General features: G+C 30.1%; 7 protein-coding genes and 1 long non-coding RNA gene across 58 annotated transcripts in view; 5 read left to right on the top strand and 3 right to left on the bottom strand.

The window, feature by feature from the left end:
* Window positions 1-14,113, top strand: part of LOC124428424 (microtubule-actin cross-linking factor 1) — a 115,949-nt gene extending 101,836 nt beyond the window's left edge. For 21 of the 40 annotated variants that reach the window (XM_046972438.1, XM_046972437.1, XM_046972432.1 and 18 more), the window contains 14 exons: window positions 954-1,031; window positions 1,395-1,566; window positions 1,717-1,834; window positions 1,936-2,165; window positions 2,431-2,548; window positions 4,542-4,604; window positions 6,788-6,933; window positions 11,012-11,171; window positions 11,322-11,459; window positions 11,726-11,912; window positions 12,319-12,381; window positions 12,836-12,955; window positions 13,380-13,439; window positions 13,588-14,113. In XM_046972438.1, coding sequence (XP_046828394.1) covers window positions 954-1,031; window positions 1,395-1,566; window positions 1,717-1,834; window positions 1,936-2,165; window positions 2,431-2,548; window positions 4,542-4,604; window positions 6,788-6,933; window positions 11,012-11,171; window positions 11,322-11,459; window positions 11,726-11,912; window positions 12,319-12,381; window positions 12,836-12,955; window positions 13,380-13,439; window positions 13,588-13,753 — 1,819 coding nt within the window. In that variant the 3' untranslated portion in view covers window positions 13,754-14,113. Of the gene's footprint in view, window positions 1-953; window positions 1,032-1,394; window positions 1,567-1,716; window positions 1,835-1,935; window positions 2,166-2,430; window positions 2,549-4,541; window positions 4,605-6,787; window positions 6,934-8,691; window positions 8,799-10,175; window positions 10,238-11,011; window positions 11,172-11,321; window positions 11,460-11,725; window positions 11,913-12,318; window positions 12,382-12,835; window positions 12,956-13,379; window positions 13,440-13,587 lie in introns of those variants that run through there. The other 19 variants (XM_046972447.1, XM_046972448.1, XM_046972416.1 and 16 more) reach the window with 14 other exon arrangements.
* A 2,952-nt stretch (window positions 14,114-17,065) lies between these two features.
* On the bottom strand, window positions 17,066-23,759 carry LOC124428470 (formin-2). Of its 3 annotated transcripts, XM_046972524.1 has the most exons (11): window positions 23,356-23,759; window positions 22,997-23,249; window positions 22,757-22,924; window positions 22,234-22,434; window positions 20,934-21,103; window positions 18,904-20,521; window positions 18,715-18,815; window positions 18,368-18,652; window positions 17,734-18,271; window positions 17,370-17,635; window positions 17,066-17,273 (listed from the first exon to the last, which is right to left on the bottom strand). In XM_046972524.1, exons 1-11 carry the CDS (start codon window positions 23,752-23,754, stop codon window positions 17,106-17,108), a joined length of 4,167 nt encoding a protein of 1,388 aa, XP_046828480.1. In that variant the 5' UTR covers window positions 23,755-23,759; the 3' UTR covers window positions 17,066-17,105. The 3 variants fall into 3 exon arrangements, with proteins under 3 accessions (XP_046828480.1, XP_046828478.1, XP_046828479.1); XM_046972522.1 differs by having other exon boundaries at window positions 22,757-23,249; XM_046972523.1 differs by having other exon boundaries at window positions 17,382-17,635; window positions 22,757-23,249.
* A 1,857-nt stretch (window positions 23,760-25,616) lies between these two features.
* On the top strand, window positions 25,617-28,189 carry LOC124428473 (NF-kappa-B-repressing factor). 4 transcript variants are annotated; one of them, XR_006943185.1, is made up of 9 exons: window positions 25,617-25,757; window positions 25,859-26,119; window positions 26,197-26,345; window positions 26,500-26,728; window positions 26,834-26,960; window positions 27,067-27,239; window positions 27,311-27,484; window positions 27,590-27,839; window positions 27,911-28,189. XR_006943185.1 is itself a non-coding variant. In XM_046972529.1 (8 exons), the coding sequence occupies exons 2-8, from the start codon at window positions 25,950-25,952 to the stop codon at window positions 27,750-27,752; spliced, it is 1,185 nt and encodes a 394-aa protein (XP_046828485.1). In that variant the 5' UTR covers window positions 25,617-25,757; window positions 25,859-25,949; the 3' UTR covers window positions 27,753-28,189. The 4 variants fall into 4 exon arrangements, 3 of the variants coding, with proteins under 3 accessions (XP_046828485.1, XP_046828486.1, XP_046828487.1); XM_046972529.1 differs by having other exon boundaries at window positions 27,590-28,189; XM_046972530.1 differs by having other exon boundaries at window positions 25,693-25,757; window positions 25,830-26,119; window positions 27,590-28,189.
* Window positions 28,190-28,552: 363 nt separating this feature from the next.
* Window positions 28,553-34,746, bottom strand: LOC124428474 (IDLSRF-like peptide). The gene is made up of 4 exons (XM_046972532.1): window positions 33,828-34,746; window positions 33,471-33,602; window positions 32,141-32,293; window positions 28,553-32,021 (listed from the first exon to the last, which is right to left on the bottom strand). Exons 1-4 carry the CDS (start codon window positions 33,955-33,957, stop codon window positions 31,828-31,830), a joined length of 609 nt encoding a protein of 202 aa, XP_046828488.1. The 5' UTR covers window positions 33,958-34,746; the 3' UTR covers window positions 28,553-31,827.
* Window positions 34,747-35,415: 669 nt separating this feature from the next.
* On the top strand, window positions 35,416-40,415 carry LOC124428471 (syndetin). Its single transcript, XM_046972525.1, has 10 exons — window positions 35,416-35,991; window positions 36,182-36,694; window positions 36,804-37,486; window positions 37,567-37,945; window positions 38,018-38,284; window positions 38,375-38,848; window positions 38,943-39,064; window positions 39,235-39,427; window positions 39,493-39,668; window positions 39,968-40,415. The coding sequence occupies exons 1-9, from the start codon at window positions 35,947-35,949 to the stop codon at window positions 39,604-39,606; spliced, it is 2,790 nt and encodes a 929-aa protein (XP_046828481.1). The 5' UTR covers window positions 35,416-35,946; the 3' UTR covers window positions 39,607-39,668; window positions 39,968-40,415.
* A 305-nt stretch (window positions 40,416-40,720) lies between these two features.
* LOC124428475 (ADP-ribosylation factor 6) lies at window positions 40,721-47,778 on the bottom strand. Of its 6 annotated transcripts, none has more exons than XM_046972537.1 (5): window positions 46,900-47,778; window positions 44,692-44,817; window positions 44,480-44,583; window positions 44,185-44,383; window positions 40,721-44,027 (listed from the first exon to the last, which is right to left on the bottom strand). In XM_046972537.1, the coding sequence occupies exons 2-5, from the start codon at window positions 44,771-44,773 to the stop codon at window positions 43,885-43,887; spliced, it is 528 nt and encodes a 175-aa protein (XP_046828493.1). In that variant the 5' UTR covers window positions 44,774-44,817; window positions 46,900-47,778; the 3' UTR covers window positions 40,721-43,884. The 6 variants fall into 6 exon arrangements, with proteins under 6 accessions (XP_046828493.1, XP_046828490.1, XP_046828489.1 ...); XM_046972534.1 differs by lacking the exon at window positions 46,900-47,778 and adding an exon at window positions 45,622-45,911 and having other exon boundaries at window positions 44,692-44,803; XM_046972533.1 differs by lacking the exon at window positions 46,900-47,778 and adding an exon at window positions 45,622-45,905.
* Window positions 46,451-60,448, top strand: LOC124428476. The gene is made up of 4 exons (XR_006943186.1): window positions 46,451-46,582; window positions 46,661-46,717; window positions 46,774-46,891; window positions 60,094-60,448. It is a non-coding gene; the product is annotated as an uncharacterized LOC124428476 (long non-coding RNA).
* A 278-nt stretch (window positions 60,449-60,726) lies between these two features.
* On the top strand, window positions 60,727-64,913 carry LOC124428472 (UDP-N-acetylhexosamine pyrophosphorylase). Of its 2 annotated transcripts, XM_046972527.1 has the most exons (5): window positions 60,727-60,798; window positions 60,873-61,026; window positions 61,179-62,151; window positions 62,274-62,670; window positions 62,744-64,913. In XM_046972527.1, exons 3-5 carry the CDS (start codon window positions 61,676-61,678, stop codon window positions 63,281-63,283), a joined length of 1,413 nt encoding a protein of 470 aa, XP_046828483.1. In that variant the 5' UTR covers window positions 60,727-60,798; window positions 60,873-61,026; window positions 61,179-61,675; the 3' UTR covers window positions 63,284-64,913. The 2 variants fall into 2 exon arrangements, with proteins under 2 accessions (XP_046828483.1, XP_046828484.1); XM_046972528.1 differs by lacking the exons at window positions 60,727-60,798; window positions 60,873-61,026 and having other exon boundaries at window positions 61,135-61,438; window positions 61,636-62,151.
* Window positions 64,914-70,924: the final 6,011 nt, after the last annotated feature.

Genomic DNA, 70,924 nt, shown 5'->3' with positions numbered 1-70,924 from the left:
GTAAAAATATTAATTTGGTCGATAAATGGATAATCATAGTTTGAAAAGTTTCCAGGAATATTCTTCAGATGGCGTTTCAAGTCAAAGACAAAAAGATAATTTTTATTTTTTAAATTTCAATAATAATTGCTTTATTATATTTTTTTTTCTCTTTTTTAAGCTTTTTAAAAATTCATATACTTCAATATTAATTGTTTTAATTATGTTTATATTATTGCATTATTGTCTGATTAGCTAGCTCGTTAATTATAAAAAAGAAAAATGTTGTATTTATTTATTTTTTTTTTTTTTTTGTTGTTGTTCGTCTCGCATGTTTGTAATTGAATGTTGTCTCTCGCACATTAACACATAAAGACATTAACAAACACTTTCCTTTTCACAAAATTCAGTATTACCCTTTAAAGTCGGAAGAAGATGCAACGCACAAAAATGATCTCGGTGTATCATCGTGAAGCTGCATAAATGAAGATGAATGAAGATTTTGAAAAAAAAAAAACCAGAAAGAAATGAAAAGCCTACAGTTTTCTTCACTACTAACATATACGCATCCTTGTCAAATAATGTTATTAACGAATTAACTAACAATAAGTATCATTAATCTTTCATTATTTCTCTCGAATAATTTTACAAATCAACGATAGGAAATATTTATTAGATATCATTTCATAAGTTATGATAGAACGTGTCTTTGAAGATACGTCTGTTATATGCGTGATTAATTTTTTTTATCTTTCAACAAATTTTTTCAACTCATACATGCACACATACATACTTACATACACATATTGAAACTCTCATACATTCATATAATCGTACATAATGTGTAATCATTAAAAGACATACATTGAAACACGTACTTTGATGAAGCCTGCTTTGTGACGCAGACAAATCAATCCTACATGTAAGATCCAGTAGAGAGTGTTTTGAGTGACGTGAGGCATGTTCTTGTTTAGCCGAGCCAGCCCGGGTCGCGAGAGGACGCCAGATCTTTCATTGCCACACATTGGTCCACGCTTCCCACCAAAAGGAAGGTGCGTTTTGTCATTATTTTCGACAGATTTCAATTATCCTAAGTATATTATTATCCATTCTCTCCTCCATCTTCTTATTAATTTTCACACTGTTTATCCTTATCATTTTATTGTTATTCTTATATTTTTGTTAATATTAATGTCCATAACTTTTTTGTTGTTACGTTACACGCGTGTATTGTGAGAGCTATGCTATATTTAATTATTAAGGGATTGAGAAGGAAAAAAAAGAAAATCCAAACTTTTTTTTATACATATATATATATATATAAAACATTTTCATGATATTTTTAATAACTCGTTTGAATCATTTTCTTATTTTTTTCTTTTTTTTTTTTTCCCCTTGTTTTCTTATACGAGCAGTAAAGGCGCAGAACCAGAATTCCGTAGTCCAAGGGTGAAACTCCTGTGGGACAGGTGGCGTCACGTTTGGATGTTAGCTTGGGAACGTCAACGTCGTCTACAGGACAAATATAATTATATTCAGGAGTTGGATCGTGTTGCTAACTTTAGCTGGGAAGACTGGCGCAAGAGAGTAAGAAGATATTTTTTTTCTTTCTTTCTTCTATATTCGTTCATTGACAAATCACGTTAGAAATATTTTAACGCTTTTCTTTTTTCTTTCTCTTTCTTTCCTTCTTTTTTTTTTTTCTTTTTATATATTTTCTTTCTTTTTCTTTTTCAGTTCCTGAAGTTTATGAATCATAAGAAATCTCGACTGACGGATCTCTTTAGGAAAATGGATAAGAATAACGATGGGCTTATACCTCGTGAAGATTTCATTCAAGGAATTATGAATACCAGTTAGTATATTATTTCTTTTTTTTTTTTTTTTGTTTTTGTTTTTTTATTGAAATACATGAATGAAAATATACTGGACCGTCTGTTGCTCTAATGTTTGTAGAATTTGAAACGTCTCGATTGGAGATGGGTGCGGTTGCAGATCTATTTGATCGTCACGGAGAAGGTTTGATAGATTGGAAAGAGTTTATTGCTGCTTTGAGACCAGATTGGGAAGAACGACGTACTTATAATGATACTGATAAGATACATGACGAAGTTAAACGATTGGTTATGTTGTGTACGTGCCGGCAAAAGTTCAGAGTATTCCAAGTTGGTGAAGGAAAGTACAGGGTAGGTGTCGTTTAAAAAAAAAAAAAAAAAAAAAAAAAAAAAAGAAAGAAATGAAAAAAATATAATAAAAATTAATAATTTGTTCATTCAAATTAATTCTAATTTGTTTTTTCTTTTCTTTTTTTTTTTTTTTTTTTTTTTTTTTTTTTGGAGAAATTTTACATGATTTTCATATATAATATTTATTTAATTTTTTATTTATTAATATTTATATAATAATTATATTTATACGTATACGTATATATATATATATATATATTTACAGTTTGGTGACAGTCAAAAACTACGTCTAGTCAGGATATTAAGATCTACAGTGATGGTTCGAGTAGGAGGTGGTTGGGTAGCATTAGACGAATTCCTTTTGAAAAATGATCCATGTCGCGGTAAGTACTCACTTTTATCATTGATCAATTTAATATTAAATGACGTAAGAAATTCGGGTTACGGTAAGTTATATATATTAAAAAAAAAAAAAAAAAAAAAAAAAAAAAAAAGAAAAGAAAGAAGAAGAAAAAAGAAAAGAGAAAAATCTTACCTTGGCCCGAAATCAAAAAATATGATAATCTGTGAAGTCAGGTAGATAAAAGAAAAAAAAAAATTCCGGGAGAAAAATTCAATCGAATTTAGTTAAAAAAAAAAAAAAAAAAAAAAGAAAAAAAAAAGAAAAAAAAAAAAGAAAAAACAGTTCTACATAACATATGTATATATCATAAAAAGTATGTATTTCTGCTAATCGTAATAGAAACGTGATATAATAACACGCGTGATGATTTTCCGCATAAAAATAATTATATAGTTTAACGCAAACCATTCCAATTCTCTCACAAACGTTCCTCATCCCTCCTCTCTGATCATCCATCCGAGGCAGCTAACGTGTCTTTAGTTTGATTTTTTTTTTTTTCTTCGTGATATCATCATTAATAATGTCTTGATATCTTTGAATAATAATTTGTGTATATAGTTTGTTAATGCCGATTCTAATTTCTAATTTTCTAATTTCGCTTATTTTTATTATGTTCGATATTAATAATAATAATAATAATAATAATAATAATAATAATAATAATAATAATAATAATAATAATAATAGTAATAATAATAATAATAATAATTAATAATAATAATTAATAATAATAATAATCTTGCATAAAATTTTATTTTTTCAATTGACAATCAAAGTTTTTAGCAAAGTTTTTATTGCATCTTCTATTTCATCGATAGTTGCATTGAGAAAAAAAAAAAATAGAAAGAATACTTTTTATTAACAAATTATTATTATCCATTAACATTATAACCGCCAAAAAAAAAAAAAAAAAAGAAAAAGAAAAAAGAAAACTTTTTTCTCGCGAGACCAATACCACAAAACTGCAACCCCGAACCTCTGAAAATTTTATAATCATAATTGCGTTTGTGTGTATGATCTCAACTCCTGAGGTACGAAAACGTTGTGATTAATCGCATATAATTAATCGTTAATATTCTAAATTTTCAATAATGCAATGCAAGAGGGACGAGTGAAAGAAAAGTGTGTGTCCGCTGATTTTTTTCCTTTGCTTAGCTGGTTGCTGAATTAATCAAAAAAAAAAAAAAAAAAAAAAAATACACGTATGAATATATATATATATCTCAAAAGGTATTACGGGTTTCGGGTTTTCTTTGGGGCTTTTGATTATGTGTTGCAACTAATACAAAAGATCGCTATTTCAGAAAATGATTTAAACTTATTTAAACTATTTAAGAGTATCATTCTAAAGCATCATCAATCTTGTCATTGTTATTCATTAATTTTCATTAGAAATTGTTAAAAAAAAAAAAAAAAAAAAGTGTCTTATTAATTTTCTGAAATAGTAGGATCTCTTAAGGACCGTAGATAAAAAAGGTATATAAGTAGATAAATTATATATTGGTTCCCATACTAACGTAAATTTAATAATCCCTATCCTCCTTTTCTTTCCTATTCCATCTTTCTCTCTCCCTCTCTCTCTCTCTCTTCTCTCTATCTCTCTCTCTCTCTCTTTCTTTCTCTTTCTCTCTTTCTTTCTCTAACACATTCCAAATATCCAAATCGCTGCAATTCTTCGTATCTCTCCTCTTCTTTCTTTATATATATATATATATTATTTTTTAATATATATAATATATATATATATATATTTATATATTTATATATATATATATATATATATATATATATATATATATATATATACATACACATATATATATAATTTTCATTCCCTCTTTTCTATATACCATTCCCAAATGATTTTGTATTTTTGATTGTAACCGAACCACTGATATGTGTTGCATGGTACTTTCTCGTTCCGAAATTGATTGAAAAACGAAATTATTTTTAATTATCGTTAATGCATTAAGTTTTTCTAATGCCAATACCGGATCCTAACAAACCGGAACAACATGAGGGCTGGTGTCCGCTCGGTGAGGACTTTTTTACATGCACACAGTACATTCATGGTCTATGTAGGTGTGATGATAGTTATTCCTTTAGACATAGTACCGATAAATATACATTTATTTTTTAAACGACTGTAAATTTTTTATTATACATAGCTTTTTTTTTTATAAAAGATACATGTATATATAATACATTCTTTTTCTTTCTCTCTCTCTCTCTCTCTCTATATATATATATATATATTTATATATATTAAACATACACCGCGAATTATAGACCATGAAATTAACTTCCCCGTGTATTGTGCATGATAGAACTGTTACGTGTGATTTATTTTCTATCGTATTGTTTATTATATATAATAATATCAAGCCCCGTTAATTTTGTGCCGTTGTGTTAAATATAACATGTAACCTGATCGAGTTAGATCGAAAGATCAATCGCTAGTGCGTATAATTATATTAGATAAGGGATTTTTTTAATTTTCATATAAATTTGTAATTTTTCAAATGAATTAATTTATTTCGATGGTAAAGTCGCATGAAAAAAAAGAAAATATATTCGTGGTGCCATCTGAAGAATCTTCCTAGAAACTGCTAACCAGATGGTATTGCAGATCAATTTTGACGATAAAAAGGGATGTTTTTTCCAGCAGTTTCTAGGAATATTCTTTAGATGGCGCCACGAATATCTTTTTAATGCGATTTTACCATCGAAAATATATAAAACATAGAAATTTAATGCAATCTTTAGGATTTGTTTGAAAAGAAAAATTTTTTTAATTCATGAACTAAATAACAACCAGCCTAGCATTGAAATATCTCGACTAGTATGGTTTTTTTGAAATTTTTGCAACAAAGCATACTATTTAAATTTGTTGGCATGGTGTTTCTTGAATTGTTAATTAAGTCTTCTTGAGATGATTCATTTTGTTTTTGTTTTCAAATTTTTATTTACTTATTGTGTTATTTATTTCTTTATTTTTATTTCTTTTGTTTTCTTTTTTTTTTTTTTGTACATAACATATACATATATAGTAGCGATTGATTGTTTTGCTATGTAAAACTAACGTTAAATATGCGGATATAATATCACATTGGTTATTCGTAAGAGATAGCAAGGAGGAAAAAGAGGAGACGCCGAGATGTTGTTACGATAGATATCACGGATGGAGCATGGTGGGAGAAAAGTAAATTAAGAAAGGCATATTTTTTTTTCATTCGTTTCATGCTACAACAAATGTCCTTTTCTTTTTAATTTTTTAATCTGTTCAATATCAAGCAGTAATTTATTATTTCACATTATTTGCTATATATATATATATTTAAGTATAAATGAAATTGAGTTAGCATGAAACGATTTTCATATATATATATATATATCGTGGCTTTTGTCAGTGGAAAAAAAAAAATATCATTGCGCTTTAGATTCGATTCGAATCGGCTTTGTAAAAATTGTCGTGTCAATATCGCCTTAATATGTCCCGTATGTGGGACAAAATATTTTATTTTTTTTCTCTCTTCTTTTTTTTTTATGAATAATATGTGCATCATATTTTTTTTCTTTTTTTTTCTTTTTTTTTTCTTTTTTATTTTTCTTTTTCAAACGTTCTAAATATAGTGTTTTTTTTTTCTTTCTTTTTCATATTACTTACACACACGAACACACGTACACGCAACCATCATACACCGTACACGCACATTTTCACTCTATCTTTTCTTTTCTCTCTCTCTCTCTCTCTCTCTCTCTCTCTCTCTCTCTCTATCTCTCTTTCTCTCTATATATATCTATTTATCTTGTCATTTCCATTTCTTCGTTATATTTTTCTTTATACAATTTATCTTTTTGTCATAATTCTTCCGCATCCATTGATAATTCGCATGATCTTTCAATTTTGTATCAATATCTTTGTCTGATGATCGATTGTCTCTCTCTCTCTGTTTCTTTAAAAAAAATACTCCCTTTCTGTAAAAAAAAAAAAAAAAAAAAAAAAACTACCCCTGTATTCCGAATGTTAAATGATTTCAAAAACTTTCACTGTCTCTCTCTCTCTCTCTCTATCTCTCTCTCTCTCTATCTATCTATCTATCTATCTATCTATCTATTTCTTTTTCTCTGTAAAAAAAAATCTTTGGCACCTCCTCTCATAACCCGGCATTATCCCATAACGCCTTCCTTCTAACTGCGTGCACGCAATACACTGTAGCCAAGGGAAGAACCAATATCGAGCTGAGGGAGCAATTCATATTGGCGGATGGTGTCAGCCAGACAATGACAGCATTCAGGTCGAAGCCAAGCCCAACATCGACCCTTCAACGTACGCAAATGTCCTCAGCTGGACCCATCACCAAGGTAATGTCATCTAGTATGGTGAGCACAGTCAGATGGAAAAAAAGAAAAAAAGAAAAATTAAAAAAAACTCTCATCATAATGTCAAACGAAAGAAAAAAAAAAAGAAAAAAAAAAAGAAAAAGTTAGCTCTAGACTCTTTCTATCAAACTTTCTACTCGAGGATCATCGTCAACCGAATCTTTTCGGTCCTTTTTTTCTTTTTCTTTTTTTTATTTATTTGTTCGGTTTTTTTATTTCTTTTCTTTTTCTCTTTTATTTTCTTTTCGTTTTCTTTTCATCTATATACTTTTATTATATTTATATTTTTGAACCGAAATGATCTGTTGAGATCCTTGCTTCGACACTTGCTCCACTTTCTTCACCGTTTGTTTTCATCATTTTTCCACGATCCTTGAAACGAACTTTTTACATGCATACATACATATATACATACATATATTACATACACACATACATATATATATATATATATATACATATATATATATATGTATATATGTACGTGGGATCATTATAATGGTTAGTTCGTTCTTCGGATCCAAAAAAAAGTTCTTTCATTCATCGCTTCATTCATATTCACACATATACGTACATATTTTTGTGTATTAGTGTATTATATGGGAGAGATCGTATAATAATTCATGCATGATCAATTCTTGGATACCATGGATACTTTAATCATCTTATTGGTGAGTACTCTCGATGATCGATTCGATGAACTCGTGAAAAATGGCGATAATAATTGTTTAGGTATAATTTTTTATTTTGCATGAGCATGCGAAGGTTGACGAAAGGATAGCTGGTAGTATTCGCTGATAGAAATAGACGCTTTTATCATTCTCTATTTGATAAGATTTTAAAGAGGCATTGGTTCGCCTTGTGTGATAGTCATCGTGACGGCTTTGGTAAGCAATTTTTTCAATAGGCGAAGGCGAAAGCAAATTAAAAATAAAAAATATATATATATAAAATAAAGGGAAGGAAAGATAAAAACAAAAGAAAAAAAAAACTATTAAATTTATTTTCATCTAGTCGACGCATCAGCACCTCAGGAGATGTGATTTCAAGAAACAAAATTTTTATAGGAAAAAAAAAAGAAGATATTTTTCAAATGATCAATTAAAATTAATTTCGATGATACAATCGCATGGAAAAATATATCTGACGCCATCTGAAGATAATTCCTGGAAACTTTTCGCCTGATGATATGGCAGATCAATTTTGTTGATAAAAAATGAGTTGCAGCGAGTAGTTTCCAGGAATATTCTTCAGGTGGCGCCACGGATACTTTTTTATGCTGTTTTACCATCACGAGTGAGAAAAACAGAGTCTCGGAAAAAAAACAAACCTGTCTCCTCTGAAAAAGAACAAAAAGTAAAGTGTCAATGACCTTATTGGCAATTATGGGAATTTAGAAATATAGAAAACTCTTCTTTTTCATACGATTTTCTTTTTCTTTTTTCTCTTCTTTTTCCTTTTTTTTTTTTCTTTCGTTTTTTTAGAATTGATCAAATGATCTATCGATGTATTATTCTTTTACACATATACATATAGCATAATAATTAATAATAAAAGTATAAAAATAAGCCCAAAGAAGAGTTTTCTTTTTCTGATCAATTCGAGTCATACGAGAAACGACAGCTGCCTCGTCGAAAACTTGAACGGGGTTGAGAAGAGAGAAACAAAAAATGAATTTTCAGCATGAGAAAATGAGAAATTAGGTGGTATCATCGCTAAATTTTTCGTTTATGGGTGTAGCGGAGGAGTTTATGAGCCAGCTGATGCCGATATTTGAGAGTTTGAGGCAAAAGGAGGATCTTCCGTGCTCGTATCCCCTTCACATGCACGCCCCCTCTTATCACTGGGTAAATAACAAACAAGTTCTCTATTGTTTCTGCTGTCGTTTTAATATGAGATAATTTATATATCTCCCTCTCTCTCTCTCTCTCTCTCTCTCTCTCTCTCTCTCTCTCTCTCTCTCTCTCTCTCTCTCTCTTTCTATCTATCTATCTATCTATCTCTCTTTCTCTCTATCTTTTTATTATTATTATTATTTTTTTTTCTAATTGAATTTTATTTGTTTGTTCTTTGGGTTGACTTTAATTTAATATGAGTTGATTGATATTTGTGCGCTTGAAATCCATCTCACACTTAGAGTGCAAATGAAAAAAAAAAAAAAAACCTTTCCCTTTTAATTCTCGATGCCCTATCTCTCTTTTTCTTTGTCTCGCTCTCTGTCTCTCTCTCTCTATCTCTCTCTATCTCTTTCTTCCTCGTAATTAGATTAGAACAAAAATGTTCTTCTCTGTTGATTTTTCTTATCCGTTAGGAGTGCGTCCAATTGAGAGTAAGGGCATTGAGTTTAATAATCGTTTAATAGCATGTTACCATTTTAAAAGCATCCTTTTTCACGCTAGACATGTTTTATATTCGCTGTTAATGAATTATTACATAAAAATTTGAGCGTGTATTGAGAGTGTGCTTTTACATATATAAATATATATATATATATATATTTTTTTTTATTCTAATTAGTAAGTACTCTCTGTCCTCAAATTGAGATTTAGATGAGAATACCATTGATATTAGAGTAAAAGAAGTAGTCGTTAGACAATAGAAAATTTATTTTCTATAACCCTTGAAACAATAATTAGCCAAAAATGTACATTTTATATAATTTAAGTTTCGCCCGCGTTTTGTTTTTTTTTTCCGCCCTTTTTTTTCCTTTTTTTTTTTGTTTTAAAAGAAGCTATATTTATATGTTACTTTATGCTATTGTTATTTTATATTAGTTCATTTTGATTAGTACGATTAGTTTGAGAAGCCTCGAATATTGTTCTACATAATATCCTCAAAGACCTATTTTCATTCGCGCGATATTCATATTTCCCTGCCCTTCTTCGATAACGCCTTCGACACGAACGAATTATAAATAAATTTCTTAACGATCTTTATTGAATTTTGTTTATATACATGTATATGTATATATAGAAATATATAATTAATAATAATAATAATCGGTATAAAAGTTTTCGGATATTTATCGGATACAATGTAATTCTATACGAGATATTAAAACGAAGGAAAATCTTTGTTTCGTTCATATATATATATTTTTTTTTTTTTTCTTCTAATACACACACAACATACACATACACAGATACAGGATATTTTATATGGTAGTTCTTTTAAATACGAGTATATGCATAACGATATGTGTCATGTATTGATGCGTTGCATAGTGGCGTTGATCGGAGATACTTCGAATCATCATAAACTACTGTATCTCTCCCAACTTCTTTTGGTAAGTCTGCATGTAATTAGTAGTTAAACGAAAATGATAAGAGAAAACAAAATATAAATAAAAAAATTAATAAATAAATAAACAAAAGGCCACATCCATCTATCATCATCATATTCTTCATGTTCTTCTCCTTCCCTCTTTTTTCATTTCTTTTTTTTTTTTTGATCTATTTTATTTTCATTCACGTAAGTTTTAAAGTGTCCCTTTTTTCTTTTTTTTTTTTTTTATTCTATATCTGAATCAAGTATGAACAAACCTTGTCATTTATTTATAATAATTTAATGAATAATAATTATAAAAAATGTATATGTTTTTTTTTTTTTTTTTTTTTTGGTAGATGTATTGTTCATACTTGACTATTTTATGGACTCATCATTGAAACTTTATAGCAATCATAGATTTTGATCGTAGTAGTGTCTGAACAAATCCGTTTAGTTAATTGCATATATAATTAATTATAAATTTTTAATTATCCTTAATAGATATGCTTTTCGCATTGGTAATTATAAACATTTCCATTCACAATCACGAATTTGCTTTGTCATTGTTTCCAAAAATTGTTTTCATTTCATTCATTCGAACACTATTTATCAAATTTTCATCGATCACTTTTAAATGAATGTGAGAATAAATGATCACACGATGACACTCTCGAAAATGTGTTCATAGCCATCAAAATCGTGCACATTTGTCGTCGAATGTTTTTTAATGGATTATTTTGAACGTTAATTAAAAGAAAATCTTTTTTTTTCCCCCCCTTTTTCACGAATACAGGTGAGAGAACGAAGCGCACGAAGCGTACCAATGGGTCAATCAAGAGCATCCCGTTCATCCCTAAGTGCAGGTACACCAGATAGTTTGAGTGACAACGAAGGTTCATTCAGAATATCTGCTAGAAAAACTAGCACACCTTATAGAAGTAATCTCACACCAGGTAAATTATCTTTTCCATAATATTAAATCACATATTATCGAATTTGATCGATTTAATCTTATCTTCCAATTAACAAGTTTTATTCTTAAATAAAATTAATTAAATATTTAGAAATTGTTTAAAATTAAAATGATATTATTTTTCTTATAGGTGGTAGCCGACCTTCGAGTAGACCAGCCTCAAGGCCAGCTTCGAGACCAACAAGTAGGCCAGGTAGTAGGCCAGCTTCAAGACAAGGAAGTAAACCACCAAGTCGTTATGGTTCCACACAATCATTAGATAGTACAGGTAAAATTATAATTAAAAATATAAAGAGACAAAAAAAATATATATATATTTTTTAAATCTTTTTTTATTTTTCTTCGCTCAAAAATTAATACATATTTATTTCATATACATAGATTGATCTCTGTTAAATATAAATTTCGCATTAAATAATTATTTGATTAAGCAAAAAAAAAAGATTGATTTAGAAAAAAAATTAATAATTAAGATAATTATATATAAAATTCTTATCAAAGTATTTTTGACATTAAATTTCTTTTAATTGATAGACGAAGCAGGTACACCAAGTCGCATTCCTCGTAGAACCGCCGTAGGTACAACAGGCAACACACCAACGTCTAGCAGACATAATAGCATTTCTGGTAGGCGATTAGGTACACCTGTCAACGGAGCCAGTTCTAGACCACGTACACCAACTGGTCTGGTTAGTCCAGCTAGTGGTAGTGCAACGTCTAGGTTTGTATTCTTTTAATAAACTTTGCTTATTAATTAATATTCTCAGGGACACTAACTTAGAGTTTGCATTAAGCTCGTTCGTTAATTCGCATAGTAAGCAAGAGATTATAGCAATTATAACGAATTAACGACGTACGATTGTTCCCAATAATCTATTATTTTCTATTTTCTTTTTTTTTCTTTTCTTTTCTTTTTTAATTTTATAATTTAGATTGCAATACATTTTAGTATGCTTTGCGTTTTGTATTAAATTTAAATTTAATTTTATATTTAGATCCACCACAACACGTGTTGATTACTATATTAATAATAATAATATTAATAATAATAATAATAATATCTCTGAAGGTAATTTGTCAAGCTCCAAAATAATAGTTAACCCTTCTCGTTAATAACATTTTTTTAGGTTTGGCTCAATCCATAGAGCTTCGAGCATACCAACCCTGACTGGTGTCGGAACACCGATCAGGTAAAGCATACATTAACCTGTTAGAAAATGATTAATGGAAGAGAACACAATTGGCTTAGCTTTCATTGCTTTTGTAATAGTTGATTAGGAATATTATAAATCTAATGGAGCTTTTAAATAATTATCATGTTCAAACGTTGGTGGTGGAACAAATGCTTATTGTTTATTTGTTTTCAGTTTAGTTGTTTAAGTTCTATTCCTTCGTTCTTTCTATTTTTTTTTTTTTTTTTTCATTTAAAACATCTATTTTGTATATATATATATATATACATATATCATAATGGAAGTATAAATAATAGTTGTCATTAACTAATAACTAATAAATTGATGGTACTGAGATATATCATAACAATCAAATATACTAATCCTAATTATTGTGAATGTCTATTAATCGTTGCCATCTAAATTTAACAATTCATGTTAACAAACTAATATTCGAATGGTGATGGTTTAGCCGCTCTAGGATACCTGTTTATGTGGGAATGGACATAAAATCCCCTCAATCAACAACCAGCAATATTTCAACTCATTCGACACAAAGCAACCATTCTACAATTTCTACTGATTCTACTGGGTATGATGAATGTTCTCTCTCTCTCTCTCTCTCTTTCTTTCTCTCACTCTCTCTCTCTCTCTTTTTCTTTCTTTCTTTCTTTCTTTCTTTCTTTCTTTCTTTCTCTCCCTGCTCTATATCCCTTCTATATCATAAAATATTAATCATTTCTTTTTTTCTGCTTTACTGTGATCTATCCTTTGTTATATTTAACGGTGTGATTTTGGATCATTTTGTTTCATTTTGTTGCAATCATAAATCCCAATCATAAGCATGTTGCATATTAAATGAATCTTTCTTTAAGTGTTAGACATGCTTGTCTATTGAAACTGCATAATGAAACGTATCGAACTGTGCGATAATAATAATATTCACACGCTACTAGTAGATAAAAACAACGGCAACAACAACTAACTATCTATCTATCTATTTTTCACAATGCCAGGAGCAGTTCCATCTGTACAAATTCAGCAACTAACATCCCATTGGCTGTTAAACACGCTAGGTAATAATGACTAATCCCTAATATAATTCAGAAATCATTTATTAAACCAGAGTTGTCGAACGAGACAAAAATGGTCGAGACGTAAATGGTCAATTGTAAAAAAATAATATCTTTTTCTTTTTTTTTCTTTGTTCTTTCTCTATCATAGAACACGAACACCGTCCAGTGGTTCGAGCACACCACTACCACCGTCTCTGAAATTATCAAGAAAACCATCAGGAGCATCGGACACTTCAGTCTCAAATACTACGTCAAGTGGAACTCGTAAAGGGAAACCAACGCCTATCGATCAAAGAGCACCTTTCCGATTGTAATCTCGACAATTTCTTTTTTGCCTAACAATAATCGAATATTTATCGAGGAGCTTTTTATCTTATCCTACGTGTTTGCCTATCGAAGGAAAAAGAGAATAAAAAAAAAAAAATAATAATAATTCTCTTGCTTTTCCATGCCAAATACACGTTAGTATAAATAATCTGAGTAATCGCGTAAGATCAATTGAAGGAAAAAAAAAGAAAATGAAAGAAATTATTAGAAATTAAAAAAAAAAATAAAAAAAAATAAAAAAAATAATAAAATAAAGAAAGCTATATATCACGAAGGAATTATAGAATTACGAGAATGATAAAAGAGATTGAAAGAGAATGCTTACAATTTATCCGGGTACTGATAAAGATAGAAAAGGAATGAAGTTATCCGATTTTTATTTTTTCTATTTATATTTCATTTCAATTTTTTTCGCGCCTGGATGTTTGCTGTCTTTATATATATATATATATATATATATATATATATATATATATATATATATATATATATATATATATATATATATATATATATATAATGTAATAAAAAAGGAGCACAAATTCTAATACGAAGTATATACTCTTCGTAAGAGAAAAACGAGAGGCCAACTCTTTAATTTGTTCCCGATAGGATGAGCTTATTATAAATATTTGTCTATTATGTAATATATCTATAAGATTATACACGAAAGATATATAAGAAAGAGAGAAAGTGAAAGATAGAGGAAAGAGAAGAGACTTTTATCGGCGATGTGCGTTGAAAAGTCTTTATTCGATAAGAAATATTATACTATAAATCGATAAAGAAAATATCGTGAAGGTATAAAAAAAAAAGTAAAAAATAAAAAAAAAACGGAAAAGAAAACTGGGTGTTCTGATATAATCAATTCACTCAAGACTTTGAGAGCTATTGTGCATTATATTCGTGCGCTTGAACATCGAAAAAGTTGAAACTGTTTCGAGATAAAAGTAATAATAATAAACAAAAAAAAATATATTATATATATATATATTTAAAAAAAAAGACTTAACAATATTAAAAAAAAACCGAATTGTTAAACGTATTAACGTACTAATATTATTACTATTACTCTGGCGCGTAAACCATTTTTTTATTTTATTTTATTTTATTTTATTTTATTTTTTTTTTGTTCTTCTTTATAACTATTTAATTATTATAATGTAATTATATTTGATATGTGTAATTTTTAGATTGCTTAGGTATCACACGCGAATTTTTTATAATAAACCGAAAAGTACATAAAATAATGTACAATTAGTATTTTTCTCCAATGGATCTACGCGTAATTCCTTTTGTGTGCGTTGTATACGTATGTGTAGATCATCATTCACTTTCATAGTATTGTATTTGTTCTTCCTTTTTTTTCTTTTTTTTATAATAATAATTGAGAGAGAGAGAGAGAAAGAGAAAGAATGAAAGACAGTGAGAAAGAGAGAGAGAGAGAGAGAGAGAGAGAGAGAGAGAGAGAGAGAGAGAAAGAAAAGGAAGTTTATCTTATCATTTATTTATAAAAAAAAAAACAAACGAGAAAAGAGAATAGATCCTAACGAAGCGATCTTTTTGTATTTCTATTATAAGGATTTATATGTTTTTTCTTTCTCTCGCTAAGATGCATATTTTTTTTGCTGAAAGTTATTTAATTATATTGCAATTGTGAAAAAAGGAAAAAAGAAAACGTCGAGGAAATATATAAACGGGGGTGTAAATATTGATATACATTATGTTTTTTCACCTGACGTTCTATCATTTTGAGAATGAGTTCATTTTACTATAGAAACATGTTCAAATTGGAAGTAACATGAAAGAGATCATAATCAAACTTAGTTTTTATTAATACGGTGGCACAAATTATTCAATGTAATGCGTTGTATTTTTCTTTATTATTATTATTATTATTATTATTATAATATACGAAAAGTTAGAAAGAAAAAGAAAAAAAAAAAAGAAAAAATTAAGAAAAATGAACTATACAACAGATGAATCTTTGCTGTATTTGAAAATAAGGGGACATACAGGAAAAAAAAAATATTGTGTATTAAAGCTATTATAATGTACGTGAACTCTCCGCAAAAGGTTTACGGACTTTTTCGGAACGAAGCTTATGTAATGTTTCGTAATGAAGAAGTCTTTCGCGATAGACATTTCCAATTTTTTATAATGCAAACGCGATTAATACGATGACACATTAATATAACACGTTTACGTATAACGCAATTACATGTGTTAACAATTTTTTGAACTTTGTTTTCGCCTTACTGTACAATTCTGTATTATTGCTGATGATGCAGTGAAAAAGATATAAATATATACATAAATTAAGAGCTTTAATGTTATTTAAACGATTTAAGACACACTGTTAGAATATTTTTGTTAACAAAATAATAGCAGGTAGGTATGGTAAAGAAGGAAAAAAAATGAATATTTTATCAGCGCTTGTAAATGTACAAAGTTTTTTTTTTCTTTTTCTTTTTTTTCCTTTTTTTTTTTTTTTTTTCTTTTTTATTAAACATTCTTCATCGATATCTCTCTCTACAATAAACAATTTATATAAAATTCGTAAGAAAAACTTAACACGGTGTTTAGGCGCGAGCTCTATGTGCAGATTAACGTATAATAAATCGTTGGAATTATGATTAACAATGATTAAATCAATAATCAGATAGTGTTATTTATCGTTGAAGAGACGCATTAAAGATCTATAGCGTTCTATAGCGCAAGATCGGGACGGATATTTTACCGATGCGACTTTTTATTTTTATTTTGTTTTTTTTTCTTTTTTGTTTTTTTTTTTATATATATATATATAATATATATATATATACAAATTTTTAACAAAGTTCATATATTTATTTAATTAATTAATCAAATGAAAATACTGAATGAAACCCATATTTTATCATGATTATAAAAAAATACAGATAATATTAATAAATAGTTGATATACAGAAACATAAATATTTAACATGCTTGATCAAGACAGAATATAAATAATTTAAATAAAGAAATAGGAATATGTTTGACGAAACGATTATACAAAGAAAACGGAAAATAACAGATAGATTATAAATATGACGATTCGAATTATTCAACAAAAATAAAAAGTATCGATTTCGTTTGAAATTGTTTTTGAGCCATAATTGAAATTATATTTACAGGACTATATCTTTGATTTAATATATTATTTAATTTTTAATATTCTCTTATGATTCGTTTTTCTTTTTTTTCTTTTTCCTTTTCCTTTTTCTTTTTTTTTTTAATTTCCTACCCGATATTTCATATCGATTTAATTAATTTCCTTTTATTATTAATTTTCTTTAATTTTCCTAATTGATATTATCACGCGTCATATTTCTTTGAAAGTTTTTCTTTTTTTAATATCCTAGCTTTTAATCCATGAGGATCTAATTTTTTTCTTTGAACATTTCTCTTACTTTCAAGTCTCTTCCAAATCTCTTGTTCCATTTTTTCTTTCCTTAGACGTTGCTGTTCCTTCTTCCATATATCCTGCAAATTTAAAAAATTGACATCAAAGAAAAAATTAGTCTGTGAATTAGAAAACACAAAACATTTTTTATTTTACATCAATTTGAAGATCAATACCTGAAACCCTACCTTGAAATCATGACAGAAATTTAACCACAGTGAAAAAAATTGATTAGGATCAGCTGTGTCCAAAGTAGCACCCTTAGGTATGAATTGATAAAATTGCATAACAGTTTTAAATTTCTTTTTAGCCTCAACTAATGCTTTATTTTCATTTTCCAATTCCGTTGTAGCACTGGTGAAGAAAGCGTTCATATTTTCTTTAAATATTCGAGCGTTAGGTGGATTTGATTCGACCACAGCTTCGTATTTTGTTTTGCAAGCTGAAAACAAGGTAAATAAATTTAAAGAGAAACAAATAAGACATTATTTTTTTAAAAAAGAAATGAATTTATTTATTAAATTAAAAAATAATATTTACCTTTCAGTTGATCGTCTAGCCTTTGAAGTTCCTTCGTAATATCTTCAAAATTTATTGTCGAAGCTGCTTTAATATCAGCTGGCTCAGGTACAGGCAAAGGTAATGGCTCATCAAAATTACAATCCTTTTCCTGTGCTAATCGTGCTTTTACAATGAAATGTAATAGAGTAATACCCGGTACTTTAGACTTAACATCCTTCAATTTGTCAAGAATCTCCAAATGGAAGCCATCCGCCTGTCCTCTCATCATGTTACCACCATTCATATAATTTCCTAAAGTTAATATAAGTGCCATCACCTTCTTCAGTGAATTAGAATTGTTCAAGTAATCACAAATCGTCTTTAAATTCGTTAATTTGCTCGAAACAGATGAAATAGCATCTTGAAATTCGGATTGGAACACCAAACAAGCCATTCTTTCACTGAAATGATCTATTCCTGCTAATCGTTTTAAAAAAATCTCTGGGCGATCCAGCGGAACTTCTGAATTAACTTCTTCGTGGGCGATTATTTCGTCTAACTCTTTTTTTGTAGCTCTCTGTAAAAATAAAAAAGAAATTAAAAAAAAAAGCAAAGGAAAATAAATTTCTACACTTTGATTTTAACAATAATCAAGTTCAAAATTTATACTAACAACTTCGTAAATTTGTTGTAGCGCTTCGAGACTAATCACACTTGTATCCAGATTATAAACAGCATTTTCAACTTCAGTGAAATCTACGTGTAAACTTTTTTCCAAAATGCCAACAGTTTTCGATCGTTTTGAATCAAGTATTTTAGCTGGTTGCACTTTCGATGGCTTAGCTACATCCTCTCCTTTTTTTGCAAGTTTCCGTTCAGTGACTTGGCGTGAAAATAAATTTGTAAATTCTGTGATATCAAGATCTTTTTCTTCTTCTAATTCCGCCCAAAAAGACGTCTATGAAATTAATTCGAATAAATTAACGAAATCTAGTTTATTATAAAATATTTCAATTTTACCATAGACTCTCCTATACTGGAAGCAGCCATCGGTGCTAAAATCCTCGTCCAATAGAGTGGCTTCATTGGTACTACAGGATTTAAAGGTTGTTTCCTCAATGCTGAAAGAAAAAAAAAAATGAAGATTTATAAACCGTTCTTAATACTCTCAATTTTGTTTAGGAAGTAGTCCGTTTCTTTATTACTTACTCGATCTGCTGGGAGGATTCCAGCCTCCGATAGGAGGAGCAGGTAAAGGAGTTGGAGTAGAAGCGAGTGGTGGTGGAGGTGGCGGTGGTCCTGATGCATTTGAGCCAGGACCTGCTCCCGTGATCGAGGTAGAAAATAGAGGAGGTGGCGATGGTCCAGTCATACCTGGCATTGGTGGTGGTGGTGGTCCAGCTATTCCTGGCATTGGTGGTGGAGGAGGACCAGATGTTCCTGGCATTGGTGGTGGTGGTCCAGTCATGCCTGGCATTGGCGGTGGTGGTGGTGGTGGTCCAGTCATGCCTGGCATTGGCGGTGGTGGTGGTGGTGGTCCAGTCATGCCTGGCATTGGCGGTGGTGGTGGTGGTGGTCCAGTCATGCCTGGCATTGGCGGTGGTGGTGGTGGTCCAGTCATGCCTGGCATTGGTGGAGGAGGAGGTGGCGGTGGCCCTGACATTCCAGGCATTGGTGGAGGAGGAGGTGGCGGTGGCCCTGACATTCCAGACATTGGTGGTGGTGGTGGAGGAGGTTGTGATGCAACAATTCCAGGTATTGGTGGTGCTCGTGGAGGAGATGGAAGTCCAATAATTCCAGTCATAAGCGGTGGTGGTAATGGTGGCGGCGGTGGTGTTGAAGATAAAGAAGTTTGTTCTGTCAGTCCTGGGATTGGGGGTGGTGGCGGTGGTGGTTGTAAAAATTGTACTTGTGTAGTATTTGGCATAGGTGGAGGTGGAGGTATACACAAAGTTTGTAAATCTAACGAGGATGGTGGAGATGGTAGTGGTGGTGAGATACACGTAGCCAATAACGCTGGAATTTGTTTCGATTGAAAATTAATACTAGATTCTGTTACTATCGAAAGTAACGGAGATGGTGATTGTGGTATTGGAGGAGGAGGAGGAGGAGGAGGAGGAGGAGGAGGAGGTGGAGCTGGTGGAGAAGAACAAATCTGTGATATATCTTCTTGCACTTTTCCATTCACTAAGTCCGCTTTTTCGACACTTTTGATGATAGGAACTGACGAGGATAATTCGGTTTTGGATAATTCAACTGTTTCTTTTTTAACAGACATCTTTCCTGTAGATGTTTCAGCTACGATTTCTCCATTGACAGTGCGAGATAAATCATTTTCCTGATTTTTAGTATCTTCGTTATCCGGTGAAAGTGAATTTTGAGTAGAAATTTGGATCTTCGATCTCTCGTCTTTTAATAACATTCGTAAATTAGTTATTTCAGGTTCTTCTTTAGATTCCTTCGATTGGCTAGAGACGACAGATTTGTTAGGCAAAACGGGCGAATTGTCGAGAGAGATCACCGTGACTCTTTCTCCGTCGCTAACACTCGTCGCTGCTGATGCACTTTTGTAATCGTTCGATGAAGGCGAACTTGCACTTGTACCGGTCGGTGATACACTTTTTGGAGATGTTTGAACACACTTGTCCTGTGCCATCGTAGATACATCCTTATTTTGTTTTCTTAATCTTTCGATCTCGTTCCTCAGATCGATCAATTCCTTTTCCAATCTTTCGATATCCTCCTTCGTTTTAAATCGTTTCAAAGATTCGTTAGAATATGGCGGGGACAACGTATCGTATTGATTTCGATGATTACCAGAAGATACCTGCGGCAAATTTATAATCTTGTTAATCGAAGACATATCTAATTTTAACTGTTGTGTTTATGATATATATATATATATATATATATATATATATATATATATATAGAGTCTATAGTATCTAAAAAAGAAATTATAAATTATATTCAACTCTCTCGGATAATCGTAGAAGTGGGAATGAATATGATATAAAGGTTAAAAGCCACGGTGACAAGGTTGCGAGATTAAAATTCTTACTTTATCCTGGAATTTTCGATGGTTGAAGGAGATCGATAAATATGCGATAGATTTCGTCATTCGACGTCACCGTTCACTTGTCAGGTGAAGCAGCTTCTCGTATCGCTATTCATAACTTTCTATTCGTGTAAAACTTATTAAAATAATCATATGTAAATATTCATCTAATGATACTTACCGTATGTGAAATATTACTTGTGCTATCTTTATCTGTAAATGATCGAAGAAGACCGGTTGATACTAAACGAGAATAAAAAGCCAAATCAAGTTTTTCACGTTCCGCATCTGTCAATTGAGATTTTAAATGTTCTGGTAACTCAGACGTCAGTACTTCTATCAAACGTAATCCTGAAAAAATGTACAAAAAAAATTAGAAACCTTGAAGATCGTTCGTGATAAGAATTTCTTTCTCGATCTTTGTGTGAAAGATTTAACGAAAGTAAAAATATCATAGTGTTAGGGGAAAACGTGTGAACGAGTTATCATTGTGCACGTGTACAAGCGAATGCAAGCTTTTGTCACGTAGGTCTCTTTCTCCTCTTTCTTTCTCGAGATTTATTATTGTACTGCTATAAAATTCATATTTTTCGCATAATCATATTATCTGAAATATGAGAATTCTTTTTTCTGTTTTTTTTTTTTTTCTTTATTTTTTTAATATACGCAATTTGTTGACTCCAAAAAACAAATCGCATATAATTATTAATTCTTTTGCGTTTTAAATATAAATAATTTCAATGTAAATAACAAAGTGTAAAATGAAGTATAATTATTGATATTAATTAATACGGATGGTCAGATAAATTCAACTTTCCGTACGTTGATTGATAGAAGAAAAACAGAAAAAAGAAAAAATATATATATGTAAAAAAAAGAGAAAGTGAAATCGATCGATTCTGATCTCGTCGTTCATGAGACATCACTTTTAATGGAAAAATTCAATAAAAAATGACAAGCACACTGCGATAATATCACACTTCTGTCATCCAGCCAACTGTCAACGTCAAAAATACTTGCTCGACATTTTGCATAGCGCTAAACAATCGACCGAATTCCAATAGAAAACTAAAAAGAGGTTTCAACGAGAAACCTCTGTGTCTCTCTTATCAGTGTAAACGCGTCTGCTTTCATTATCGTTCAACACACATACACAGTAACATGCTTTCAACATGATCTACGCCTCTCGAGTTATTCATAAAATTTAATCGTCCGATTGCTGTTCTCTGGATCATTCTTTTTTTCTTATAAAATGATATGAGAATTTTTCTAATTTTGATCGTATGTAAACATAATTAACATAAACGTTGAATTATAATCGCGTCGAAACAAATGATTTTATATATCAAATGTTATTTTTAGCCAATCACATATATCTAATCTTTTTTTCTATAATCAGAATCTCTTTTTGTTCTTCGAAAGAATGACTCAATTCAAAATATATTTCAAATTAATTATGACCATATTTAATTTCTACTCACCTTCGAATTTACTATAAAGACCATAATCGAGCTTGCGTGGTATAACTTTGGCATTTTCGTTGTTTTTAGATTCAAGACTAGCACGATCTAAAACCAAATTTGCTACTCTTCTAAGTACTTGACTTTCAGGTGAAGTTTCATACATGGTGTGCCTTCTATGTGGTGTCTTTCTAGTATCACTGGCCGGTGATTGCGAGATGTCTGGAAATAATAAAAATTATCATTAACGATGAGATGAGTATGTGAAAATTTTGAGACGAAGAGAGAGTATTGAACTTTCGCAAGAAAACATCGTGACTTGTGAAAAATGATCATACGTAATTGAAGAGATAAGTATTTTTACAACACACAAATCAAACATTTAAGCTGTTGATGATAAGAATGATATTAGGTAACAAGCAAGTACGTTTAATTCCAAACTTCCTCGTTCGTTTTCAGATCTAATCGAAGGAAAATCGATCGTTTAATAAAATTAATTTTAATAAAATCATAATAAAATGAGAAAAATCAATCAGATCCTTACTTAGCTGCGAGGGCGTGGGTGGTAATTGTATCTTCTTATGCCTTAGGACAGCAAATGGTGATCTTTTATCGCTGTGATCTTCGCGCGATGAGACAGAAGCCACCAATATATCCGTCGAAGATGGAGTGATAGAAGCGCATTGCGTTTCCGCAGGTAATAGAGCTTCCTCTGGATCGGTAAAGACACTGTCACTGGAAGATTCCTGACTGAGCGGTGCAGATATCTCGGCTACTAGCAAACCTTTGTTGGCGAGACGCCAGGAGTCGGTGACCAGCAACGTCGATGAGGGGTTCATTAGGTTCACCGGTGTTGTGTTAGCCCCAATAATCGGTTCTTTCGATGTTGAGACTGTTCCATTGATGATAGTAGACATTCCACTAGGTGTTTTATCGATCGTCTCGTGCTCAACATCATGAGAAATATTTGTAGCTGATGATTCCCCATGATGTTGAGATAGTGAACTTGGTTTAACATCGGGCGTTGTCTTTTCGACCTGTAAAATATCGATATGATTAAAAATGATTTCTAATCGTTTAATAAATTTCTTATGATTGTGATAAATATTTTCTAAATTATTAAAAGAGATCGATAGCACCAACCTCAGTTGTGACTATCGGTGGTTTAGGTGCTTGTCTTTTAGCTGGAGTTTGTAACTTCTCAATGGAAGATTTATATATATGTGCGCTCTTGCCGATCTCGAAGCTAGCCACATCTTCTAAACTCTTTGAATTTTTCCTTCCTTCGATTTTTGTTATCTCAGAAAATTCAGGAACGTCCACGCTCGGATATGTAACATTCGCAGCATCCCTTACCTTCTTCCCTTTCTTCTTACCATCACTTTGTAAATTACCCATGAGATTACGGATGGTTGACGCCGAGGAAGCACCGTTTTCCCCGTAGAGAGCTCTCAGGGACTCGATCCAGCGGCGAGAAAAGTCGCGCAGCTTCGGCGCCCAAGGCCGCGCCTGAGCCGCGACTGCGTCCTGTGGCCGATGCATTTGCCCGGTCCGGTCGATAATCGAGACAAATTTCGTGTCTGACAGAACGCTGTGTTAAAGTCGAGAATTTTTAAGAAAGAAGAAGAAGAAGAAGAAGAAAAGGAAGAAAAAGAAGAAAAAGAAGAAGGATCGCGCTCTTAGAAGAGAAAAGGAAATTCTTTCATACTGATCTCGTTCTTCTTTTATTATTGGGATTTCTAAAGGGTGACAAGCTTTTATCAAAAGAAAATCCAGGAGAAAGAAAAACAAGAAGATCCTTTTTTCATCGGTATTCTTTCAGGTAGATCAGATCCTGTCACTTGCAGTACGTTCTTTCATTAACAAGGAACTTCTCTGTGAACTCTTAAATCTTTTCGTAAAATACATAATATTTAAGAGACTTTCTTGCAGAATCTGGATAAAGATATTATTAATATGTTCGATTAAAATGATAAAGCTCGTGTTTCACTTCATATTAACACTCTCCGTTCGACTCATTCTATTTGTTTCGAAGGACAAATAAATATGAACGGTCGTGCGTGATGTTGTCTCAACAAATTTTTTTTACTATTTCTTTTTTTTTTCTTTTTTTTTTCTCAATAAATATCTGATTTCTTCCTATGATATTGACATTTTTCGTAAATCGTGAATTTTTACAAATTTCTTTCGGTGATCAAAAGTGGTCGAACTCGAGATCGATGTCACATGAGGAATCTAATTAATTATAGAAACAAAACAATTGGATTATTTGTTTAGAAAAAAAAAAAAATAGTTAGACTCACCGTGTATTGGTTTACATCTTTCATACACGAACAAGATTTCGATAGGATAAAATAATCATGAGACTGAGAGTCGTCTATTCCTATCCGATGTGGCCTACTCCTGTTTCTCGATAGTCTATTGTGAAATTGATAGTGTTACAAGGACGCTCCGGTGAATCCGTGTCGTTTCAAACGTTTATCTTCTTCCGGTTGTCCTCCTCTAACAGTTTTCTCCCTCGTTCGAATCATATGTATGCAATTGATTTAACAGTTCCTTCCTTATACTTTGCGCGTTGTTATCTTGATATAGTGTAGAGAAATAATCGAAACTCGATCAATTTTTTACTAAGTAGATATATATATATATCGTACGTTATTGATATTTCCAGAGTCATCATTTATTGTCATCGCTTTATACGTGATCGATTCGTACGATGAAGTTTCGATCCGGGATATAATCTTACGAGATTGTACAAACATTTGAAAATCTTCTTTTCGGTCATTTTTATCCTCGTTGAAACTTCCAATTCATCAATATAACACAAATTGCTAATAATGATTTATTAAATAACTTTATTCTCCAATGAGTAGAAAGATTTTTTTATATAGGATGATTTTATCTATCCGAGTTATTATTTGTAATTATAAGCATTAATTTTTAGAGGGATAAATATAGAATTAAAATTGTTGATTTAATTAGAAACACAAACAGCAATTATGAGAGACACGATATCGTCCGTTTCGCGTGAGAAGCCACGACACGAGCTTAGGTTCACCACTGCTATGTCGCTGCCGATGGATTGTTCTTACAGCGCAGTCTCCTCTAATCGAGTTTCGAGATACAATAGCTCGATTATTGTAAGTTAAAGCGGGAAAATCAGAATTTTCAGAATAAGCGTCAATGATAAATAAAGGATAGAAATAATTGTGTAACTAATAAGTAAGTAGAAAAATATTGAAAAGAAATATTTTACTCGATTAATACGATCAAAACATTTATTTCATTTGTTTAGTTTAATCAATAAAATTCGAATGAATCGAATCGAAACTTGGAATATTATTTCTGAATGAAATATAAAGTACGTACGAAACACGTGTACGAGTCATTTAATTCATTCACAATTTGAATAGCGTACGCACGTATTTAGTACCAATACTTACTGCTAGGGTGCACACATGTAGTGGCGTCACTAGCATCACCTGATACAACATGGCGTCAGAATGGAGATACTACCGCGAAGTACTTCATTTATTGTTTGATTAGTAAGTTACGTTTATTATTTTAGAACTTATTTCAATATCGAATAGATTATTTCATTATATTAATTTCATTAGTTTATTTAATTTATTCATGTTTGTTTCAGTAATATTAATACGCGTACAGTGTAAATATATTAATACGTATTCGATCAACAAACTAACCTCTTAAATTAGTATACATATCTAAATCGAAGGATGAATACATCAACAGATTGGGACGTTGAACAATATAAAGCGGAGCATGAGTCCGATGAACATTGGGAATTAAGACGTAAATTTCTTTTAACACATAAAGATAAGTTTCCAGAGGATGAATTACTTTGTTTAGCTCAAGCGTTCACCAACGTAGAAATTTTAGGTTGCAGGTATTCCATCATTCAATGGATATTTTTTTGATGCATTTACTTTTGATTTAATATTCATCATGATTTTGTATATGTAGATATCCAAAAGAAACTATGCATTTGATATCAGAATTAGCTCAAGATGTTGTCTGCGAATATAGGGAAAGAAAGAAAAACAAATTACAAAGAACATTTGTCAAAGGATCAGATGCTGCCCGTACAAAGGCACAAGGTACATCCAAAAACTGTGAGTTTATCAAGTTTTAATATAATTCCTTCATACTGTATAAGCAAGTGAATATATATATATATATATGTATATATATATCTACATATATATAGTCTACATTTATGTAATCAAACACAGTTTAATGTTATAGGATTTAATAATCCATTACCAGGTAGCACAGGGAAGACAGACACGTGTACAAACGTTCCGAGTTCAATTAAAAATGAAAACAAGATAGAAAACGTACCTGCTAAAAAAATTAAATTAGACGAATCTCCATTTGGAGATATAGTATTAGTAGAAAGACCGGGTGATTTACCACAAACGATACTTGCTTGTGCAGTTAATGTTTCTGGTGGCAATATAGAATGGAAAATTAATAAAACTAACATGAATAAGTGGTAAGTATATTAATTTGAAAAAAATGATAAATACATAAAATACAGATAATCTAAATAACATTAGATTTGTTCTCTTATTAATAACATACTATATATATGTTATAGGCAATGCATTATCTTAATTAATGCAAAACAACTCGCGGAATCTTATGGCACAAATCAGAAACTAGCCAAGAAAGAAGCATCAGTCATAGGCTTGCGTGAACTACAAAAATATTATTATACTATCAAAGTTAGTATATTGATAATATTATGTATTTAAATAATCTAATATATATATATATATATATATATATATATATATATATAATTTTTGTTGCAAATTATTATATTTACAGATTAAACATAATTTTATTGAAGAAGCAAATGTAACAACAACATCAATGCTGCAAAATACATCATCTCATGATTCTATTTCTGATGATAATATTGGAAAAAGATTGATGAAACTTATGGGTTGGACAGGTGGAGGACTTGGAAAATCTCAGCAAGGAATTGTCGAGCCAGTTATGTAAGCAAACAATCTTATTAGTTTTAAATAGCTTCAAACATATAAAAATAAACATTTATAAAAACTTACAGTGTTAAACAACAAGTTAGTCGAGAGGGTTTAGGATTAAAAGTAAAAGCTTCGAATCTACGCGAATTAGAATTAAAATGTAGAGATATACTGAAAAAATATCTGATGGGTGATATGAAAACTGATTTAGTATTTTCCCCAGAATTCTCAAATGAAGAAAGAACAGTAATACATAAGTAAGTAAATTTTATCCAGTTCATTCTATATAAAAATATATGTCCAAACAAATACTTTTTTATATATTTTTAAAAGAATTGATATACCTTTATTTTTTCTTGTAGACTTGCACGACAAATGGGCCTAAAATCACATAGTTATGGTCCAAAAGATCAAAGAAAATTAGTCATATCTCGTAAAGTTGATATAAGGGATTTAGTAATCGAATTAAAAACTCTCGGTGGAAGCACTGATAAATATGAGCTTATAAAACCAAGCTCTATTTAGGACCAATTGCAAATATATTTAAGAGAGATTTTCCAGTCTTATAGAGCAATATTAAATGACATTGATATACTTATAGGTATCTAATAAGTAAGTGTAAACACAAAATAGTGTCCTCTGTATCTCTCCGAGTTAGATTATTCATCATATTGCATTTTCAGGAGCAGTACCTATTAATATTTTTATAAAAACAATTGTACAAAAGATGACATATTTATATATATATGCATTAATTGCATATTTCTTGATAATATGATCATTATTTTTAATATATCATTAAAATTATACGAAATTAATTTAGAAATCAAATAATGTGTAAATAAGTCGTCTATATTATAGATATATAAATATATAGATATATAGATATATAGATATATATATACATAAGTAAAATTAATAAGGATAATGATTGGTAGAAAATATAAGTATGATTTTTCTTAGTGATTTGCTATATTCTTTAGCATTATTTTCATTACAATGTCATTTGTTAAAACATAAGCAATCTTGAGAAACAAAACTCTGCTAATATCTATAAAAAATAAATGTTTAAACGCGAACATTAATCATAAATATCTCTCTCGATTCTAGTTTACTATGTAAATAATGAATTTCCTTTAAAAGGAACCTTTTTCGTTATAAATGTATTATTAAACATATTTGCTATTAAAAATATTAAAATTAAAACATATACATACATATATATATATATATATATATATATATATATATATATATATATATATATATATATGCATGTATGTGTATAAATATATTGTGTGTTTTAAAAATAAGTTTCCAAATAATGATGCTTAAAGATTAAAATTTTTATTTTATATTATGATTTTACATTACTAATTCCCAGGAGTTTATAAGGACGATATATATCGAAGATAATAAAAAGAATAAATGAAAAATGTTATTATCGACAATTTGTAATAATCGCCACGTTGATGTGCAATTGACGTGCCGGGTGTGTGTAATAGAACTGTCAAGTAAAACTGAAGGAACGTTCACTTTATTCAATACCCATTGCGCGCTAAAATTATTTTCATGAATAATATTATATTCAATTAATGGAAGTACAAAAAATTTAAGAAGCAAAATCGCTTAAAGTGTACGATATGCCACAGATGCCGTATAATAAGAAGAATTCTTTGGCAGTAGAACAATTTAAAATTGAAAAAATAAAAAATTGAAAAAATAATATAGACTCGACTTATAGTGTGCACATTTGATACTTTTACTTTTTTTTTCTTTTTTTTTTTTCTTTTTTTTTTTTTCTTAATCGCATTCGACGCACATAAACGTATTGCGCTCTATATTCAATCGATTCGAAACAATGAGGCTCGTATACGACATATAGATAGTTTGATTTAACAAAGTTATTGAAATCTGATAAATATTACATGCGTTTCCATGTATACATATTTGCTTTTATCCGATTAAATTATGCACATCGCTAATGCGAATACCGTGCCATTTTATATAAAAAGCGAATAATAAAGTAGGGTGTGTGTGTGTGTATGTGTGTGTGTATTTGTAGAGTAAATTTTATCGGTCCTGGTGCTACCGCGTATATATCATTCGTGGAGATAGAAATATATGTTGAATAAATCAACCATTCACGCATCTGTCGTTATTACGGATCGAAATAATGTAGAGAAGACAAAACATTTACATCGATTTTGATTTGAATTTAAAAGAATAAAAAAAAAAAGAAAAGAAAAGAATAGAAGGATCATTTTTCTCGTCGATTCATTACGATGGCACGTGCATTTGTAATGTTCAAACGAATTTATCAATTATGGCATGTGGCTATTCAAGACATTACGTATCAATTTCAAGTTTAGATAAGAGTTTGGATTTGGGAAATAGGTAGCTTCAGGGAATTATGATTTACATCGAAGTCGGGTCAAAGGGTCAAGGCACACATTAGCGGAGAGTCGGAGCACCTTGACCCTCCGATATACACATCATCATTATAATATAACACACAAGTTCCCTCGGATTTTGTCCTCGGTCCAGGCCCTACTTTGGACCGTAATTGACATCTGGAGGGAATATATTATATTTTTATACCAAAATATTATATCTACTATCTGATAAAAGTGACTCTTTCAATATAATATGTACGTAATTATACATACGTAATTACTTATTTTACGTGAAAGATATGTCGACTGTTTGACTAGAAGATACGCTTAATAAGTAAATACGTTATCGTTGAAAAGAATTCTCCCGAAAAATATATTTACGCGTTTTCATATATGTATATACGATCTCAAATATTTACTAAGCATTTCTTTTTATTATTTTTTATATATATATATATATATATATATTTGTTTTCTTTTGATGATTAATTTTTTCTTTCTTCTTTTTTTTTTCATTTGTTTGTCAATCTTTATCAAGACCATATGTACGATCTGCCTTTAGGAAGGAGCTTTGCGTTTGGAACTATTGTATATATGTATGTATATATACATATATATTCCATATACATATGATTGACGTATCATTCGAATTGTAAATAAAAAGAAAACACGTCCGATCGATCGATCGCGAGAGACTTCAACGGATTAATCGGTAAACAGTCGTACGATACGGAAAACGATTTTTCGAGAGAATTCGTTATTCGTTCGCGTTTACATTAGTGATATGTTTATAGTGATATGTATTTTTTTTCCATTTACCGTAGTGAAAATATTAGTACGGTAGCACTTTATACACTTCCTTCTCCTTTTCCTTAAAATAAACTCCTGTCGTACCCTGAATAATAAACGCGTACGATGTTCGATTTTTGTACCCACTTTCAAGCAAAAATTCAATCTAAACATACGATAGCTATCGTCTACTACCATCGCAATTATACTGCAGAGATGAGAGAGATCATTTTCAAATAAACGTTTCATAGATTTTTACTTCATCTCTCTCTCTCCATCTCTCTCTCTCTCTCTCTCTCTCTGCACCTTTTTTTTCTCTTTCAAACGTGGACGCGCTCGCGTACAAACATACATACATACATGCATCATTTTACTGAGAATATACTTCATCCAAATAAGATAAAACGTATCCTCAATAACATACTTGACATCAAGCAAAATATTTCGTAATTCTACTCTGGCTCTTAAAATAAATTTGGTACGGACATCGTACTGTTCCAGCAGTAACAACTCATTGTCAACAAATGAAGAACGTTATTCGTACATAGGACGCGGCTACAATGTCGTATCGTGCCATATATGTATTTTTAACGCATAAAGAAAAGTGACAACAGACTTTACAAGACGACAAACGCGTGCGGCATTATGTGCGTGTGTATATATATATATATGTATATATATATATATATATATATGAGAAGGTATTCATTCGTTTTGATAATTGTTGTAGAACGAATTAAATCAACCAAAGCACAGCTTCGGTTGCGGCTGATATCGATGACCGGAAAAGTCGAGCAACGAGCAAATATATATAAAAGCATGAGTCGAGAAAAAAGAAAAGGAAAAAAAAAATAAAAAAAAAAAAAGAAAGAAAGAAAAGTAAAGATCATCATCCATCATTCGACGCACCCTCCTTACATAATAAAACGTGTACTTACATACGTGATGTATGCGAAGAAAAGAAGAATGTAGGCACGAACATATCTTCGAATTCAACTTCAACTATTTTCCGTTCGTCATTTCATATACTCTCGAATATTCGTTGCGATTACATCGAATAATAGAGGGTGATCAATATTATATGTACAAAGGAAGGAGAGAAGAACGAGAAAGAGAGAGAGAGAGAGAGAAATGAAATGAAAGAAAAGAGAAAAGCGAATAAGAAGAAGCATCTCGACAACTTTTCTCAAAGAGAAAAGAAATCATAAACATAGAGAAAGTGCAAATAACAATAAAAGCGATATAAAATGATCGAAAGAGGGAACGAGGTAGTCGAAGAGAATATGAGAAAAATCATTGGCTGCGACGCGACCACGTACGATCCTAAAGTTTTTTTTTATCGAAGAGAAGAGAATTTCAATAGGATCGTGCCTCGTCGCGACGACTTCGTTATCCTTGATATAATAGTTGCCTTTTCAGTCGAGGAAGCCAGTCTTGACGAGCTTCTCGAGGAAGAATTTAACATCGCCTAGTTCGGAATCCTTGATACCAAGTGATTTGAGCATACCAAGATCACCGTTCTCCACTGCCATGAAGACCGAACGTAAGTGTTCCAAATCTGACCGCATCAGGTGAAGTGCTGCACCGAAATCTTCAATCGTTTGTGATTCTATAAGAAAAAGAAAAAAAAAAAAAAAGAAAACAAACATAAGGAAACAAAAATATTGTTACATTATATGTCAGTTAATAATTTTGATTATCATCGAAAAAATTGTATATTGTATTTACCAGACAATGCTATGGCAACTTTATCGACACCACCGAGTGGTTTAAGGGTGTCTCGAGCTCTGTTACCGAACAACTTCTCGAGATAATTCGGTCCGTGACTCGCCAGTAATGACTGAAGAAAACTGGCGGTCTCTTCTACAGGTGGTCGTTTAGCTAGAAAAAGTTTATAGAACGAATTTGAAGAACTTATTCGTTGTGATTTCGCGCCTCCACAATTTTTTAAAGTTCGTATAAACGAAATATCGTTGCGAGTGTGTTCCTTTGGTTCTCGTCTACTTTTCTTTTTTTTTCTTTTTTATTTATTTATTTATCTTGATGAATAGTGGTCAACAGATGAATAAGAGATATATTTTATCGAAGATAATATGACCGAAGAGTAACATTGCTCCTAACACGAGCAACCCGATCGATCGAGTTCAAGAACAAACGCTTATGTGTCCCTTAACGAATAATAATAAACGCATAGCAAAGTTCGGTGCCGGAAGCTTTTGCTAGCTCCCGCGGCAATCCTTTTCTAGGATTATCTCAGGTGATTGTGCTTAATCGATCGTGAAACGTTATCAACGATAATAAATTCTTGTGGATATTTTAACATTGCTTGCAATTAATAATAATAATTAATATTTTGTCATTATTATTTCATGAAAATTTTGATGTATCATTTTTTCATCATTTTATTTCAATCAATGCTATTTAGTTCTTTTTTTTCTTCTTTTTTCCCCCGTCTTCCTTTTAAATTGCATACAAGAATGATCGAGAGTGAAGAAGATTTAACGAAGGACGTGAAGACCGGAGTCGCAAGTACGAGCGAACCAGAGAATACTTATCCACTTATTCTCGAGCTCGATCGGTCGTTAGGAGCAATGTAGCGTAGCCTTGTTAGCGATGAAACGTCGTCGTTTGATTATTAAAGAGTAACAATGACGGCGACAAACAAGGGTCGATTTTTGGCCGGCTGCTCGATTCGTTTGAAATTTAAATAGCAAGAGGAAGGAAGAAAAGGAGAGAGAGAAAAAAAGAGAGAGAGAGAGAGAGATAAATAGAAAATGACGATCGATCGCCATTCTTGAATTTACAAAATCGACTTGCGCGATTAGAAAAGAGAAGAGAATTTACTTGTTGGGAAAGAAAGCATACGTTACATGTACAATATATGTATGTAATACGTATATGTATAATATATCCATCCACGTATGGACATACGTACGTATTTAAGTATAAAAGGCGCTCCCTCTCGTAAAATTACGACGAGAACGATCGATCTTGGGATTTAAAGCTAGTTGAACGTATTGAAGTGACGAAAAATAAGGAATTAAATAAGACTACTTACCTGCCGTGCAGAGTCTGGTATCTTCGTCGTAACCATTTCGACAATCAGGCGCACCGTCGCACAAATATTGTATCGAGATGCAAGCACCATCGCCAGGACATTTAAATGGTTCATAGGGATGACAAGCGTCGTCTGAAAAAGAAACGTTTCGAAAATTTCTATGTTAAGCGCGATATCCCGTAATGATTTAATTTCGATAAAAATTTCACATATGGAAAGAGATTTGAACGATATATATATATATATATATATATGAATATTTTTTTTTGTTGTTGTCGAGGGTGATATAATAAAAAAAAGGGGAGAAAAAAACGCAAAAAAAGAGCGGGAATTTTTTTAAACCGCGAAAACTCTCACCTGAACTTTTCGAATTGAAATGTCCATAAAAGCGGCTCAAATCGATCGCCACAATGGTACAGGGAAAGACCGTCAGGGCGAGGCCGAGACCGAGGGCGGTCAAACTCGTGAGCGAAGCTCTGCTTGGCATTTTCGATAGGATATGTTATTAAACAAATAGATATAATGACAGAAGGTCCAACGTTTAAATCTGGTCCTTCAAATATGGCTTCGCCACCTTACTGGGTTGGCACACTTGACAGAATTATGTTCCTCCTCTTTTCTTTCTTATTTTTTTATTTCACCACTTACTCCACCACTTCCTCCCTCACTCCTCCTCCTCCTCGATTACGTATCTACGAAGTTTTCTTAATTGGATTATAGATTATAAGCCGTCGATCGTTAACGCGAACACTATACCGACTTGTTTTTCTTTTATCGACACGTCGTCGTATCTCTTGGAGCTCGTCGCGCGACGCTCGCAGCTGTCAACGATCGACTGAGAACGGTCGGTTGGCTGCTTCTGGATTGCGATTCTATCCTAGTTATATGTATATGTATATATACATAAAACTATGTGCATATATATATATATATCTGTCTCCTCCTCCTTCAGTACACTCCACCTTCTCTCTCCCTCCAACCTTTCGACCTTTCGTCTCTATCTCTCCAAGCACCTTCCATCTTTCTCCTTCCTTTTTGGCGTAATGTCTGGTCAAGGGTCGGGATGCGTGACACAGGATACACGGTTAGCATGGACGCACCTGCGTCGGACACGGAAAGGGATGAGGCGCATATCGCACGTCAAATATCGCATCTTCTTAGGGTGGGAAAATTCAATGGCGGGTCTTCGACCAATCGTGGCGCAGCTTACAAGCAACTCGACCAATCAACAATCTCGGTATCGAAGGATTACCCCGGTACACCCACGCACCGCTGCTGCGCCTAGTCGTTCACTTCCAACCCAACATCGATTTCGTATCCCTGCCACGCCATTTCTTCTCTTTCCCTTCTTCTCTATCTCTCCCTTCCCTTCCCTTTCATTTACCTTTACCCTTCCTACACCTTGTTATTTTCCTCTACGTGTATCCCATGGGACCTTCTCTACCAAATCCCAATTCCCTCCTATCGCATTCCCCTCTTTTATATCCCTTTCTCCATCATCGAACCTTTTTCTCTAACTTTCTTTTATTCGTTTACTTTTTAATCCCACGCTCAGCGAGGTGTACTTTTCCACCAATTTAATTTCTCCGATCACGTTTGTCCGATTATAATTTAATGCACAAATGTTGATCCTTCGATTGCGACGATATTTCTGGATAGGATATTTTCTCAATGAGCATATTGTATCAAGCTAAGTGTTTTTCTTTAATATCGTATTACTTTCTGTCATATCTCGAGAAATAACGATGACTAAGATAATTTGTAATATTTCAATATTATACACAATAGAGATGATATTAGAATTATTAAATATTGAACGTATATAACTGACAATTTATAAACATCGAGATATGGTTGTTGATGAAAATTATCGCGATAGATATTATCGACGGAGGATCACGAATGCGATAGAACTGCCATCTTTATTACTCTAGCTAATGTACGTATCAAATTTTCTCTTTTACCTTATATTACGCATAATTAAAAGCACCATATTTATTAGAATAAATAAATGTTAACGTTACTTAGATAAATATAATCAACGAGAAAATATGGTGATCTTTGTGTAATTTGTATTTTTGGGCTAAAAGCGTACGTGAACTTCTTTGTATATATGTTCGATAATTGAGTAACGTTATTTACGAAGAAGAAAGATTTTGCTAGCCAATTATTGCTCGCGTGTTTACGTTTGGAAAATACCCAATGTCAAATGTAAAAGAATAGAATTGTTCTTTGATTAGAATTACATAGTATATTCAAACGGAATGTATTATGTGATCACAAGATGCAATGTGTGTTCGTTAATAGACTAAGTTTATAATATAATTATGAGATTATTTTTAAAATGTGATTCATAATTCATTTCTGAAGAGCACTGTTGTCTACGTTGACAATAAGCGAAACAAGTTAAAACATGCATCGATGGTTTGTCAAGTAAACACACGGATCTGTCATTTTGCTATGAAAAGTTTTCATCATGGAAGATTTAAAATACAAATTCTTGAGTTTTATTAATAAGCAGGTATCATTTCAATTTATCTAGACAATAATAAGATAATGTCTTAATAAAATTTGATTTATTTGAATTTTATTCGATACTTTTAGTATAAGTATTTAAGGTTAATTGTATATTCGATGGTTACATTTACATATGGTTTTAATAATATTATAATATCTATTAATAGATTGATCACTTTTATTCATTTTCATAGAACACAACCAAAGTTCCTTATATGGGTTTAAATCAGGATTTCTTAGGAACGCCACTACAGAAATATGAAGATTTACAATCTGAAGCTGGACAGTCCATTGAAAGTGAACATGTTCCTGATCAAGAGATATTGGAATCTATAGAAAATATTTATTTTAGGAAAGATGAAGACTTTGATCCTAGTAGACATGAATTAGAAAAGCAACCAAGAATATTCCAATCAAAGGATATAGAAAAACGTTACAAGAAGCTTAAACAACAGCATCAAATTGTGTCCAAAAAATTACTGCAATTAATTCTGCAAAAACAAAGTGCGTGTGAAGAAGAATTTGATAATATTTTAGTTATACAAGACCAACTTCAGAATATGTTAGCAATATGTAGAATGGGAAGAAAGGATCTGAAAGTAGCTAAGGAACAGTTTACAAAAGCTATTTTGGGAATATTAGCGAATTATAAGAAACGTCAAGTCATCGAAAAATTATTAAAAAATGTAGATACTATAAAAGGTCTTGTAAGTATGTCCTTATATCGATGTTGATGAATTTAAAAAAAAAAAAAATGTATATATATATATATATATTTGTAGAATGTATACCAGCTTTAGGTTATGTTTATTTTAGCAACGTATGGGAGATCAGCTCAAAGAACTTTTGAGTAAAAAAAATTATCCGGACGCAATTTCCCTACTTTTAAAATGTCGAAGAGATGCCCAGACATACAAACACTTCAAATGCATTGCTGCTTTAAATGGAAAATTACAAGACATTTTGGAACAAACTGAAAGGACTTTAGATGATACTCTTTCTAAAATGTGTACGGACTTTGATAATATTGTATATACTTCTATACAAGAAGCTTATATGTTATTAGGAAAGACACAGACAGCAGTGGATCAAATGAATTTGCATTTTACTGCTGCCATTCATAATACAGCATCTGGTGTTATTCGTTCATACACTGAAAAGGATACACAGAGACATTATATACAACTATGTCAATCTGTACCAAAAGATAGATGTGTTGCTTGCTTAATAGAACTTTGTACGTCACTATGGAACATACTGATCTCCTATTGCAGAGTTATTTGTTGGCATAATAAACATGAAGATAGTAAAAAAAGTAATTCAGATGAAAAAGATTTTGAAAAAATGTTTAGTAATCAATATGTCAAGCATAAGTTAGAAAATAGTATTATGCGAATGTGGTCAGAAGTAGAAGCACAAATATCAATGTATTTATCAAATGCTGACTTGGTATATATTAAATTCGAACAGTTTGTACATGTCTTAGGAATAGTTAATCGGTAATTAGATATTTATTTTTTATATGTATAATAACTTTTTTAAGGTACATGATACCTTATAAAAATTGTCCTTGTTATAGTTTAATGGAACTCGGAGAATTGTCCGGTTATAAATTTGGAAGGTTGCAAGAATCTATGAAAAAACAATCTCTATTATATCTTTCACATTATAATATATCTCGTTTGGATGAACTTCGAATATTTCTTGAATATGATGGATGGGAATTGTGTCCTGTGAAACCAGATTTTGTTGCAACTGAATTGCAAGAATTCAAAAGTTTAAAACCTATATTAAACAAATCTAAAGTATGCAATGGTTTGGACACTTCTATCACGAGTGAAATTGAAGCTCCTGTAGGCATAGAATTGTTGTTACAAAAGTATCTAGAATATGGTACATCACCTTTTACTGTTGGACTCGATGACACTATGGAAGAAGATATTTTAGCTCATAATGAGGTCTGTGAAATTAGGGAATATTTTTTAATTAATATTTCACTGGAATATTATGATAGTTATACAATTGTTTAGGATTTTTCTGATGATTCTGATGATGATGAATTAAAACGCGAATATGTTGATGAATCAGAACATACCAAAGTAAATAAAAAGAAGTATAAACATAAACACAGTGGACCAATGGTCACAAATACAACTTTAACCATTTTGAGAGTGTGTGGAAAATATTTGCAAACGTCAAGGCTTTTAAGATCAATTGCAGTTGCAGTTATACAAAGTATGATCCAATTTTTTGAAATTTATTTCTACACAGTGCATTTATTTTTCACTGCTGATCTTGTGAGTATATTTTATCCAATTTTATAATCTATTTTTTTATCGTTTAATACAATAATTTGATAATAAACATGTATCTTACTATTCTTTCAGCAAATAAACAGTGAATCTATGTATAGTCCACGCTTGAAATTATTACTTAATCGCATAAAAGACAACTTAATAATTAATGAAAATGATACAGATGATAATACAAATTCTAATTGTAATAATAAAGTGAGGCAGCCACATTTGTCTTCTAGCGTAACTTTGACACAACCTGAAAACCTTTATGGATTAACTGAACGTATTGTAGCTGTTGAATCATTAATATTTTTAGGACAACAGTATGAAAACCTAAAACCTTATTTAGAGCATCTCCTTGGGAGTAGTCCACAAAGAGGATTTTTACATCATTTTTATGCACATACAATTGTATGTACTACTGATTTAAGAAAACCTGTTTATATGGCAGTAGTATCCCAAGCATTTGATATTGCCAATATTTTAAATTTAATGAATAAAGTCAATTGGGAAGTAACAGATGTCATGTCTCAGCATAGTAATTATATTGACACTTTATTGGAGGTACATTCATTGCAATATCATAAAGTATCCATGTATCATAACATTGGCATTCCAACTTATACCTTTTACTTATTTTTATTTATATTTGGTCTAGGAGATAAATATATTAAATAAAAAATTAAATAACATCGCAAACTTTATTCCTCTGTCTGATGAAGTTCATGCTTCTATATGGGAAAATGTTGCACATTTAATTACGCATACTTTGGTAGAAGGGTATGTACAATATATATATATATATATATATATACATATATGTATGTGCCATTTTATGTTTTCTGATGTGGTAAATTAAATGATAAACATATAAATAAATTATAAATATGTATAATATTATTTCATATTATTCAGTAAACTACATTACATAATAATGTTTTTTCTTATAGCTTCTCCAGTGCAAAAAAGTGCACGAATGGAGGAAGAGCGTTAATGCAACTTGATTTTACGCAATTAAAATCAAAGTTTGAAGAATTATCATCAACTTTAAAACCAATGCCACATAAAAATTATGTAGAATCGTATATTAAAGCTTATTATTATCCAGAAAATAGTTTGGAAGAATGGATCAAAGAGCATAAGGTAGTTCAAAGCATTTATTTTGTAAATGTTATTATTTTATATTCATATAATTGTCTTATTTTTAGGAATACTCAGTAAAACATTTAATAGGATTGATTTCTTCAGCCTGTCAAAATAACAAAAAAACACGTCAGCGCTTAATTGCCAGTGTAGATAATGAACAAAGACCTTGTAGATAGCATCAAATAATACATTATAGTACGGCGCAAGATTTTGTTGAAATAGAGATTATTTAAAAAAGGTATAATATCATCTATATATACATACATATATATAGATTTTATATATATATATATATATATATATATATATATATATATATAAAATATCTTTAGTAATTACTAAGAAAGATTATTCTCGAAAATACGATATATTAAATCTTAAAATGTTTTACTTCACTATGAATTTGATGAATACATTTAACGCATAATTATTTTTACAGTAAATTTGATTAACTAAAGGCACTTTTTTAGTATATAAATGTGTAGAATAGTTTTTATTATTCCAACATTAATGTTTAAGATGATTCTGTTTGTTTAGATCTGAATGAGAAGGCGTTTTTTATTATTTTTATTTTTTTGTTGTTATTAATCATTTAAGTAAATAGACTAATATGAATCTCTGTAATACAAAAAACAAATATTTAACATAATATTATTTATATAAGGTATTACGCTAACAAAATGATAAATGCATTGTAATTATAATATAAAATAATGGGAGCTTTTTATTTAACTACAAAAAAATATTAAGACCCGAAAAATTAAACATTGAACTGAAATAGATCTTTGGATACTCCACTGATATCATATATGCACACGTATAAGTGCATAATCCGAATTTATCATTAACAGTTGCAGAATCTTAATGACTATAATGTGAATCTCAAAAAAGACATGTGAATTCATAGGAAAAAATATGTGGGTTACTTTTTCTCAAATATAAAGTTTAATTATACTATATAATAAATTAAGGTAACAGTGTTGTACAGATATATAAGATACATATATGCAAAATCATGTATTTTGTATGATTCTTGCGACTAGATAATCATAATAATCTTGCTAATTTGATTAATATTTGAAATAATTTAATGAATTATTAATGAATTAATGACAAGCATTTGTTACTACAGGCATAATTGTTATAATTATAAGATAAATGAATCATTTTAAAAGGAATCATATAAATATATGTTTGTGTTATGTTATAGTGTCCTTTTATATATTTCCCTTTGTGAAAAAAGAAAAAAAAAATAGAATTTATTATTTCAAATATGCTTTAAGCATTGAATTCAGGAATTTAAAGAAATCTTTATTATACAAATTATAATAATGTACATAAACATGTATAGTTTTTAAATTACTTTAACTTCCATTTTATAAAAATTTCCATATAACTAATATGTTTATTGTAGAAGTATATATGGATTGTGCTATAATAGTGTTTTACATACACTAAAAACCGGGAAAATCCAATTGCACCTTTACTATCTCTATCAAGTTTTTAAATATTTGTATTATTTTAAAAGTCACATATGTTATTACATTATTTTCTGTATTTTTATGAAAGACTGCAAAAGAGATTGAATACAATTCCAATGTCTACCGATCAAGATTCTTTTTTTTTTTTCTTTTTTTTTTTTAAATTAATAATATTTAATAGCAAAAATATATAAATATATGACATAATTTTTAGTCTATTAAAGGCAAAAGCCAGGTTTTTTATTTTTTTACTTTTTGTGTCGTAATTTCTTATTTTTTGATGCAAAGGAATTTTTGGCTGTTAGTGCAGATAATATGGAGTAAACTAATACAGCTTATTTTCCAATGTCTTCATGATTTAGCACTTAATAACATGTGGCCCCCAAGTTTGACATAATGTTTATACATATCTTGTTAATTCTATTAATAGAAAAGCAAAATATTTTTTACAAAGATGTGTGTATGTTCATATAATTATTTGATGTGACATCTGCATCAATCAAAATTGATACCAGTCAATTTTAACTTGCATGTCATTAAACATGATACTATTATAAATATATAATCTGCTGTCGCGCAAAATTGAAAAACAAAATTGGAAAAAGGAAATGAAGGGCATATAATATAAGCAATTTTATTAATAACTTATTTTCAGCACTGATCTATTTCCTGTATAGATCTGCGCATATGATAATTTTACATCGGGCGGCAGGAAAATATTTTTGCATAGTAATATCAATTTATAAGTAATCAACAAGTATGAGAATCAAGTCTATATTTTGTACATAAGTGATTTTATTACTCCGTTCTCGGCAAAACCTATTATTGTATTGCTATTAGTTAAATAGTCATTATATGCACAATAAAATGTAATATTGAAAAAAGTGCTATAAATTTGTTATAGAGTGCTCAGGCTTTGGCTTGTTATTAATACAAGTACTCTATGGTTATATATCAATGTCTTTCAATTTTGTTCATATTTCCTTTATTATAATAATAGGAATAAATATGCAAAATTGCATGACATTAATAAGAGTCAGGTTTTACATTGAAAATAAACAGATACATGATTGTGCACATATGAATCAATAAGAAACTTTTGAAATAACATTAAACGTTTAAAATTATATTGTATACTAACGATTAGATTGTACATAAGTTTCATAATTTTTTAAAAATGTCGATATGAAATATGACACAATATAAGTGAGATAGATAAGTAGTGTGCACATTCTTTATTTTATCATGACTTTAATGATATTATTTATGCTTATATTTTTTTATCAATCCCGTATAATACTTATGGTTTTATATACAATGGAGCATATAAAAAAGTATGACTTCTTGTGGAATAACATAGAATTCTATATCACTTTCTCTTCAGCATTAATATCTGAAATATACGATTTTATATGATAGTTAAATTGTATGGATTTTTGTGTAGATTAACTGAAGAGATATTGGAATGCATTGATTAAGTTTAATTTTGTATAAATTCTAAACTATGTAATGGGTAGTGAAACAAGAAAATTTAATAAAAAGCTTTGTACTTAAAAATCAAAGAAAATTTTTATTAGTCGATCCATTGCAATATGAAATGAGTTATGAATTGGTATCAATAATATAGCCATAGAGCCTTCATTAGGATCATTGCATATCGGTAAAGAAAGTACCATGTTATTCCAAAGCCCGATTTTTATTATCCTTCTCTAAATCTAGATCATATTTTTGCACAGAGTGTTCCTTTGTTTTTCAACTTGAGATTTTATGAAAGTCGCCTAATATGAATTATTAAAGGAACAGTTTTTATAGACTTATAATTGTGATTATTAATATATAATGTTAACTTGTATTTCTTTTCTCTTTCTTTTTAATAATATAAAAACTGGAATTTATAATTTAATTAAACAGTTGTGAATATTAATTCATGTTTCAGTTCTTATCCTACTAATTATAAAAAAGTAATGAAGGATTCGCAAGATACATTTTTCATAGAACTTACAATTTGTGTCAGAAATATGGCAACCTAATTCTAACTGTTTATTTAATGATAATAATTTTTGCATATAGTAAAAATGTTGGCAATGTGTGAATGTTGTTATATAATAACATGTTCCTTTAACTGATAGTATCAATGTGTATAACTGCAAGTCATACGATATTTTGCCCCTTATAGTTTGTGCGAAAGAACATGTCCATTTTGTATAAGATATTAATGAATTTCAATTAAAGTGAAGTATGAAAGTGTATGAATTGCTAATAATATAAAAAAATAAAGTAAGACAGGGAAATATTATGCAATTGGACTTACACTTTCACGTACTTCACTAGAACTGGAAGACTACATGGACTGGATGAATTTTGTGAATATCCTGTTGTAGAAAAAGTGAATTATCATTTAGATTATACATTACATAGTGTATCAATGTACTGTTATAGTATATGACCACATTAAAACATTGTAATAATATACAGTCAGAAGAAGGCATGTCAATCTGTAAGGATGTACAATTTCCTTAATACCACAGCTAAAGTTGTGAATGTTAAAATATTTTTGTAATCGTTACAGCACATTTTTTTTATAAATATGTATGCTTCTAAAAGTGTTTAAATTATAAGAAAATGCAGTCTGAAAGTATATAATTCTATTCGATAATGTTTTAATTACATTTTATGGGTGGCAATGGACAGCTAATTAATAATAATAATAATAATAATAATAATAATGGTTACAATTTCTCTTAGTTGGCTTCATGATATATTACTATGCTCTTATTTATCAATATTATTGGAACACACACCACAGTATGTAAGGAGCATTTCTGAATTGCAGTATCTTTTCTTTATCGAAATCATCCCATTGACTCGATCAATGTCAATTGTGCCTTACAGAGCCTCCGTATGATAAATTAAAATAAAAATACAGGTGTATATTTTCCATATTTAGCCAATTGATCAAAAATAAATATTTGCTCATAATTTGTGGTTACTAGTCAACCATGTAAGGCCTTCATAAAGCCCATCTCCGGTTGTAGCACATGATGGTTGAACATACCAATTTCTGTCCCGTATCCTAGTTAACCCCAACTTTTCTTGAATCTCATGGGGTTTCATCGCTATATGAAAATAAATAATTCTTAAACTAAATCAATGCGCAATTGTTTTCTCATGTATGAACTATATACTACAAGGAATAATAATAATTTGTATGATAAGAATTATGAGCATTACAATAAATTAAATGATTACTTTTTTATTTGCAGTATAACTTACCATCAGGAAGATCTTGTTTGTTAGCAAAAATTAAAATAATAGCATCACGCATTTCTCTATCATTTATAATCCGATGGAGTTCTTGACGTGCTTCGTCAATTCTATCTCTGTCTGCACAATCTACTACAAAAATAAGACCTTGTGTTCCTGTGTAATAATGACGCCATAATGGACGTATTTTATCCTGTCCACCTACGTCCTAAAATAACACACAAGGTGATAATCAATTCTAATTGCAAATGCTTCACATTCTTATCCATTATTAATGATAAATGTTGTTTTAGTACAAACTTACCCAGACATTAAATTTAACATTTTTATAGGTAACAGTTTCTACATTAAATCCTACAGTCGGTATAGTTGTCACAGACTGTCCTAATTTAAGTTTATACAATATTGCTGACATAAATAATCAAGGAAATGAAATACATGATAGATCTGTCAGATAGTATTCCATCAGGAAGTACTGACTAATGAAATATGAATTAATAAATGTACAAAGGATACTAGTTTTTCCTGCAGCATCTAATCCCAACATGAGAATTCGCATCTCCTTGTTGCCAAAAATTTTTGACAACAACTTTCCCATCTTACCAGCTGCTTTCTAGGCACCTGCCACCTGGATTCCATATACTGTATAATATTAGAAAATTCAAGACTTTTTTTTAGTAGTTTAACAATAATACAAGTAACTATCACATCATTCTCAGATAACTAATTACTCTACCGGATTTACTTTTCTAATATATTGTTAATAGTTATTATGCATTTTATTATATACAATTTAATTTGTCCATAAATTTATTAATTACTATTATAGCTTTTTATTAGAGAAACAAATTGCAATATATAAATACATAACCTCTGAAGAATAGCTACATAACGTTCGAGTAGATAAAAAAAAAAAAAAAAAGGTTCAAAATAAAAATTTAATACTACTCGTGAAAAGATATATAAATAAAAGCAAGATTAATAATTAATTGTTATATTATGAATGAAATTGATGAATATTTGAAGACGATGATAAAAGGAGAGAGAGAGAGAGAGAGAGAGAGAGAGAGAGAGAGAGAGAGAAAGAGAGAGAGAGAGAGAGAGAGAGAGAGAGTAAAAAAGAAAACATAAAAAAAAATCTTTGGAGTATAAAAGTAAAATAAAAACGAAGCTGAGATCTACCTATGTGGGACGAAATTTGTATATGGATCGCACACGCACGGATAATAATTTATAACTTTACCATTTGGAATATAATAAATTCGTTTTTAATTCGTACACGTAAAAGACAAGCATAACGACCATTAGGATAACTCTTTTATCGTCGCCCACACGTTTTACATGACAATCGATGACGAATTTTATTAAGTATGTTGCAGTCTCTCAATCGTATTCTCTTCTGATCAATTAACACGCGCGTCCACACGTTATTTTCGCAAAACTTACCGTAAAACATTTACAAAGATCGATTGTTTTATCGGCACATCGGTACATCACAACACGACACTGCACATAACTTTTTTAATACAGTCGTAATACTGCAGTAACATTACCAAAAACGTTATTTAGGCACGTATAACATAATGCTCCCGCAAGTTCCAAGGAACACACGCGTGCAACTTGAAAGAAAACGCAACTTTAGCTTGAGATCGTTGAAGTATGTATATATGTGTATACGATGTATATATAACTATATATATTATATATACTAAATTCACACATAATTTTAGGCGCCACCACATATTGCCACTATACTAGTTCTTTTCATCTATGAGAGACAATTATGGTTAATTTTTTATAAAATATTCCAATTTCCTCCGATTTTCATCCGTTTCAATCATTTTTCTTAAATTTTCTAAATTATTCATGTACACATATTTATATATATATATATATATATATACATACATATATATATGCAATTATGCATATATATTTTTTTAATATAATTGAAAGATTCTTTGAAAATTGAAATGGGCGTGGAACAAACGACTAAACGAACAATTGATTAGTTATGTGCTATGGTAAAGTTAATTCTTTAGAAAGATCAAGAATAATTTGTTATTTACTTTGTAAAGAAACTTTCGAATTATTTATCGTATTGTTAATTTTTTCCCTGTTTTGATATTAGTTCTTTTCTTTTAGGATACTTTTTTATAATATAATGTTTCTCATTTTTTTCCTTTAATAATTCGCGATGATAAAATCGCACGAGAAATTGTTCGTGGCACCATCTAAATTATATTCCTAGAAACAACATATACAGTTTTTAGTAAAATTAATTTTATTGTCGATAAGTTAAGAGTTGGGAAATTTCTGAGATAAGATTTTGTTAATAGTACTTATAGAAACGTCATTTATAACAATTAATTTAGAAAATTTTGTTAGTTACTGTAAACATAGAATGGTATATAAATGTGTAAAGACGTTACAAAATTTTAATCGTTACACGTAAAAATTATATCGAGAAATTATCTGATTTTAGGTTAGGAGAATATGATGTAACAAATGATAGAAGAACTTGCATAAGAGTTTTGCAAAGGTAAGAATTAGAAAAGTAAAATGAAATACATATAAACATTTTCAATATTTTTATAGAAAATTAAGTTTCCTTTTAATTTCACGATTGATTGAAAAAGTTATCCAGAAAGAAAGTATGAACGACAAATTACTATTTCTTATTGTATTAATCTACTATCAAGATAAAATAGGTTAGGTACGTACAAAACGACTTTTATCTATAATTAAGGCTGTTCACCATCTTTCGCCCGTAGCGTATGTGACTTCAGCGACAGGTATGGACAAAATATGAACTATAAGCTCAATAAGAAAACATTGTCTCCACTATATACCTATTGCATTGGTGCATTATAAATTAAATACCCTTGTCACGCGTTATCTAAGAATTGAATTAGTGCCAGATTTTTGAAAAATTGTAGTATGTAGTAAAAATAATAGTATAGATTATTATACTTACCTGTAGACAGATTGATTGACAAGGGTTTATTAATGATACGCTAATGTAAGTAGTTGTTAAATTTTTTATTTCTTGTTTACAGTTAAACTTATACATATACAAAATCAAAATTTATTTAAGCAGCCATTCGCTCGGTAATACTTGCATTTAAAAATTTACAATTAGTCTTTCCAAGTATTATCGACCCAGGTCTCACCACGTGGAGGTTGCTGCATGTGGAGACCCACGAGCTAACGGTGACTCTACTCTAAAATCCGCGTTCCGCGATACCGATCCGCAATACCTTTCCGCTTCAATGCACTGGCTTCTTAACTAACAGGGTATGCGTAGCTCAGCTACTACACACCTCTTACAGATAGCTCCACCTTTTGCACCGTCCGCTTCAGACATAACGAATTATTAAGCACATTCGAATTCGTGCTTTCCGAATTTCGAACAAACAAAGCGCACTCCTTAGAAATACTAATCGCGTCGCGACACTCACGTGTGTGTTATAATTACGTAGATTCTACTATTAAGCCGAAATTCGCGCAGTACTCCCATCGAAATTTTGAAGAAATCAAACGAAGTCCACGGTAGGACCTTTAATCGCGCCCGAACACCCACGCGAGTGTTAGAAAAACGGAGATTCTACTCTACAATTCGCGTTTTCGATTCGAACAATCAAACGTAATATAGTCGCGCCCGAGAACACCCACGCCTGTGCCCGCCGACACGCGCGCCAGTGTTCTTCCTATCCTTCCCGTATTCGCGCGTAAAAATCGATGATGAATCCTGCCAAGCGATGTATCATGCGGCCGCAGATGAACCTATCCCTCGATGATCTATCCTGAAAAAAATAAGAGAAAGCAAAAAAATATATAAAATAAAACATAATATACACATAGATTATAAATAGAAAATAAATATAATAATAAGTAAATAATATAGAAAATGAACATATATAAATAAATAAGAAAGCTAGAGAAAGAAACAATAAAAGTGCAGCTCAGCACCATTCCATGGATCCTACCTAAGACCTATAAATCATAATTAATAAGAATATATTAAAAACATAATTAAGAACATAATTAAAACATAATTAGAAACATAAACACATAATTAAACACATAATTAGACACACAATTAAATACATAATTAGAAAGAAACAACATAAATAAATATTAAGAATACATGATTAAAAGGAAATAACATAATGATAACATAATTGAAAACATAATTCAAAAGGAAAAATATGAGATAGAAACGAGAACCGGAGTAAGAAAAGATAGCCCCAGAAAGAGAAGAATAGAGACCCCAAAAAAGATAAGGCAAGAGAAACAGTTTTATATGATGCTGTGACAGCAACCCGCACAGAAGCCCTCGCCCACAGGCCCCTCCCATGGGTCCCACCCGAGATATATAAAGGATAATTAGTGAGAGTGAATAAGAATAAATAGAAATAACAGCGGACAAAAAAGTGTGATAGAAAAATTTCCTTTTAGTTTGTCTAAGAAATTATTGTACAATAAATTCTGTGATATTTCTTCTTTCGAAGTATTATTAGCTATATAAGATGGAAATATGTTAATGTTTAGTTGGAATTAGATTAAAAAAATTATGGAAAAGTAATACAATATGCAGCCATTCGCTCGATAATACTTGCATTATAAGATTTATAATTAAACTTTGCAAGTATTAACGACCCAGGTCTCACCACGTGGAGGTTGCTGCATGTGGAGACCCACGAGCTAACGGTGACTCTACTTTACTCTAAAATCCGCGTTCCGCGATACCGATCCCTTATGCCTTCCGCTTCGGATATTTAGGGCGACTTAGCTAACAGGAGGTATATAGCCTCAGCTACAGGGACCCCACTTACAGAGAGCTTTACCGTTCAACACCCTCGCCTCGAGCATAACGGATTATTAAGCACATCTAAATTCGTGCTTCCGAATTTCGAACAATCAAAGCGCATTAATCGCGTTCGCGATACTCACGTGTGTTATAATTACGTAGATTCTATTGTTCTATCCAAATTCGCGAAGTAATCTAATCGATATATCGAAGAAATAAAACGAAGTCCCCGGTAGGACTTTCAATCGCGCAAGCGAACACTAACGTGAGTGTTAGAATAACGGTGACTCGAAATTGAAATCCGAAGCACACTCCGAATTTCAACATTAAAACGAAGTCCATGATAGGACTTTTAATCGCGCCCGGACACCCACGCATGTGTTCGGAAAACGGTGACTTTACTCTAAATAAACTAATCGAATATTCGAGCAAACAAAACGAAGTCCCCGGTAGGACTTTTAATCGCGCACGCGAACACTCACGTGAGTGTTAGAATATCGGTGACTCTAAGTTGAAATCCAAAGTGACATATGTTAACCGGTATTTAGACTTTCCATGATATTTGTCGGGATTTCCGCCCCGCTACCAAACATTAGGATTATCATAATATCAGCCAACTATGTACAGCACTACAAGGTAAACCGTTCGCGCACCCCGAATTTCAACACTAAAACGAAGTCCATGATAGGACTTTTAATCGCGCCCGGACACCCACGCAAGTGTTCGGAAAACGGTGACTCTACTCTAAAAAAACGCGTTCGCGAGGTAATCTAATCGAATATTCGAGCAAATTTAAACGAAGTCCCCGGTAGGACTTTTAAGTCGCGCCCGCGTTCATTCACGTGAGTATTAGAAAAACGGTGACTCTACTCTAAATTCGCGTTTTCGATACGAACAATCAAACGAAGTTTAATCGCGCCCGCGAACACCCACGCCTGTGCTTGCCGACACACGTGCAAGTGTTCTCCTATCCTGCCCGTATTCGCGTGTAAAAATCGATGATGAATCCTGCCATGGGATGTGTCATCCGGCCGCAGATGAAACTACCCCTCGATGATCTATACTGTAAAAGAAAAAGATAAAGAGAAAATAAAAGAACAAAAAAATATATAAAATAAAACACAATATATATACAGATTATAAATAGAAAAAAAATATATATATATATATAAATAGATAAGAGAGCTGGAGAAGGAAATGAAAATAGAAGCATCTCTGCACGATACTGAAACTGCAGCCCGCATCATCGCATGGTACCACCTAAAACATTAATCATAATTAATAACAATATATTAATAACATAATTAGAATCATAATAAAAAAACATAAAAACATAATTAAAAAGAAATAACATAAATAAATATTAAAGAAACATAATTAAAAGGAAATAACATAATTAAATTCTGAAAAGACATAATAAAAAGAAATAACATATTAATAACATAATTAAAGAAGAAAAATATGAGTAATAAAAGAGAGCTGCTGAAAGATAAGAAAATAGAAGTAAGTCTGCACGCTGTTGAAGCAACAGTCCGCTTCTTCTCACGGGTCCTACCTAAAGCTTATAAATTAAAATTATTAAGAATATATTAATAACAAACCTAAAAACATAAAAACATAATTAAAAAGAAATAACATAATAAAAATCTGAAAAGACATAATGAAAAGAAATAACATAATAAAAATCTGAAAAGACATAATGAAAAGAAATAATATATCAGTAACATAATTAAAAAGAAATAACATAATAAAAATCTGAAAAGACATAATGAAAAGAAATAACATATTAATAACATAATTAAAAACATAATTAAAGAAGAAAAATATTAGATAGAAAAGAAAGCTACAAAAAGATAAAAAAATAGAAGCAGCTCTACACGATGCTGAGACAGCAACCCGCACAGAGGCCCACACCCATGTCCCCATTCCATGGGTCCCACCCGAGACTAATAAATCATAATTAATAATAGTAAATATGAATGAAAAATATAAAATAGAAAAGAGAGCCCCAGAAAGAGAAGAAAAGAGAAGCAACTCTATAAGATGCTGAGACAGCAACCCGCACAGAGGCCCACACCCATGGGCCCCTCCAATGGGTCCCACCCGAGACTTATAAATCATAATTAATAATAGTAAATAAGAATGAAAATATGAAATAGAAAAGAGAGGCCCAGAAAGAGAAGAAAAGTGAAGCAGCTCTATAAGATGCTGAGACAGTAACCTACACAAATGCACACACCCATGGGTTCCACACGAGATATATATATAGAGGATAATTAATGACAGTAAATAAGAAAAAATAGAAATGACAGTAATTATACGAACGATAAATTGCTGAATTTAATTTGATTAAACTTAAGAAAAATAAAAGATTAATTAAAAAGAAATTAAATATTCTGAACACAGATATAAATAAATATTATTCTCTCTGAAAGAAATATTATATTTATTAATCGATAATATATGATAATATATGTACATGTTCTCTATAACGTTGCTAAGAATATCCTATTGTTTAAATATTAATTAATTATTCCTTCACGTGTTCGCGATCCCACGAGCCGGACCTAGTTGAAAAGAAATAAGGAAAGAAAAAAGAATTAGTATACATGTATATTAATTATACGAACGATAAAATGCTAAATTTAATTTGATTAAACTTAAGAAAAATAAACGATAAATTTAAATAAATATTATTCTCTCTGAAAGAAATATTATTATATCTATTAATCGATAGTAAATGACAATACATGTATATGATTTTTATAACGTTGCTAAGAATATCTTATTGTTTAAATATTAATTAATTATACTTTACGTGTATCGTATATTGTTTAAATGTTAAGATAATCTTCTTTATTAATCATTCCTTCACGTGTTCGCGATCCCACGACCTGGCTCCCTAGCTGAAAAGAAATAAGAAAAGAAAAAAGAATATGTATATATGTATATTAATTATGCGAACAATAAAATTCTGAAATTTAATTTAATTAAACTTAAGAAAAATAAAAGATTAATTAAAATAAAAAATGAAATATTCTGAAAACTGATCTAAAGGAATATTATTCTCTCTGAAAGAAATATTATATTATTTTTACATCTTATAGATATATGATTTTAATATAGAACTCGATTTTATTAAAATAAAATTATGAATTTAATTGAACTTTAGAAAAGAAAAAATGTGCAAAATTTATCAATCGACTTTAACGTAAAATTTGATTTTATTAAATTAGAATCATAAATTCAATTAAGTTTCAAAAAAAAGTTTAATATTAAAAAGGCATAAAATATGAAATAATTCTATTCGCGTACCCGTGGCAATGTGGGAATATTATTTACGGAAAGTTATTTCGTCTCAGTTTTTTAAATTTACACCCCTACACCCATCACCATAAGAGCATTTTGAGTGACAACATGGTAAAATTAAAATATTAACATAGTAAAACTAAGAGCCATTCTCAAAAGTTCCTAGTGAACCTTCGAAAATAACTCAATAGTCTAATAGTTATCCTCTTGAGCCACATGTTGTCTTCGACATATAGCCTCTTGTTTGCTTCGTGCCTCAACCTAATCGATTATCACTCTAAAACTGTAACGACAAAATTTGATTTCAAATTCTAAGATATGAAAGAAAACACTAATACAACCCTAACGCATCTGAAAACTTATTATCCTTTCGAAAGATACTTTTTCGCAGCGTGGGAGAAATTGGATATTAATTATAAAAAAATTAGAAATTAGATAATAATATATTAATTGCTGAAAATCCTGAGCTAAAAATTAATTAATTTATCATCTAGGCTTACGGACTACGTCTCTTTGTTTTTTAGCAATCATTCTACTCGATTTTTCTCTTTCAAAACTAATGACTCTGTCGAGACTTTTCTTGTATCAAATTAAATTGATTAAATATTTAATTAATAATTATTTAAAAATATAAAGTAAACCCTTGGACGTTCCTTCTTACAAACGAATATTTTAATTATTGTAATAAAATCATCCACAGTTTCGTTTGTAATCCAGAGACTATCCATCGCGAGTGTCTTCTTGCTCGTTCTTTATTAGAACTTATGAATGTCGATTCTTTACTTATTTCCGCGCGAGTAAAATATTTAAAAATGTATTAAAATATTCAATATATCAAATAATTATAAACGCATTTGAACAAGAAGACCCTATCCTGATCTAATAAATAAATGAAAAAATAATAAACCATTCACGAGTAAATCTCCGAAGAAATTTACTCGTGGTCACTCAATGCTCTTTTACTAATTAATTACAACCAATCACCCGTGCCGATTCGGACCTTTCGTCCTCGACATGATTGAGTGATTGGAGGGACTTAAAAATTCACTCACTACTTAAGAAGTTCTGCGATGGCTCCAAAACACTCGTTCGCGAATTCGGTCGAAGTTGAGGGTGATTGATGATTCGCAGGTAATTGAAAATGAAATAGTTTGACATCGAAGTTGGTCGAAATCCTTTTCAATGATGCACTGACTCTATTACGCGGTAGTTATTCTTTAACGAACGGTCACTGAAGTTAATTCGCGAAATTCTATTATCTTTTATAAATACAGTCTGTATGACTGTTAAAAAAGCAATACATTTTGCGAACAAATACTGACTCTAACGACTGCATTGCACGCAGTCGATGAAAAAACATTTGATGATTAAATCGCGAAACGCGAACGAACAAACACTGCTTCTACTTCGCGATAATTTTTATTTTAGCGATACAAACACTCGATTACATCATTACTACGCGCGCAATTGTAATGAAGTTCTGAAACAAAAAAATACAAACAAAATATTTAATATGACTGTTATAAAAAGAAACTGTATAAATTATTGAACAAATGTCTGATATGAAAATATACTTACTTAAAATTTTCGTTGATAATTGTAGCAAAAACAAACTGAAAAACCTTCGATGTTGAACCTCGGAGGAGAACTGCAAATTGTCATAGTCAATAAATGTCCCAATATGTCGATATTGCACAAGCCCAATTGTTCCAGGATCAAAATTTTAAACTTCTGAAACATTAAATAGAAATTATTTATAGTTACTCTCGCGTTACTGTCTTTTTAATGCTTAATCGAATGTATTATTGTTTAAATATTAGTTTATTGCTCCCCACGTGTATTAAAAATTGCTTAAATTATTTAAAAAATAACCAAAAGTATTAATTTGTAAGTTTACGCGTTTAGAAAAGTAGGTTTAGATGTGCACTCGTCGGAATACAAAAGAAAACTAATCAAGAACTGGTAAAAGTAAAAATCAAGCGCGTTTATGTTTATAGTGCACAAGGCCACTGTCCCGAAATCAAAATTTTAAAGTACTGAAATTTTAAATCAAAATTATTTTTATTTTCTCGCGTTTATATGTAGTGTTAATGTTTAAACGAATGTACTATTGTTTAAATAATAGTTTATTGCACCTCACGTGTACTAATAATTGTTTAAATAAACTAAAAATTATCAGAAGTATTAATTTCTAAGTATTCGCGTTTAGAAAAGAGGGTTTAGATGTGCACTCGTCGGAATACAAAAGAAAACTAATCCCGAAATAGTCAAAGTTAAAATCAAGCGCGTTTATGTTTATAGTGCACAAGGCCACTGTCCCGAAATCAAAATTTTAAAGTACTACTATTTTAAATCAAAATTATTTTTATTTTCTCGCGTTTATCCGTATTGTTAATGTTTAAACGAATGTACTATTGTTTAAATAATAGTTTATTGCACCTCACGTGTACTAATAATTGTTTAAATAAACTAAAAATTATCAGAAGTATTAATTTCTAAGTATTCGCGTTTAGAAAAGAGGGTTTAGATGTGCACTCGTCGGAATACAAAAGAAAACTAATCCCGAAATAGTCAAAGTTAAAATCAAGCGCGTTTATGTTTATAGTGCACAAGGCCACTGTCCCGAAATCAAAATTTTAAAGTACTACTATTTTAAATCAAAATTATTTTTATTTTCTCGCGTTTATCCGTATTGTTAATGTTTAAACGAATGTACTATTGTTTAAATTATAGTTTATTGCTCCCCACGTGTACTAATAATTGTTTAAATAAATAAAAATTATCTGAAGTATTAATTTCTAAGTATTCGCGTTTAGAAAAGAGGGTTTAGATGTGCACTCTTCGGAATGCAAGAGAACACTAATGCCGATATGGTCAAAGTTAAAATCAAGCGCGTTTATGTTTATACTGCACAAGGCCAGTGTCCCGGAATCAAAATTTTAAAGTACTACAATTTTTATTTTTATTTTCTCGCGTTTATCCGTATTGTTAATGTTTAAACGAATGTACTATTGTTTAAATTATAGTTTATTGCTCCACACGTGTACTAATAATTGTTTAAATAAATAAAAATTATCAGAAGTATTAATTTCTAAGTATTCGCGTTTAGAAAAGAGGGTTTAGATGTGCACTCTTCGGAATGCAAGAGAACACTAATGCCGAAATGGTCAAAGTTAAAATCAAGCGCGTTTATGTTTATACTGCACAAGGCCAATGTCCCGAAATCAAAATTTTAAAGTACTACAATTTCAAATCAAGATTATTTTTATTTTCTCGCGTTTATATGTAGTGTTAATGTTTAAATAATAGTTTATTGCACCCCACGTGTGTTAAAAATTGTTTAAATTATTGAAAAAATAATCAAAAGTATTAATTTGTAAGTATTCGCGTTTAGAAAAGAGGGTTTAGATGTGCACTCTTCGGAATGCAAGAGAACACTAATGCCGAAATGGTCAAAGTTAAAATCAAGCGCGTTTATGTTAATACTGCACAAGGCCAGGGTCCCGAAATCAAAATTTTAAAGTACTACAATTTTTATTTTTATTTTCTCGCGTTTATCCGTATTGTTAATGTTTAAACGAATGTACTATTGTTTAAATAATAGTTTATTGCACCTCACGTGTACTAATAATTGTTTAAATAAATTAAAAATTATCAGAAGTATTAATTTCTAAGTATTCGCGTTTAGAAAAGAGGGTTTAGATGTGCACTCTTCGGAATGCAAGAGAACACTAATGCCGAAATGGTCAAAGTTAAAATCAAGCGCGTTTATGTTTATACTGCACAAGGCCAATGTCCCGAAATCAAAATTTTAAAGTACTACAATTTCAAATCAAGATTATTTTTATTTTCTCGCGTTTATATGTAGTGTTAATGTTTAAATAATAGTTTATTGCACCCCACGTGTGTTAAAAATTGTTTAAATTATTGAAAAAATAATCAAAAGTATTAATTTGTAAGTATTCGCGTTTAGAAAAGAGGGTTTAGATGTGCACTCTTCGGAATGCAAGAGAACACTAATGCCGAAATGGTCAAAGTTAAAATCAAGCGCGTTTATGTTAATACTGCACAAGGCCAGGGTCCCGAAATCAAAATTTTAAAGTACTGAAATTTTAAATCAAAATTATTTTTATTTTCTCGCGTTTATCCGTATTGTTAATGTTTAAACGAATGTACTATTGTTTAAATTATAGTTTATTGCTCCCCACGTGTACTAATAATTGTTTAAATAAATAAAAATTATCAGAAGTATTAATTTCTAAGTATTCGCGTTTAGAAAAGAGGGTTTAGATGTGCACTCTTCGGAATGCAAGAGAACACTAATGCCGATATGGTCAAAGTTAAAATCAAGCGCGTTTATGTTTATACTGCACAAGGCCAGTGTCCCGGAATCAAAATTTTAAAGTACTACAATTTTTATTTTTATTTTCTCGCGTTTATCCGTATTGTTAATGTTTAAACGAATGTACTATTGTTTAAATTATAGTTTATTGCTCCACACGTGTACTAATAATTGTTTAAATAAATAAAAATTATCAGAAGTATTAATTTCTAAGTATTCGCGTTTAGAAAAGAGGGTTTAGATGTGCACTCTTCGGAATGCAAGAGAACACTAATGCCGAAATGGTCAAAGTTAAAATCAAGCGCGTTTATGTTTATACTGCACAAGGCCAGTGTCCCGAAATCAAAATTTTAAAGTACTACAATTTCAAATCAAGATTATTTTTATTTTCTCGCGTTTATATGTAGTGTTAATGTTTAAATAATAGTTTATTGCACCCCACGTGTGTTAAAAATTGTTTAAATTATTGAAAAAATAATCAAAAGTATTAATTTGTAAGTATTCGCGTTTAGAAAAGAGGGTTTAGATGTGCACTCTTCGGAATGCAAGAGAACACTAATGCCGAAATGGTCAAAGTTAAAATCAAGCGCGTTTATGTTAATACTGCACAAGGCCAGGGTCCCGAAATCAAAATTTTAAAGTACTGAAATTTTAAATCAAAATTATTTTTATTTTCTCGCGTTTATCCGTATTGTTAATGTTTAAACGAATGTACTATTGTTTAAATTATAGTTTATTGCTCCCCACGTGTACTAATAATTGTTTAAATAAATAAAAATTATCAGAAGTATTAATTTCTAAGTATTCGCGTTTAGAAAAGAGGGTTTAGATGTGCACTCTTCGGAATGCAAGAGAACACTAATGCCGAAATGGTCAAAGTTAAAATCAAGCGCGTTTATGTTAATACTGCACAAGGCCAGGGTCCCGAAATCAAAATTTTAAAGTACTACAATTTTTATTTTTATTTTCTCGCGTTTATCCGTATTGTTAATGTTTAAACGAATGTACTATTGTTTAAATATTAGTTTATTGCACCTCACGTGTACTAATAATTGTTTAAATAAATTAAAAATTATCAGAAGTATTAATTTCTAAGTATTCGCGTTTAGAAAAGAGGGTTTAGATGTGCACTCTTCGGAATGCAAGAGAACACTAATGCCGAAATGGTCAAAGTTAAAATCAAGCGCGTTTATGTTTATACTGCACAAGGCCAATGTCCCGAAATCAAAATTTTAAAGTACTACAATTTCAAATCAAGATTATTTTTATTTTCTCGCGTTTATATGTAGTGTTAATGTTTAAATAATAGTTTATTGCACCCCACGTGTGTTAAAAATTGTTTAAATTATTGAAAAAATAATCAAAAGTATTAATTTGTAAGTATTCGCGTTTAGAAAAGAGGGTTTAGATGTGCACTCTTCGGAATGCAAGAGAACACTAATGCCGAAATGGTCAAAGTTAAAATCAAGCGCGTTTATGTTAATACTGCACAAGGCCAGGGTCCCGAAATCAAAATTTTAAAGTACTACAATTTTTATTTTTATTTTCTCGCGTTTATCCGTATTGTTAATGTTTAAACGAATGTACTATTGTTTAAATAATAGTTTATTGCACCTCACGTGTACTAATAATTGTTTAAATAAATTAAAAATTATCAGAAGTATTAATTTCTAAGTATTCGCGTTTAGAAAAGAGGGTTTAGATGTGCACTCTTCGGAATGCAAGAGAACACTAATGCCGAAATGGTCAAAGTTAAAATCAAGCGCGTTTATGTTTATACTGCACAAGGCCAATGTCCCGAAATCAAAATTTTAAAGTACTACAATTTCAAATCAAGATTATTTTTATTTTCTCGCGTTTATATGTAGTGTTAATGTTTAAATAATAGTTTATTGCACCCCACGTGTGTTAAAAATTGTTTAAATTATTGAAAAAATAATCAAAAGTATTAATTTGTAAGTATTCGCGTTTAGAAAAGAGGGTTTAGATGTGCACTCTTCGGAATGCAAGAGAACACTAATGCCGAAATGGTCATAGTTAAAATCAAGCGCGTTTATGTTATTACTGCACAAGGCCAGTGTCCCGAAATCAAAATTTTAAAGTACTGAAATTTTAAATCAAAATTATTTTTATTTTCTCGCGTTTATCCGTATTGTCAATGTTTAAACGAATGTACTATTGTTTAAATAATAGTTTATTGCACCTCACGTGTACTAATAATTGTTTAAATAAATTAAAAATTATCAGAAGTATTAATTTGTAAGTATTCGCGTTTAGAAAAGAGGGTTTAGATGTGCACTCTTCGGAATGCAAGAGAACACTAATGCCGAAATGGTCAAAGTTAAAATCAAGCGCGTTTATGTTTATACTGCACAAGGCCAGTGTCCCGGAATCAAAATTTTAAAGTACTACAATTTTTATTTTTATTTTCTCGCGTTTATCCGTATTGTTAATGTTTAAACGAATGTACTACTGTTTAAATAATAGTTTATTGCACCTCACGTGTACTAATAATTGTTTAAATAAATTAAAAATTATCAGAAGTATTAATTTCTAAGTATTCGCGTTTAGAAAAGTGGGTTTAGATGTGCACTCTTCGGAATGCAAGAGAACACTAATGCCGAAATGGTCAAAGTTAAAATCAAGCGCGTTTATGTTTATACTGCACAAGGCCAATGTCCCGAAATCAAAATTTTAAAGTACTACAATTTCAAATCAAGATTATTTTTATTTTCTCGCGTTTATATGTAGTGTTAATGTTTAAATAATAGTTTATTGCACCCCACGTGTGTTAAAAATTGTTTAAATTATTGAAAAAATAATCAAAAGTATTAATTTGTAAGTATTCGCGTTTAGAAAAGAGGGTTTAGATGTGCACTCTTCGGAATGCAAGAGAACACTAATGCCGAAATGGTCAAAGTTAAAATCAAGCGCGTTTATGTTTATACTGCACAAGGCCAGGGTCCCGAAATCAAAATTTTAAAGTACTACAATTTTTATTTTTATTTTCTCGCGTTTATCCGTATTGTTAATGTTTAAACGAATGTACTATTGTTTAAATAATAGTTTATTGCACCTCACGTGTACTAATAATTGTTTAAATAAATTAAAAATTATCAGAAGTATTAATTTCTAAGTATTCGCGTTTAGAAAAGAGGGTTTAGATGTGCACTCTTCGGAATGCAAGAGAACACTAATGCCGAAATGGTCAAAGTTAAAATCAAGCGCGTTTATGTTTATACTGCACAAGGCCAGTGTCCCGAAATCAAAATTTTAAAGTACTACTATTTTAAATCAAAATTATTTTTATATTCTCCCGTTTATCCGTATTGTTAATGTTTAAGCGAATGTACTATTGTTTAAATAATAGTTTATTGCTCTCCACGTGTGTTAAAAATTATTTATATATTTGAAAAGTTATCAGAAGTATTAATTTGTAATCTTTCGCTTTTAGAAAAGAGGATTTCTATGTGCACTCGTCGGAGTACAAAAGAAAACTTTGTCGGCGATCAACAAAGTTAATAAAAAGTGCGTTTATGTTTATATTTCACAGAACCAACTTTCCGGAGATCAAAATTTTTAAGTATGACAATTTTTAATTAAAATTATTTGTAAAAAATTAAAATTTCCTTGCGTGTTTCGGTCTTTTTATGTTTTCACGTTTAGAAAGAATGAGCTTCGATTTTTTTCTCGTTGTGTTACTATATCGTACTTTGTACTTTTAAATATTTGTATAAACTATTACGATAGAATATTATCTGTCATACTAATTCATTTAAATTAACTACACTCATATATTTATATTTAAATTTCTCTGCTTATCTTATCGAATGTATGTGCATATATATATATATATGTGAATATACACGTAAACGTAAAAATATCTGTATATGTGTATGTAAATATATATATATGTATGTATATTCATGTGTATATATATATATATACATATATTTTTTTGTTATTGATAGTTATTTCTTGATAGAAAATGCTTTGTTACTTTTAAAGTGAAAAATGATAAGATTCAGTCGATGGGATGTGCGCATGCGTGTTACGCAACACACGCAGGCGCATATATACATACAGTGACGACACCTATATAATACTCAGTGTCTACACGAACGTCACATAAGAATGCGATAGGTTTGATTTATTGATTGTATGCTTTTCGAAATATTTGTAGTAGAATATTACATAAATTAACAGTGTTAACGTTATTTTATTATTTTGCAGGTTACGAACAGGATAAAGGTCACATTCCTCCATATGAATTTCTTTTTTTACTCATCCTTTTACCTTTCACTTTGGAGTCTTTTTTTTTTTACTTCGTCGCACATACGAAAGAATATACGTATAAAAGCGTAGAGTAACACGTGTATTATTAAAGGTAATGGAAAATAATATAAGACCATATATATCTTTATCTTTTTCTTAATATAAATCGTTGATTTCGTTTCATTTAATAGGTTATATTTTTATTCATTTACTCTTTCTTTTTTTTTTTTCTTTTTTCTGTTTTGTTTCATTTCGTGCACAAAGAATGAAATGAAAAAAAAAAAAAAAAAAACAAAGAATGTAATAAGATCGATCCTTTCGAGGTGATCTGTAGAAAAATGTCTTCTGGAAGATCCTCGATGTGAATGTCAAGGAATATCGTAGCGAGATATGCTGAGAAGAAAAAGAAGAATTATATACATGCCCGGATGGTTGGAGGGGCGTCAGACATCGATAAGAGAAATCGAATCAAGCTTGCTACGTGGAATTGTGAAAGTAAAGGTGTATCGTTCCTTTCGAGTCAGGTTAGGTCTAATGGACAAGTTCTGTGCATACCTGTTGCTCTCACTATTCTACGTTCGTTTCATTCCGGTTCTTTTACTCGTTTTATCGACACTCTCCGCTTACGTTTCTCTATCAACGAGTTGATAAAAAAGAAAGAAAGAAAAAAAAAATTAACGTGATAATACTACAACGGTGATAACGGGATTCCGTTTTACAGAAGTCATTCCTTAGTGTCAAATACATAGCTTTTGACAATTATGGAGAATTTGAAAAGAAAATTGGTGGCCTACGGTCAGGAACATCTGTTACAATATTGGGATCAGTTATCGCAAGAGGAGAGGGACATATTGGAGAAAGAAATTTTAGAATTAGACTTAGTCGAATTGACATCTTATTATGATAGAGCAACGTCATCGTTATCTGCTGTTAAAAATAAATTAGACGATAAAATACAGCCTATACCAGAAAATAATATTGTTTCTGGCGAAGCTTGTACTAAAGAAGAATTGAAAATGTATAATTCATTGGGATTAAAAGAAGTAGCTGATGGACGTGTTGCAGTTTTATTATTAGCTGGTGGACAAGGTACTCGTTTAGGTGTTACATATCCTAAAGGTATGTACGAAGTTGGATTGCCATCCCACAAAACTTTATTTCAATTACAAGCCGAGAGGATACGTAGATTGGAAACATTGGCAGAGAAATATTTAGGAAAGAGGGGTGAAATAATATGGTACGTAGTAATAATATAAAACGTAATTGTTTTATATTATTATTATTATTATTATTATTTATTTATATGTAATGAATTAATTAAAAGAATATATTATAAATGTATTATTATTATTGGATTAGGTATATAATGACCAGCGAAGCCACGCACGATTCTACGATTATTTATCTTCGAGAAAATGATTATTTTGGTCTAAAGGAGAAAAATGTAATGGCTTTTAAACAAGGTATGCTACCTTGTTTCACTTTAAATGGAAAAATTATTTTAGATGAGAAACATAAGATATCAAGAGCACCCGATGGAAATGGTGGATTGTACAAAGCATTGAAAGTCCAAGGAGTATTAGACGACATGGTACAACGCGGTATTCGTAGTATTCATGTACATTCCGTAGATAATATCTTAGTAAAGGTAGCGGATCCTATATTTTTGGGATATTGTTTATCCGTATCAACGGATTGTGGCGTTAAAGTAATTGAAAAATCTTCACCGTCCGAGCCAGTAGGAGTGGTTTGTAAGGTAATAACAAGACTATCATGTAAAATATTATTTATTTCTTTTATTAACGTTCTTATATTTTTATTCCTTTTAGGTGGACGATCATTATCAAGTCGTTGAATATAGTGAAATTTCAAAAGAAACGGCGGAACTTCAACAGGACGACGGTCGGCTGATGTTCAATGCTGCAAATATATGCAATCATTATTTTACCGTAGATTTTTTATTGGCACTTGGCAATAAGTACGAGGCATCAATGGAATTACATGGAGCTAAGAAGAAGATTCCTTACATCGATGATAATGGAAAGAAATGCACTCCAACCAGTCCTAATGGTATTAAAATTGAAAAGTTTGTATTTGATGTCTTCAAGTTCGCAAAAAATTTTGTTGCCTGGCAAGGTATTCGCGAAGAAGAATTTAGTCCTCTTAAGAATTCGGATTCTGCCAAGCAGGATTGTCCCTCTACCGCACGTCATGATTTACTTTGGCTTCATAAGAAGTGGTTGTTAAATGCAGGCGCGCAAAAAATTAATGGGGATGTTGAAATATCACCTTTACGTTCATACGCGGGTGAGGATTTAAATAATATAGCGAAGGACCAATCATTCGAAGGGCCTAGCGTTATCGAATAATTCTATGAAACAACTTAATTAATAGATCGCATTAAAGAAGATCTTTTAATCGAAATTTTATTATTATTATTATTATTATTATCCAAGGGATATAAAACATTTGTATTTCTTCAGTATTGTTAAAGAAGAATGGAAATATTTATATTCCGTCTTCATTTAAAAATCATACGTACGGTACAATGTTGGACAATATTGAATTAAATTAACGATTAATATTTACAATTGATGTTTTCGTTTCTATGGAAAATTTAGACTATCAATGTTTTCTGACTCTATAATAATAGCTCGTCAATGATTCATGGTGTGTCTCTACCTACGAAGTTATTTATCAGTACTCGATCATTGACTTATAACCTCCTAAATAGATCATAGATCATTGACAAACTATTCCATAGAAATATTTACCTATATTGTTATTAATCGTTAATCGATTGAAATAATGTACAACATTGCTGTGATTCAATATGAGATAAGAAAATTTTTTATCGGTGTGCGATTTTTGATAACGAATGTATATATTGCGGTCTAGTCGATTATCGAGCAAGATACCAATATCATACAATATCAATGGTATGTAATATCTGTTTATTAAATATATACTTTTTAATGAATGCAATATGATCGTTTAAAGAAATACGATATAGTATAATTTACCATATCGTATTTATTAATATTATTAATAATAATTGTTAATAATAATTTTTTTTTTTCTTTTTGGGTCATTTTGTTTTTACCAATATCGACGTTACAATGATTAGTTATCACTGTATTATCGATAATACGATGATTACTGCATTATCGACGAGTTACGATGGTCGCTATATTATCGATATTATCGATAAACTAGATTACTGCTTTCGAATGACAAAATATTAAATGCCAATAATAGATTGATAATTTTTAACTTTTTATTTCTTTTTATTTTAATTCATCTACAAGAATTATTTATGAAATTGTATTATATGTTAATATATCGATAACGCATATTTATCGTTCCAAATATTTGACGAAGTAACATAAAGATAACGAATATTAATGAACGGATTTATGAAAATCCGTCACACTAAAAAATTTTACAATTTTGATAATATTAAAATAAAATTAAAGTGTGATCTATCATATATATATATATATATATATATGTATATATATATGTATATATATATATATATATAAATACATTCGCGGTATTAATCGTAAGTCTACATAAATATATACAGATACAATTTGTTATAACATTCTGTATATTTTTATTCTTACAATCCATGTATATGCATAATACGCTAATTTCTGATTGTATGCCCGTGACTATTAATTAGAGACTAATGCAATTTTTTTTTTCTTTCTTTCTTTTTATCTTCTTTTTTCTTATTTTTTTCTTTTTTTTTTTTTTTTCTTTTCCATTTTCTTTTCTTTTTCTTTTACTCATCGTGTATACATATAGTGCCTTACATATTAATTATGTATACGGGGAGTAAAATAGGAACTTGTGGTCGCCTGATGTACTTGAAACTTACTTACTTATTTACTTATTTACTTATTTTTTTTCAGTAACACGACTACTACGAGCTGTATTAAACGTTATCGGATGAAGTAATAAAAAGAAAAAAAAGAAAAAAAAAAAAAAAAAGAAAGAAAAAAAAAATGAAAGAGATCTCGTGTCTATTTCAGGCACGATCTTCTCAGAATAAAATGAAAATAAAATTTTAAAATAATAATATATCGACAAGAGAGAAAGAATATCTAGAAGAGTATATTCCTTTAATAAATGAAGATTTTTCTCTCTGTCTATAAGAGGGGATCCATATATATATAAAAGTGACTGTTTTGGACGAAGTTAATGGGTTTTTTTTTCTTCTTTTTTCTTTTTTCTCTCACTCTCTCTCTCTCTCTCTCTCTCTTTCGTACAAACAGGCCGCAAAAAGGCACCAAGCAACGCGATCTTTTTTTTTTCCCCCCACGAGCTCCTAAATCTCAAAACCATGAATTATACTTGGACAGAATAAATTGACAAGAGCAGAGAAAATGGGGAAGAGGAAGAAGAAGAAGAAGAAGAAACAAGAAGATGTAGATGAAGAAGAAGAAGAAGAAGAAGAAGAAAAAGAAGATGAAGAAGAAGAAGGAGAAAAAGAAAAAGAAATAAAGAACTAGGATGAAAGATTTTCCAAAAGTCTGACAATCAAACGAACTATTCCATTAGACACTTTGTGGATCATTGAATTAATTCGTAGATGCACACAGACACATACACCCACACCCACACACACAAACATACTTATGATAATCTCGATCATTATGAATCTCGTATAATATTCAATAAGTTATAAGCTAACGAAACGTCTCATGTTAATTTTATTATTTTATATATATATATATATATATATATATATTTATTTATTTATTTATTTATTATTATATTATTTATCATTTAAAGAATCTTTGAATTTTTTGTTTCCCCATTTTCTCTTTTTCTTTCTTGTGTTTTTTTTTTCTTCCGTTCTTTTTTCTTCCTTTTTTGATCGAAATAAAAGATTTAGAAAAAAAAAATTACTCCTTTCGTTGGCGATGCTCTATCATTCCTTTTCTCGTGTCACGTCTAGCTGTTCAGGATGATTCGTTTTCCCTTTCTCTCTCTCTCTCTCTCTTCCTTTTGGTCTCTCTTTCCAGCAAGGAAATACTCGCGTTCTATGTGAAATACGTCGACGTCGAATCGATGGAAACGTCGCGCGCATCCGTATTAAAGCCGAGCTTTTCTCTCGTCCACAGAGTCGACCGATTCTATCCTTTTTCCATCTCTCTCTCTCTCTCTCTTTCTATATTTTTTTTTTTTTGATTCTCTCTCATTCTCTTTCTCTCGCTTTCTGTCTCTCTTTATTACTATCTACATGTCTATCTATCTGGTGCAATGCAATTTTCTTTTTTTTTTCTTTTTTTTCCTTTGCCAACGAAATGTTTTCAACATTTTCCAAACTCTACCACAAAATCCTTTTCATTTGGAATCAGCGGCGATATTTTTAATTTGAAAAAAACAATCTTTTTTTCTTTTTTTTTTTTCTTTTTTTCCCAAAACTCAGAGATGCTTTGTGAAATTTTGACAGACGAACAATAAAAGGCGAATGTTTAAGCCATTTGTTTTTCGCTAATTATTATTCTTGTTATTATGATTATTATTATGATTATTATTATTATTATTATTATTATCGTTATTATTATTATCATCATCATTACTGTTATTATTAGTATTATGATTATAATTATTATTATTGTTCTTGTGGTTCCTTTCCGGAGAACAAATGGAGAATAAATAATATAGTCTTTTCTTTTTCTTTTATATTTTTTTTCCTTATGTTTCCTTGCTCGTTCTTTTTTTTTTTTTTTTTTCTTCAATGTTTACATTAAAATATGAGCATAAGAGATTTGAAATATGTTGGACGAAACATCTTTCTTCTTTTATTATTTATTTATTCATTTATTTTCACTTTTATTCGGATAGGACGATTGCGATTAATCCTTAAATGTTAACATTTGATTTGATCTGATGTATCTTTCGCTCTATTTCTCTCTCTCTCTCTCTCTCTCTCTCACTCTCTCACTCTCTCACTCTCTCTTTCTCTCTACACGAATACACGTTCGATATAGCTAATCTAAAGGATTTATAAACTCGTTTGCGCTCGCGTAAAGCTTGCTAATTATTAATTAGTTTGAAGCCACGCGACTACTTGGATGACCTTTTGACACATTACAAACGAGACCGGTGATAAAAAATTGATAACGACGAACGACGTTAAATCTTCTCACTTTCTCTTACTCTTTATCTTTTCTTTCTTCTTCTTTTATCTCCCTCTGAGTTTCTTTCATTTAAGAGTGTAAGATCATTTAAATCGTTTGGCTCGATCATCGATCGTTATCCTTTTATTTTGTTTCCTCCTTTTTTTTTTGTCCTTTTTAATCTTATTCTTTTTTTTTTCTTTTTTTTTCTTTTTTCTTTTTTTTTTTTTTTGAGTTTTTCTTCTTTCTTCTTTAAACTCAAAGGCTCTCGTTCGAACCTGCTTAATCCTAATTACGATAAATATTTTGTACTTTGAATGGAGAATATCCGTCTGGTATTCTTTTTTTTTCTTTTTCTTCACGCGGAACAATTGGACGCACGGCGATAAAAAAAAAAAAATAAAGGGAATTCGCATTTAATTAAAAAGAAAAAACGAGGTACATAATATATACTTACGTGTTAAATTTAAATTGAAAATTGAAAGAGAAAAGAAAAATAAAGAAAAAAGAAAATATGAACAAATAAAAAAGGAAAACGAAATGAACTCTTACGAGAATTCAATTAGGATAATCATTTTTCATCATCATCATAATTTTTGTTATCTCCTTTCAAACATATTTATTTGTATTGGCAAGTTGAATAGTTTACATGCTAAAAGTCGTAGATAATAAACAAAAAAAAAAGAAAGAAAGAAAATGGAAGAAAATCAAAATAAAAAAAAGGAAATAAATCAAAGGTAAAAAAATAAAATAATGTAAAAAATAAAATAAAATAAAGTACATAGACGACATGAGAGAGTAAAGTAGGGATGGAAAAAATAAACTTACGAAAAAAAGAAAAGAAAATAAAAGCAAAAAAGAATAATAATAAAGATACGTTAGGATCATCGAGGAACCGTGGATCGTTGAAAGTATAATATTGTATGTATATAATCATAGATAAATAGATTACATATAATATTTACAAGAAAATAAATGATAGAAGCGCGCGAAGGAAAAAAATCAATGTATATTTGACTGATTAAGTAAGGATGCACGATATATTCGCTCGCGTACACAATTCAAGTTTCCTGGTACAACTCTTTGTTAACTAAGAAAACAAATACAAAAATTGAAATACAAAAAAGAAAGAAAAAAATACTTCATATTAAAAATTTCTCGCTCTCTCTCTCTCTCTCTCTCTCTCTCTCTCTCTTTTCTTTCTCTCTCTCTATCTATCTTTTTCTCTCCCTCTCTCTCTCTCTCTCTCTCTCTCTCTTGTTATTCATAAAAAAGCATGATATATATATATGTATATATATGTGTGTATATACATATATATATATATATATATATATATATATATATATATATATATACATATAATATACATATTTAAATAAGCTTTATATATGTTTAAACTAGACAGACATGTGGTATTTCGAAACACAGAGATCCACGATCTATGAAAAAAATTATATAATCAAATTAAACGTAAATAATAATAATAATAATAATAATAATAATAATAATGGTAATATAATAATAATAATAATAATAATAATAATAATAATAATAATAATAATAATAATAATAATAATAATAATAATAATAATAATAATAATAACACTAATATTAAATGACGGTAATAAAAACGTAACGTAACAATGTACCGAAGCACCTTAATGTTAGGACAAAATTAACGGTATATAGTGTTGAAGCAAGAATAGCAATTATTCAATGAGAAAGTGATATTTCGAATGATTCGAAAGAACGAATTATTCGATATCCTCGATCGCGAGATTTTATGTTGTTCTATTATCTCAATACACAGTCGATATGTAAACTGTATGTCGGAAGTTTGAGAAATTATAAAAATCGATCATTAGACATAATCAAACATTTAATTATAATATTGTTCTATTTTTTTTTTTTTTTTGGATAAATCATCAACATTCTAATCTCAAAAGTTTGCTTGCCAAGTTCATAATAAAAATTCTTTGATATTAGAAATCATAGATATTTTCATTTTTCGAACTATTCTTTTTTCCTCTTTCTTTTCTTTTCTTTTTTCAAGAACACTTCAAAATTTCGTTTAACAAATGTTAACTTTTACCTCGAAGTTTTTCATTCGTGAATAGATATAAATTCAATTTTTATTTATTTAATCACTTATTTATTTATTTATTTATTTATTTATTTATTTATATTAAATGGCGTACGTCAAAATTGCACACTCTAGTCTTCTGTTTTCTGTTTTCTTTTCTTTTTTTCTTCATTCTTATTCATTCATTTATTTAATTATTTTCCTTTATCTCTTTATTTTTTATTTTTTTTTTTTTTTTATTTATTTATGTTGCTTTGCCTTAATTTCCTTTTTCTCAGATCCGACACGCGTTTACAGAATAAGTTAGGAATTATGATTCTATCACTAGAAAGACTATAATGGTTATGGCGCGTCCCTGATTATGTTCTCTGTAAAATATCACGTGGATAGGTATATTTAAAATTGTTAATTCTCTCTCTCTCTCTCTCTCTCTCTCTCTCTCTCTCTCTCTCTCTCTCTCTCTCTCTCTCTCTATCTTTCTTTCTCTTTCTTACATATTCATTCGACAATCATTCATCATTTTTATCCCTTATTTTGTCAAACTAATATATAATTATGTATACATTAGTTCGATTATTCTGATAATTAATAATATATAATATATATTTCTATTTATATATATATATATATATATATATATATGTTGGTGTGTGTGTATGTATGTGTATATATAATATTTATACGTATATATTTATATGTAAACCGATTCATATTCTTATATGGCTTATCTTCTCATGTGTTTCACTACATATCGAATATCTTTTTCTACTGCTTTTTTCCCCTTTTCATACTACTTAATCTCTTTCTCTCTCTTTCTTTCTTTCTCTTTCTCTCTCTCTCTCTCTCTCTCTCTCTCTCTCTCTCTCTATCTATCTCTTTCATACTTACAAGCGCAAACGTACACACTCAAACATTCATACATACTTTCTCTTTTATTTTTCATCTCTTTCGTCTATGCCCATGGTAAAATCACTAACCGGTGTTTTTGACGAGTTAACTCGTTAAAAACAAACTCGTGCATAAGTACAACATATTGCATTGCGATTTTGGAATTTTTGCACTGTCACGATCACGGAACAGCCGAGTTAGTGCTATGCATATATATATATATATACATATATATATATATATATATATATATATATATATATGTATGTATTTGTTTATTTTTATTTTATATTGGCAGTGTACAATCTGTTGTGTTAAAATTTATTTGAAAGGACTTGTTTTTTTTTTCCTTTTCTATCTTTCTTCTTTTTTCCCCCTTTTTTTTTTGTTTTGTTTTATTTCTCCTCCTTTTAAATGAAATGAAAATTTGACAGACAACAGGTTGGCAGGTTTATTTTTAATTATTATTTTTAAAGAAAAAAAGAAAAAAAAAGAAAAAAAAAGAAGAAAAAAGAAAAAAAAAGAAAAAGTCGACGATGAAACGTGTCTAAACATATGTATATATATATATATATATATATATATATATATATATATATACATATATATTTATTAATATAATTTTTAATAATACTAATCATTCGTTTCTTTTTTAATCGACTGTTTCGTGCAAAGAACCAAATCCTTAAACCTAAAATCCATGGAAGCTATAAGGTTTTTTTTTTTTCTTATCTCGCGCTTGACTATGTGTAAATTATATTGTATATATATATATATATATGTATATATAATATGTGTGTGTGTGTGTGGGTATATATGTATATTGTATATTTGTTATACGATTTTATGTTTGAAGTATGTAGTTTAATCAATTGATAGATTTAAGTCATATGTTAATA

This window comes from Vespa crabro, chromosome 12 (assembly GCF_910589235.1).
Source record: "Vespa crabro chromosome 12, iyVesCrab1.2, whole genome shotgun sequence".
In the NCBI taxonomy this organism is placed as follows: Eukaryota; Metazoa; Arthropoda; class Insecta; order Hymenoptera; family Vespidae; genus Vespa; species Vespa crabro.
This window is presented reverse-complemented; position numbering and strand designations above follow the sequence as displayed.

Bases quoted from the DNA above. Each gene is read 5' to 3' on its own strand.
- LOC124428473 (XM_046972529.1), top strand. From the start codon at position 25,950: ATGAATACATCAACAGATTGGGACGTTGAACAATATAAAGCGGAGCAT. The intron at 26,961-27,066 runs GTTAGTATATTG...TTATATTTACAG, and splicing joins AATATTATTATACTATCAAA to ATTAAACATAATTTTATTGA. The intron at 27,485-27,589 runs GTAAGTAAATTT...TTTTTCTTGTAG, and splicing joins GAAAGAACAGTAATACATAA to ACTTGCACGACAAATGGGCC.
- LOC124428470 (XM_046972522.1), bottom strand. From the start codon at position 23,754: ATGCATCGGCCACAGGACGCAGTCGCGGCTCAGGCGCGGCCTTGGGCG. The intron at 23,250-23,355 runs GTTGGTGCTATC...GATATTTTACAG, and splicing joins CACCGATAGTCACAACTGAG to GTCGAAAAGACAACGCCCGA. The intron at 17,274-17,369 runs GTATTGATCTTC...TTAAATTTGCAG, and splicing joins ATTTCAAGGTAGGGTTTCAG to GATATATGGAAGAAGGAACA.
- LOC124428475 (XM_046972537.1), bottom strand. From the start codon at position 44,773: ATGGGAAAGTTGTTGTCAAAAATTTTTGGCAACAAGGAGATGCGAATT. The intron at 44,584-44,691 runs GTATCCTTTGTA...TATTTATGTCAG, and splicing joins AGATGCTGCAGGAAAAACTA to CAATATTGTATAAACTTAAA. The intron at 44,384-44,479 runs GTAAGTTTGTAC...GTGTTATTTTAG, and splicing joins ATGTTAAATTTAATGTCTGG to GACGTAGGTGGACAGGATAA.
- LOC124428474 (XM_046972532.1), bottom strand. From the start codon at position 33,957: ATGCCAAGCAGAGCTTCGCTCACGAGTTTGACCGCCCTCGGTCTCGGC. The intron at 32,294-33,470 runs GTAAGTAGTCTT...AACTTTTTCTAG, and splicing joins TACCAGACTCTGCACGGCAG to CTAAACGACCACCTGTAGAA. The intron at 32,022-32,140 runs GTAAATACAATA...TTTTTCTTATAG, and splicing joins AGTTGCCATAGCATTGTCTG to AATCACAAACGATTGAAGAT.
- LOC124428471 (XM_046972525.1), top strand. From the start codon at position 35,947: ATGGAAGATTTAAAATACAAATTCTTGAGTTTTATTAATAAGCAG. The intron at 37,946-38,017 runs GTCTGTGAAATT...ACAATTGTTTAG, and splicing joins ATATTTTAGCTCATAATGAG to GATTTTTCTGATGATTCTGA. The intron at 38,285-38,374 runs GTGAGTATATTT...CTATTCTTTCAG, and splicing joins TATTTTTCACTGCTGATCTT to CAAATAAACAGTGAATCTAT.
- LOC124428472 (XM_046972527.1), top strand. From the start codon at position 61,676: ATGGAGAATTTGAAAAGAAAATTGGTGGCCTACGGTCAGGAACATCTG. The intron at 62,152-62,273 runs GTACGTAGTAAT...TTATTGGATTAG, and splicing joins AAGAGGGGTGAAATAATATG to GTATATAATGACCAGCGAAG. The intron at 62,671-62,743 runs GTAATAACAAGA...TATTCCTTTTAG, and splicing joins CAGTAGGAGTGGTTTGTAAG to GTGGACGATCATTATCAAGT.